General features: G+C 36.6%; 1 protein-coding gene and 1 pseudogene across 1 annotated transcript; one reads left to right on the top strand and one right to left on the bottom strand.

The window, feature by feature from the left end:
* The first annotated feature begins 31,659 nt into the window (after nt 1-31,659).
* Nucleotides 31,660-35,552, top strand: LOC108987586 (annotated as a pseudogene).
* Nucleotides 35,553-59,038: 23,486 nt separating this feature from the next.
* LOC118348919 lies at nt 59,039-59,488 on the bottom strand. The gene is made up of 2 exons (XM_035691493.1): nt 59,347-59,488; nt 59,039-59,295 (listed from the first exon to the last, which is right to left on the bottom strand). The coding sequence occupies exons 1-2, from the start codon at nt 59,486-59,488 to the stop codon at nt 59,039-59,041; spliced, it is 399 nt and encodes a 132-aa protein (XP_035547386.1).
* Nucleotides 59,489-71,162: the final 11,674 nt, after the last annotated feature.

Genomic DNA, 71,162 nt, shown 5'->3' with positions numbered 1-71,162 from the left:
CTTTAAAAATAATATTGAGTTTGAAAATAAAAAATGATTGTAATTTTAATTTCTTAATAAGATATAAAATGTGTTACTATCATACTCAAATGGTATTCAAAATGTTTTGGTTTGAATTTTAAAATTTATTGGATGAAATTATATTATCGTAAATTCTTTTTCATAAAAAGTTAAGGGTCTTATAGTTTAGAAATATTATTACATTATTTCTGAGAAAATAAGATATTTATTGCGGTGACAAATTTATAAACATTGAGGACATTCTTTCGTTTTTTAAAATTTAAGCATATAAATTAAAAAATCTTTTATGAAAACAAATCATAATTATTTTATTCAAGATAAGATTTTTTGATTTATTTCTTTTTTTAGATAATAGAGGAATGTTTTCAGTGTTTTAAATTTGTTGTTACTTTAGGAGACGTTTGGATTCGCAAGTCATCTCAACTCATCTCAGCTCATCTCAACTCATCTCACTACTATTCAGCAACTTTAACTCACAAATCTCACTACTATTCACAACTCATCTCATTACTATTCACAATCCATCTCAACTCATCTCAGCTAATCTCAAGTCATCTCAACTCATCTCAGCTAATCTCAAGTCATCTCAAGTCATCTCAAGTCATCTTTAACAAATTACTTTGTTAACAAGAATAATTGATAATTCATGATAAATTTCTTTTTCATAAAAATTTAAGGGTTTTTATAGTTTAGGAATATTATTATATTAATCTTAAGAGGATAAAATGTTTATTATGGTAATAAAGTTATAAACATTGAGGACATTCTTTCTTTCTTTTTTTTAAATTAAAACATATAAGTCAAAAGATCTTTTAAAAATTATGATGGAAACAAATCATAATTATTTTATTCAAATTTTTTTTATTTATTTCTTTTTTTTTAGACAAAAGAGGAATGTTCTCAATGTTTTGGATTTGTTGTCGCAATAAATATTTATTTTCTTGGATGTTAATGTAATAATATTTCAAACTGTAACTACCTTTTATTGATATGAAAATGAAAAAATAATATGAAAAAAGTTTTAGAAAATTTCAAAATTAAAAATGAAAATAAATAGAGTTGGCCATGAAATTAAAATTACCACAATTTATTTACAAAAATTTAGATATTTATTGAGAATTTATTTATTTATTTATGGCAATGTCTTTTTTTTTTTTTTCCTTTAGAGAATACAATTAATATTTTAAATTATATGATATTTTTCATTTTAGTAAAAAAACGTTGTCAAAGGATGAGAAAAAATAAAATGTAGCCGACTTTCTTTTGTTTGAAAAAAAGAATAACAAGAATGAAATTGATTTTAGTAAAATATAGTAAAGATTTTATTTCATTAAAATTTTCTTTGGTCTATTTTTTTCTGTTCTATTTTTTTCTGCCGTATTCTTAGTTTTGTACGTTTAATTTTTTATGCAAATTTTGATTAGCAATTCTAATTTTAACTCTTTTCTCTTGACGTTTCTGATTGTCATTTGCTTCTGGGTATGCTATATATTTTATTTTTCCTTTTGAAATTATCAAGTATTAATTGACATGTAGATATTTTAAAGTTTATCTATTCGATATTTAATTTTGTACTTATTTATTATGTTGTTCTATTGTATTTGATAAATGTGCCTGCCATGCTATCCAATTCAGCTGCCACTACCTTAGGCATTCATGGGGAATCTTTATGTGCTCTTCGTTCTATTTGTTCCCTTTGTATGTTTTATTTGTTCATTTCAAGATATGTTTTATTTTTCTATCTTGAATTTGAATGTTCTACCTATTAATTTTAGTTATTATTCTTATTTGTAATTATTATTCTTTCGTGGTTGTAATATTTAGTATTTATCTGTTTAATTATTTGATTTTATATCTATTTGTTATATTGTTTTGTTTTGTAATTACATGTTTTTCCTTTATAATTTTTTTTAAAAAGTTATTTTTTATAATTTTTGTTTTCTTATATCGATTCTCCTTTTCAGTATATATGCTTACATGTTATCCTTTTGGTTGTAATGATACATGCATACATTTTATTATATTGATGATTCTTTTGTTGAAATTTCGTAGGTAGTGATTCAAAATTCACACTTGACATAATTGTTGACCCATTCTTTTGTTGACAAACAAAATGAATAGCAGTAAGATGAACATACAGAGAAAAATTTCTTAAAAATATGTTTATGTAATAACCTCTCTCAAAAATCTCACAAGGTTGTAGAAAATAATCAACAACAAAAATTTCATATGGTCTTTTACCAGAAGAACAAAAAGAACAATTACATTGGAAGAGAAGAGAACGATACCGTCGACAAAAAGCATCGACAAGTAGTGTCGTTCAAGTTGGATAATTTTCCATCTATGAAACAGATTTTATGGATGCATGTTTTCTTGAAAGTAATGAAAATGCTGGTCTTTTGCGACGAAGAAAATGGAGTATCTCTCGTGATGGTATTGATGCAACTGACAACTTCTTTTCAGAAGATGTTGGGTTTTCTCAAGAAATAAGTATTTCTTCGACTGATCAAGAAATGAATCTATCTACATTCGAAACAACCGATTCTTTCCCTCCAACACTGACAAATACATCGATCGAAACTCCAAACAGATATGATCGGATTACAACTGAACATGTTTATTATATACTTTTTCATTTTTTTCCATATTTTTAAATGAAATGTTTTATTTGTTATTTTATGTTCAAAGTGTAAACATTTTGTTCAATAGGCTACTTGTACTTTTCAAAATCAATTAAACTGCAAAAGTAGTACATCAAGATATTCTCAAGGTAACAAAAAACCATAATACTAAATTTTTTTTTTCCTATTTTTTGGGTCCAATTTTTTACAAAATTTTAAAAATTGCTTCACATTCTTTCATCTGTATCTTAGGTAAACGTCCTGTTCAAGTTGCTTGATTTAGGCAAATATTAAAAACCGTGCCAAGTGAAACAAACTGTTTGCCATTGGTGCCATCTTGCAAATATTGCCAAGCGAAAAGATTTTATCATGCAACAAATGGCTTCTGTTGTGCTGATGGAACAATTACTTTAGCTGCGAATAACGTTCCTGATCAACTCTATCATTTATTCTATTCAAACACAACTGAATCAGCCAAATTTTTAACCCATGTTCAGACATACAACAATAAATTTGCATTTACATCCTTTGGAGTTAAATTTGATAGGGATATTTGCAGAAGAAATAGAAGAATCTATACATTTCGAGCTCAATGATAAATCTATCATTATCTTAATGATTTGATTCCTTTGGATGGACACCCTTCTTATCTACAATTATATTTCTATGAAACCGAACATGAATTGTAGAATCGAATTTCTGATTCAGAAAGATTGGATGTATCAATTATCGCTCAACTTATGGCGATTTTTTCCATTAATCCATATTCTGTTTTTTTCCGAACATTTGTTGATATGCCCAACTTGGAACATCATGAAATCCATATCAAATCAGATCTTGGTTTAGACCAATGTGTCTTTAATGCTCTTGAAGCTTCACAAGTGGTAGTAATTTGGATTGAAAGCGACAATTCAGAACAATCGAGCGGAAGAAGTATTATGGTTTACAATCATTCAGGTGGTAGTTATATAGTTCAATAATATTTTGGATGTTACGATCCGCTTCAATATCCATTGTTGTTTCCTTATGGCGACACGGGTTGGCATAATTGCATACAAATAGTGAAAAAAGGTATCCAAGTCCTGCCAAATGAAAGATCAACATTGCTTGAACCGCAACAATCAATATCAGCCGACGATTTACTTTCAAGAAAAACACAAGGTTCAAATATTTTATATACTCTAATAATTTATTAATTTTTTTATTTTGAGATTTGGAGCCATCTTATGTTCTCAAATTTAATTTCTGTAGTGCACCAAAAAAAAAGGAAAGAGCCAATTGTTTCATGCCGTGAATATTATTGTTACAAACTACAGATTAGAGAAAACATTAGATCCATTTTGTTATGCTCTGGTCGTTTATTGCAACAATTCGTTGTTGACATGTATGTTAAGATTGAAACTTCAAGATTGGATTACTTTTGTACTAAACAACAACAAATTCGGTCTGAAATATATCAATGGATTGTTGATAGTCTTTCACTTGGAGAAAGAGATAGTTCAAAAATTGGTAAACGCACTATATTACCTGCTTATTTTATTAGAGGACCAAGAGACATGCGGAAAAAATATATGGAAGTAATGACTTTAGTCCAACGTTATGGAAAACCGGATATATTTTTAACAATCACATGCAATCAAAGTTGGAAAGAAATTCTAAATGAATTAGGTCCGCAGCAAGAAGCACAAAATCGTTCTGATTTGATTGCTAGCATCTTTAGAGCAAAGCTGGAGGAACTTAAATATTAACTATTCAAGCGACAAATTTTTGGCAAAGTTGTAGCATATGTTTATGTGATTGAGCATAAAAAAAAGGACTTCCACATGCTCATTTCTTGATTATATTACAAACAGATTGGAATATCTATGCTCCAGAATCTTTTAATGAAATTGTGTCAGCAGAAATACCTGATAAAGATGATAATCCACATCTCTATAAAGCTGTTGTCAAGCATATAATGCATAGCCCCTGTGAAATATTGAATCCGACGAATATTTGTATAAAATCAAATGGTGTTTGTAAAAGTCATTATCCAAAAAACTTCGCACCTAATACAATTGTTGGAAATGATTGTTTTTCACAATATAAGCGTTGTGATAATGGAATAACTACCAAAGTTAGAGGACAACATTTGGATAATCGTTGGGTTGTTCCGTATAATCCATATTTGCTTGCAACATTTGATTCTCATATCAATGTTGAGATATGCTATATGCTCTACAATTAAAGCAGTGAAATATCTTTATAAATATATCTACAAGGGTCATGGCCGTATTGCTTTTGATGTGATTTGTGAACAAAGTAATCAATATGTTGATGAAATTCAATTATTCCAATCAGGTCGATAGATCGCTCCGCCTAAAGCTATGTGGAGAATTTTTGGCTTTATTGTAAATGAAATGTATCCAATAGTGTATAGCTTACACCTACATCTTGAAGATCAACATCTGGTCACTTTTCCTGCAAATCAAATCTTGAACAACATTGTCAACTCTAATTTCTATGCAAAATCAATGCTAACAGAATTTTTTTCAATGAATCGTGTAAATGAAAACTGTCGAACATTGTTGTATAAAGAATTTCCTGAATTTTTTGTTTGGAGCAATCAACATAAAACTTGGACTCCTCGAAAGAAACAAACAGTTATTGGTAGAATTATTACAGCAAATCCATTTGAAGGTGAAAGGTATTATCTACGAATATGTTGAACCATATACGAGGTCCTCTATCTTTTGGCCACCTCAAAACAGTTAATGGTGTTATTGCTCCAACATTCCATAAAGCAGCTACATTGCATAGATTACTAGAGTCAGATACATCTTTAGAAGATTGTTTACATAAAGCATCACTATATCAAATGTCATACAGTTTGAGAAGACTATTTGCTACAATCTTAGTTTATTGTAACCCTACAAATCTAAGAGAATTGTGAGAGCATTTTGAAGAAAGCATGTCAGCTGACTTTAAAACAGCTGGGAACAATTCTGCGAATATTAGAAAAGAAGTTTTGCGGCATATTTCTTCTACACTTGAATCAATGGGAAAAGAAATCAACATGTTTCATCTTTTAGATCATGATATTTCTTTTGATGAAAATGAACTTCAATCTAGAGAAATTAATGATGAATTAGCAATCATGATTTCAGAAGAGGACCTTATAGCATCAACAGTTCTCAACGATGAACAACAATATGCTTATGATTCAATTTTACAAAAGGTTTTCTCAAATCAAGCAGGCTCTTTCTTTATTGATGGTCCTGGTGGAACAGGAAAAATATTTCTATTTAAAGCGCTTCTTGCTACGATAAGGTCTAAATAGTTTATAGTGCTTGCAACTGCATCATATGATGTTGCTACGTCTATTTTACCTGGAGGTCGAACAACACATTCACAATTCAAGATTCCATTGAATTTTGACAAAAAACAATACTTGCAATGTTAGCAAACAAAGTGGACTTGCAAGATTGTTACGTATTGCAAAGTTAATCATATGGGATGAAGCCCCTATGTCAAAAAAATAATCTATAGAAGCATTAGACATAATGCTCCGAGACATCAATGATTCTGAATTATTCTTTGGTGGCAAGGTCGTTGTTTTTGGTGGAGATTTTCAACAAATTTTACCTGTTGTTCGTAAAGGTATAAGACAAGAACAAATTGATGCAAACTTACTCTTCTCTTATATATGGCCTGCTCTGACAAAGATTTCATTGACTCAAAACATGTGAGCAAGATTAGATCCAAAATTTTCAAATTCTTTGCTTCAACTAGGCAATGGTATATCTCCAATTACAATTGAAGAAGAGACTCAAATTCCTGATGACATGCTTATCTGTTATGAAAGTGATGCTGATTCTTTGCAAAAACTAATACATACTATTTTTTGTAATATTCATGATTACTCAAAAAATTTATTTGAAATGTTGAATCGTGCTATATTGACTCCAAAAAACACATCTGTTGATGAAATAAATGCCACACTTATACAGATGTTTCCAAGTGAACTAAAACAATACTATAGTTTTGATGAAGCAATTGATACATCTGAATAGAGCGTTATGGAAGATTTTTTGCATACTTTGACACCAAATGGGGTTCCGCCTCATGAATTGCTGCTTAAAAAAGATTGTCCAATAATGTTGCTTAGAAACATTAATCATTCAGAAGGCTTATGTAATGGAACATGTCTGATATGTCGCAATTTTGAACGTAACGTCATTGATGCAGAAATTACAGTTGGTCACCATAGTGGTAAAAGAGTTTTTATACCAAGAATCCTATTGTTGCCAAATGGTGATGAAAACAATGGTTTCTCATTCAAGAGAACTCAATTTCCTATCGAATTAAGTTTTGCAATGACAATCAACAAAGCACAAAGTCAAACATTGAATTTCCAAGGGATATATCTGCCACAACCTGTATTCTCTCATTGAAAGCTATATACAGATAGCATTATCAAGAGTTAAGACAGCTTCTTCAGTAAAAATTCTGATAAGGTCAACATCAACCGATAGATCTCAATAGAATCACACAAAAAATATTGTATATAGAGAATTACTAAGTTTGGCATTTTCATCTTAGCATCGTGCAAGTAAAGTAATTCAATAATTTAGATTCATATTATTATTTTATAAACCTTCAAATTTAAATGCTAATGAATTTTTTTTTTCCTTTTTTACATAAGTAGCTTTCAAGATGCGAAAACTTTATACATCTATCAAAGATATCACACCAAGCACAAGAAATTGGAAGATCAAAATGCTTGCGGCAGAAAAATCTCCGAAACGCACAGCTCAACATTCACCATTAAAGTATCAGCACTTAATCTTAGTTGATGCGGATGTATAATGCTCATTGTCTTGTAAATTTACAAAGAATTATATCTGTATATTTAATGATATAAAATTTGTTCTTAATAATGATAAGCATACTAATAATTTGTGCTGAAAATATATTATTTTAATATTTTGCAGGACAATCAAGTACAAGCAACCATGTTTGACAAATATATTGATTCGCGTAATGACACTTTGCATGTATTCCAGTCATATTATATCAGTAATGCTTATGTGAAGCCGTTGGATCTTAAATATAAAATTGAAACTCATCGATACCAATGGATCTTAAATTCAAGGATGATAATTGAGAAAATTACAGATGACGAAGACCCATTGCAACCGCCAGTTTATGATATTGTTCCATTTAGTGATCTTCATAGTTATAAAGATTCCATTGCAGAGATAGGTAAATATTTATTCAAAAATTTTAAATCCTTTCATAACTATATTTATTAACAAATTAAAAGCTATAAACATGATTTGTTAGATTTATTGGAATTGCATTATATATTAAGCCAAGTAGAGAAGTGAAGACAGCAAATGGTTCCAAAATCTTGCAAGAAATATATTTGGTTGATCAAAGGTAAACATATTCTTTAAGTTATGTATTTATTTTATTACATTTCCAATAATAATGTTTTTCTAATTGCATCTATTGGCATCATATTATTGTTTACTCCTATGTCAATTTTGTAGCTTAAACCCTGTGTGCTTGATTTTGTTGGGTCGGTTTGTTGATACTGAATATTAACAAATTTGAAAAATTATTGGAACTAAACCGATCATTTTTGCCAGGCGGTTGAAAGTTACTTCTTATAATGGTATTATTAAAAAATTCAAAATTCTATATTTTTGTTTTATATAATATGTTCATACAACATCTAACACATCGTTTTAATTTAGAACTCTCTTTGTCATCTCAACCAACAAGTATGTTTACAATAAATCCCACAATTCCTGCTGCAACATCATTGGAAGAATGGTAATACATGTTTTTTTTTTCATTTAATTTTAAAACAAACTCTTATTAATTTTTGTTTTCAACATATAATTGCTACATTTTCAAAAGTTATTATTTGTTTTTAATCTCTCCTAAATTTTTGCAGGGCAAGAATCAATGATTTCTTGCTTGAAGATGTGATTATAAAATTTTTGAGTCCAACACACACATCTGCCACTGCTCATACTGTTAGGAAATTAACAATCATTTCTGATGTTGTAGAACTTCTCAAGACTTCACAACCTGGAATAGTAAATTATATTCTTAACAATATTTTTTTAATTATCGATTATTACAACGCAGTCATTCTAATACTTGTTATAAATATCATATAGAAACCAAAATTTTGGGTGAAAGGCAAGATAAACGTGCTTGATCTCCAACAAATCTTCTTTTATATGTCTTGCATTGGATGTAATAAATGAACAGGCTATGATTACAATGAAAAATTCTCATGTTACCATTGCAAGCATATGAACATTGCACAAGCACGGCATATACCTTTCTTCTAAACCTTCGGTTCACATCACTTGCTTGAAAAGTTTAACATATATTTTCTATACATTCTAACAGATAATTATATCTTTGTTGATAATAGTTGTTGAGCATATGTTGAAGTTGATGATGGTATAGGACAGTTAGATGCAGTAGTATTTGGTGAAATTGCAGAAAAAATATTGGGTTATTCAGCAATTCGTTTCATGAATCATACTGGCAAGGTAATATAATACTATATTTTTAAAATATTTTCAATTCAAATAATACAAGTATAAATCAAAACATAATTTTTATAATAAATTATGTATTTTTTTTGCAGGAGCATTTACCATTCTTAGAAAGTATGGCCAAAGAAATCTCAGAAAAAGAATGGATAATTGAACTTCGTGCAGGTGTAGAATAGATGAGCCAACAACGACATAAAATTTTTAATATCCTATCAATTAATCTTGCAAAAGATAAAGAAATATGTTAGTTACTATGGTTGTAGCATGAACTTTGGTTATTGTTTATGTTTTAAATCAAACTACACTTTATAAGCTTATATCAAGCTTCTTTTGCATAGATAATTACTATGATTGTGGTATGAACTTTGGTTATTGTTTAGGACTTAAACCAAACTACATTTTGTGAGCTTATATCAAACTTCTTTTGCATATATTATTTGTTTTATTTTAGATGTGATTTTTTTTTTCCAATTACGTTACAACTTTTTATGATTTATAAATTTGTAAGAAAATATAATTTTTTTTATAATGCAATTATGTTATTTTTATTTCTATCTATATATTATATATATATATATATAATGACCATATATATTTTGTCTCCAGTGGGCAAATGTGCCTTGGACGTTTCATTACCACTAGTATATATATATATATGTTTGTTCTTTGTAAAATTTAATATATTGTAAAAGAGAAACAAATCAAATTGACAATGGAATTCATTTTAATTAAATCAAAGAAAGTCTTTTTGCAATGAAATTATATTATTTGGGCAAGACATTTAAACCGGACAAACTACCACTATCCCACACCTTCTCTCTAGTGCATTCAACTATGAAAAAGGAAAAATTCTACTCATCATTGATCATTACACCATACATTACAATGATTTTTTTATTTATTTCATATTAAATGTGTGGTATTGATGCATGAAAAATCACACAACAGGCCGGAAGGGGATAAAGAGTCATTCTCGACCTGCTGAGACGATTCGGGCTCGATCGATGTTGTTTGGAGCCCCTGGCAGTAGTCCAGTGCAGCTGTATTGTGTCGGTGTGTACATCCCTGACAGTGAATGGAAAACTAGTGTAGAGAAAGGGAAACACAAATGTACGTGGTTCGACATGTTGCCTACGTCCACTGGCATTTTAAAAGGGAATTTCCACTATAATATGCATGTTTATAGTCTTTCATAGCCTCTCATTTCTCACTGTACAATTGTAGCTGGAGATCTACTTGTTGGAAAAGATGTTCTCTTTTTAGCTCTCCCTCCATAGGTTGAAGAAGAAGTCGAAGAAGAAGCCCCCATTTGAAGTCGTCTGGATCTCCCATTTTATCTGATCATCTTCCCGCGTGTGCCTCGGTAATGGTGAGGGATGTCTGCTTTGCTTGTTTGACTCCCTCTCCCTTTCCCATTTTCTCTTGACACCCCTGCCTCCTGACACCCCATGCCTCCTGACACTCTCCTTACTTCCCCCCTCTTGTCCCCTAGTTGTGCCCTGGTGGGATGGGCCTAGATATTTTACCCCCTCACGGTTATCTGCGATTCTTAGGGGCAATTTGTCCCAACAAAGACTTTGAGAATCTTCAGAGGTAAAATATGCAATCGAACTCATCCGCCGAAGTCCGTAAAGAAATAAATTCTAGGAGCTAGCTCATGTTCATTCGTTCCTCTTGCATTAAGCAGTAAATATTTATGAGCATGAGATTAGGTGGGAGATGGGCTCGACCACGTGAAGTGTAAGCACGAGGCTCATCTTGGTGAGGCAAGTGGGAATGTGATGCCTCCAACCTCCGCTTGGGATGGAATGGAGATTTGGAGCGACGGGACATGTAACACAAGGTTACATACTCCCGTTCATTATAGTTAATATGCAATACATCATAATATGCAACTAACAGTATGCATTAATCGCAGTGGAAATAAGGGTGATAAAAATAATTGATGTTAGAATGAACTAAACATCCTAATGATTTATAAACTATAAATAGGTACTTCCTCACTTAAGAGGTCCACTTGAATTCAACATAATGTAGGAGATAGAATCTCCATAAAACTGAATCTACATAGCCAGACTAACTCTTGCATCTACTTTATAATATATATAGTCATTGCTACGAAAGTTCAAATTAAGTCCAGTCTCCTTTCCAGATCGGGCTCCTCCTCAGCCATCTGAAGCCAGTGGTTTAGCATACTCGTTGTATGCCGATCTTGACACAATTTCTACCATTCCAGAGAAAATGGTAGTGGGACTACCAAGGTGAGATTTTTTAAAATCTCAGCAAGTTAAGCAACCAACTTGAATAGTGATAAGATATGCATGATTAATGATAAACATGAGATGCATGCAATGATATGCAGAAAAAAATCCATATTTTGTCTCCCATCCAAATTTCTCAGCATTTTCCAAAAAACTTTGATGCACATTTTCTTTCAGAGAACATTTTTACTTCAACCGTAAAAAAAAAAAAAACATAATTTTATCATAACATTTCATCATTTTTAGCAGTTCATAATTAATTATAACATTAACAACATAACGTATGGTATCGTCACAGTTCCTCATGTGCAATGTGAGTACCTACTGGTGACCATAGTACAACTCACATTCAGACTATGTTGTCTGCAGACTTGTTCTCAATGCATTGGTAATATACCATAATATCATCATAACATCATAACATATACACCAACCAACATTAGGTGTCATAACATTTGATTTCGCTCCAGCATTCTTTAAAAAGAACTCATTCGAAATTCGTTGACTGTTCTTCGTCAACCTAGGGGTTTCCATTCTATTTTTACTCACTTCATAGTGGATATAGGAGTTCCACTAGGATAAATTTTCCATCCTAATCTTTGGGGTCGTGACAAAAATTATTTTCATGCAATGTTTTGAAAAATATATTTTATGACATGTGCATAATAAGCTTCATAAAAAATGATATTTATATATGTAATATGCTAAAACGGTGAGAATTTCACATGTCATGTAAACAAGTAATCAAATGTTGAATGATGTATAATATGATGTGTAACAGCCCGCTAGAAATTCATTGGCGGAATTTCTATTGACTTTAGGAATCTCGTGAAAATCCCATAAGTTTTTACGAATCGACCTATTGCATAGGTTTTAGTCTGTCAACATAGTCAGTGTTATCACTCACTATGCTGCTAGAAATATGAGTTTTATTTATTTGAGGTGGTTAGAAGTGTCAGAATGCATTATGGTCTACGCCATTACACTCAGTGGATTATTTAGAATTTTATGGCACAATATCCTATTTTCATAATTCCGGACGAAACGTCTGTTGGAAATTGTAAAATTATTTTTAGGGGCACTTCGAGGTTAAATTTCGGTAAAATATTTTCACTAAAGGTTAATATGAATATTTAGGAATTTTTAGTACTAAGTTTATGATTCACTTTTTCGAAGTGAATAGTAACCTCGGTAAGCGCACAAATTGCAGTGTTTCGAAATCACAGTGTGGAATGTCCAAATTGGATTAGAGAAGTTTTATTTGGACACTTGGCAAGATCTTAGCCACACTTAGTGAATAATTTTAGACACTTGGCACCATAAGGAACGTTTGTTGGATTTGAAGGAATCAAGGTGTGAGATCATGTCGCTTAAGCAAAACTTTGTTTCATCTGCTCAACCAAATTGTGCCAGATCAAAGAGGTTTTCAATCCTAGTGAAATTCTAAATGGTGGGAATCCAATCGAAAGCCCAAAAGCATGGTTGAAATCGAAACCCTAAACGGTTTCCCCAAAACCCTAAAGTTGGCCTCTAAACATTTTCTAATCCGATTTCTAGCATTGTGTTTAATCACTTGATTAAATCACTTCCACATGCTATTAATCCTTCAAATTTGTGTTAGAACATCATTATCCAACCTTGTTAACCTTGAAAAATTGATTGGGCCAAGTGATATTGGATTTGGGCTTGATAGCAACCCAAACCCTCTTTAAACCCCAAATTTTAGGCCCATTCGGTTTAGGCCCTTTAAGGCCCACGAATTTGGTCACCATAGGATTGCTTCATGGCTAAGTTTTGTACCCCCACTTGGCTGGCCAGATCTGTACAAGAAGAGCCTAGAAGGTTCTTGAAAGACATAGCTAAAGGGCCACCTCACTCATTCACTCTTACACTCCACCTTAAGAAAAGATCTTAGTCTGATTTTTATGAGAAGAAAAGGCCAACACTCAACCATTCCTTCAGTCCTATCACTTTACATAGCTTGTGTAAGAAGCTCTACAGTCCACTTCCCACGAAAAAGCAACTCTCCTTTACACTTTTCCTTCATAGAACACAAAAGACACTCTCGGACAGTTTTTCGTACCTCTTTTGAATGCCTGTTTCGAAGATTTTGTAAGTGTTTCCTCGCAACGTTTCCATCATGAAAGTTGTTTCTTTTGGAGTCTAGTTTATGTGGATATCTTATTTGTTCCATTTTGAGATCATTTGATTGGTAAAAAGTTGTTTAGACCCCAGAAAGGTCATTCTGGGCGATAAACTGGAGAGTGTGTTATATTTTGGAGTTTTTGACCAAGCTAATGAATAGATCTTGGTCCGAAATTTTTATGGAGTACTGTTAACATGTGTATATGATTATTGGTTGAGGATTTGTTGCATGATTAAAAGTTTTGGTGAAATATTTTCTTAGGTCTAGAAACATAGAAACTGGAAGAGGAAAAACAGTTTCTGTTTTGAGAAAGTTTAAATCTTTTTTGGTTTAATCATATTCCAATGGCTTTGATATTTTTATTGGAAGATCCTAAGCATCTTATATACATTTTAGAATGTTATTTTGAAGATATTTGAAGTTAGTTTCAAACATATGAAATTTTATGGAAGGAGATATTCGGTTAGGCCAAAGTGATGATGTTCTTGGCTAAATTTATGTTTTGGTTGATGTTTACCCATGTGATCTTGAGTTTGAAGCTTGGATCTGTTTTAGGACACCTTTTTGAACCATGTGATGTTTTGGTTTGAAGATCATTTCTTTATAAGTCATGGATCAAGAGGTTGATCAAAACAAGTTAGAAACAAAATTCTGTTTTGAACTTAGAAGAGAAACCAAAAAGTTCAAGTATGGTTTTAGTGATTTTGATGACTTTTGTTCATGATTCAAAACATGATTATTCTTAAGAATATGTTATGAGTGTAGGAGAAGAAAAATTTTGGTTTAATCATGAATTTTGAGATTTGAAAGAATTACAACAAAAAGCAAAGGAAATAGCCTTTGTAAGTTTCGGCCATATAGAGTTTTGATGGTTGTGTTTAGTTTTAAATTTTTATGAATTGATATTTGAGTTTGGGACAAAATTTACATAAGGTATGTAAATTTTGGTATTTTTGAAGTTATGATGCAAAATCCTTAAGTTATGGGTAAAATGGTCATTTTCCCACATGTAGAGGGTAAAATGGTAATTTTACTCTAAGTTGATATTTTTCCATATTCCTAATTGTTAGTGATTAAGTTCTAATTTTTAGAAATCACTACTTTCAGTTTCCCGTGATCGCACTTGAGTTTTGTCTCGAAGCGCGAAGATCGAGGTAAGTTAGCTTTTAACTTACTATCAATTTAATGTGTATGTGTGATAAGTAAGGGAACTAAATTGTATGTATGCATGTTATCATATGTGCCATGCCAAGTCATTACATATTTATCTGTTACACAGAATTTATTCTGTCATGAATTATTCATCTGTTACACAAGATATTCTGTCACGTATTGCTATACATGCTATACATTGCAAGTATGTCATGTTAAGTTAAGTATGCCATCTGTTACATGTATTTCTTGTCATGTAATATTCATTGTCACATGTTACGCCACGTTAAGAAATGTTGTCTGTTATATGGTATGCCATGTTACGAAATGTTGCATGTTACATGTATGACATGTTATGAAATGTTCTCTGTTACATTTATGTCTCGAAGTATGTCATGTCTGTCGTCCTACGTTCATGTCACGTTATGTTACGTCAAGATTTCTGTCTTTTATGTCACGTTCATGTTACGTCACGTTACGAAATGTCATGTCTGCCAGTTAAGTCATTCATGTCAATCACGACCCTAAGCGCTAGGATGGGGTAATATCCTAGTGGAACTCCTTTGTTCACGCTGGAGTGTCTAAATAGGTGTGAAATTCCCTGGGTTGACGAAGTACAGTCAACAGGTTGCGAATGGGGCCTAATTAGCTGGTCACCGGAGCGCGCCAGGCACTAACGCCGATGGTGCCACACATTATGTTATGTGTGTCCACAGCAAGTGTGGCACAAACAGATAAGTCATGGGGCCACAACAACTGTGGAGCATGAAGTATGGGGCCACAACAACTGTGGAGCATACACTACGTGAGACACAGCAATTGTGACACGTAGAATACGTGGGGCCACAACAACTGTGGAGTACGTATTAACGCACTCACAGCTGGTATAGAAACCTGTGATGTGATGCGGTAATCGGCAGGGACACACGGCTCAAGGGGACCTGTGTAGCACCCATATGGTCATGTTAATGATTAAGTCTATTGAATAAGATTCCAAGTTCAAGTCATGTTTCACGTTATGTTATATTCAAGTTTACGTTCACGCAATCATGGTAATCCCATGAGACAAGAATATGTTCCAAGTTCATGTTATGTTATGTTCACGTTTACGTTATGTTCCAAGTTCACATTTATGTTATGTCATGCTCAAGTTCAAGTTCAAATTATGCATGTTCACATTCATGTTATGTTTCAAATCCATGTTATGTTTCAAGTCACGTTCATGCTAAGCTTCAGTTTCAGTTTAAGTTATGCCAGTTATGTTATGTTGTATGTCAAGTTATGCTATGATTACTTACGATTTGATTATGCATTCATGCTTTTACTGCCATGCATGCATCATTAACCTGTGTGGAAGTTTCCTGTTAACTTGCTGAGATTTGTAATCAAATCTCACTGTGGTAGTCCCAACTACCATTCCCCCCCGAATGGTAGATTTTGTTACAGGATCTGAAGGAGAATCGGGAATCGACCAACTGGAAATGGTCGACTAAGCGACGATGCGATGTAGGTGTTAATACAGTAGTTACCTCAGATTACTACTTGTATTTGTAGAGTTCAATCTCCATCACTCTTTTGATCACAACCATATGGATTAATATTGTGATCTCAGTTGTTTAGTATGTCATTATGTATAAAGTATGTTTTAAGTATTTGGGATATTTCGGTTTGGTGCATAGTATTGCTAAAAAAAAAAATTATCCGCTGCGAATACTGCATAATGCTAGATGCATGTTAGGAATATTGCATCTTATATGTCATGAACGGGGGCAGGTAACCTTGTGTTGCATGTCTCGACGCTTCAAATGTCCGTCCGATCCCAAGCGGAATTTGCGGGCATCACATGATGTTTCATGCTCAAAATGACATTTAATATGAATGTAACGTTTATACAAGAATCATAAATAAATTATCTAAGAGTAAGTTAGAAGCTAACTTACAAACTTTCCAAGTTTAGAGAATCGAAGCGTCTATAATTAAAATTATATTAAGTTAGGATTTGAATTTCTAAAAAAGATGTTCATAATCAAAGGGTTCAAAAATTAAGTATTTACAAAACTGCCCCTAAACTTAGCAAAATTGCCACTAAGACTTTAAATTTGTACTATTTGCAAATAAGTCTCAAATTTAACCAAACTTCATAACCTCATATTTCCTATATTTTAAAATCATTTATGCCCTTAGAATTGTAAGAATCAAAATACAACTATGCCAATTACACTCAACCCATGGCATGCATTTTATTAAGGCCTACATGTGATTTCAACTATTCAACCTCTATGGATGCATGTGTACTCAAATTCATCAAGTGCCAATGGTAATTATAACATTAGGGATAAACTAAAAACTTAGGCATTAGTTCATTCAAGTCCGTCCCAACACTTAAACATGACTTCAAGACCTTAATTCTCACTAAACTATCCATTAAGCATATGCATGATGTTTTCTAGCTTTCCTTACCTAAAGATGTTTCCAAACTTAGTTAAATCATGCATTTTAATTCTTACCCCAATCACAAAGATTTTCTAAATGCACATTATTCAAGTCTAGGTAAATTAATCAAAACTTCCATAAGTTAAGCATAAACTAATCAAAATCGATGCATTCTAGATGATCAATACAAGATAGAATTAAAGCCAATTATGACATACTTCCAACTTCGAAGTTAAACCTTCAAAATTCATTCTAAGAAATTAGTGAATCGTGTAAAATCATATCAAGTCATGTCATGGCTAAAAATTTGATACAAAGTAATTTATTTCATCAAAACATCAAATCTGACCGGTTTGACATTAGCATGCTAAACCTTAATTATAATCAATCAAAACCTCATTCCCAAGCCATAAATTAAAGCCTAACATGTCGTTCTAACACTTAAAAAAAAAAAGGTCAAGATTACTTACAAAAATTGTGGCCCTTAAGGATCCCAAAATAACTTCACTCAAGAGCTCTCAAGAACTTCACTCGATTTCACTCTATTGCTCACTAAGGGGGAGAAATGCTCTTAAGACTCAAGAGAAGGCTTGGAGGAGAGGTGTGAATAAGTGAGGAAGTGAATGAGGTATTTATAGGTTTCAAGAGGGGAGAGGACGTTGGCCTTGGATGAAGATGAGGCTTTGGATTTGTGGAGGTGGGAGGTGGAGTGATGAGTGAAGTTTTCAACTTTGTGTCATGCTTGGTTAGCTGAATAGTGCCCTATAGTTTCATGATTTCTTCACGGTAAGGTGTAAGAGTGAGTTTATAGGTGTAAGGGGCTGCATTGGTGCAGAAAATAAAACCAAAAAAATCAAAAGAGAAAAGCACAAAGGAGGCCAATGGTTTTGAATAAAAACTGTTTAGATTTTGATCCCCCTTTTGTCCCATCCTCTTGGTTTGTATTAGGGGCATTATGACCATCATTTGAAGGCTTTTTCAGGTGAGGAAGTGAGGCATGAGTGGCTACCAAGTCATCATGCTTGGGCAGAAAAAGAAAGGGGCGAAATGGGGGATGGTTCAACCAAGTAATTTCAAGTGAGTGTCTCTCTTTGAGCCAATTGGTTGGGCTGCCTTGGGGAGGTAATTGGATAATTTTTCTCTTGAGTGCTTTGTGCTTGAAGATCTTCCAAGGGATAAAAGGACAAGGGAGGTGGTGTGGGCTAGTGACCAAAATAAGTGCAGAAAATTGAATCGAAACCCAAGACCACTCGTTTGGTTCAACTAGGCTTCTAATTGAATGGGTTGGGTTTCTTAGCTTGGTTTCTTAGGGAAAATTCGTCCAATGCTATAATTGAACTAGGAGGGTTAAGGTGGGGTGTAAATTATGAAATTTTTCTTGAAAAAATGGTGTAAAACGAGTGGGCTAGGGGCTGATTTGGTGCAATACACATAAGGGTGCACCTAGGTGCCGATTGGTGGTGATTTGAACATTGACATGACTTTGCTTCTATTGACATGTGCTGGGTCAAGATTAAACTTCTAAATTAGTCTAAGAATAATGAAAAATAATAATAAAATCAATAAATCTCAGATCAAAGAATGTGGAAAATAATCTGAAGAATATTAAGCTTAAAACATGGTTTAGAGGTCACTAATCATGTATAAGTTGATTAATGCCCTTAACTCAAGTTAGAAGCTTAATTATGGTCAAATGGGAATCTTAGGGGCGTGTGGCACTTCTTGGACTTAAAGGAAATCAATGGTATGGTGTATGTGGGCTTCTCTTAGAAGGATAAAAATGAAAGACAAGGCTTTTAGGTCTTGTGAGTTGGGCTTGTTGGGCCATTTGTGTAAGACTTGAATGTGGGTTTTGGAGTGGGTTATTATATGGGCCTTATGTCCAGATTTTTGGGGCATATCCATGGACTCAAAGGCCTACTACGTTGGGTCCTATTCTTTGGGTATTTCCTCAATTGGGCCAAAGTCTTGAATCTTACTAAGTTAGGCCCAATGACCTTATGCTTACTAAGTTGAGCCTAATATCTTAGGTCTAATAAGTTAGGCCCATAGTCTTGTGTCCAATAAGTGAGACAAAAAACCTTATGTCTTCCAATTTTGGGCCTAAGGCCTTCATTTTACTAAGTTAGGCCTAATGGCTTTATGTCCTTTACATTAGGCCTATTTTCTAGTGTCCTCCAAGAAAGACTTAAAATTTTATATCTCTCAAGTTGGGCCTAAGACTTTTTAACATCTTATCCTTAGCCTATCACATCCTTAGTGCATTAGGGCCCTAAAGTCTTATGTCCATCAAGTAGGGCCTAACTTATTGCCTCTCCTAAGCGTTTATAACCAAAAAACTTATGGTCCTTATAAATCACTTTTCGGGCTTTCTCTAATTCCATCAAATATTTAACCCAAATTGCTTAGTCCATTAATATGACAACCATCCAATATGCCATATGTCATTCCCTTATGGGCCTCTTAGTTTCTTATTCTCAAAATTAATAAAGCACTAAAAATTCTCCACAATAATATTGCTAAACCAATCATGCTCCAAAAATTTCATTTTCCTCAAAATCAATATTGCACTAGAATCTTCTAATAATTCTACTAAACCTAAAAGTATACGGTCCTCTTGCCAACTCAAATATCCAATGTAACAGCCCAGTAGAAATTTATTGGTGGAATTTCTATTGATTTTAGGAATCTCGTGAAAACCCCATAAGTTTTTACGAATCGATCAATCGCACAGGTTTTAGTCTGTCAACATAGTCAGTGTTATTACTAACTATGGTGCTAGAAATATGAGTTTAATTATTTGAGGTAGTTAGAAGTGTCAGAATACGTTATGGTCTATGCCATTAGACTCAGTGGATTATTTAGGATTTTATGGCGCAATAGCTTATTTTCATAATTCCGGACGAAACGTCTGTTAAAAATTGTGAAATTATTTTTAGGGGTACTTCGGGGTTGAATTTCGTTAAACGATTTTTACTATAGGTTAATATGAATATTTAGAATTTTTTAGTACTAAGTTTATTATGTATTTTTTTGGAGTGAATAGTAACCTCGATAAGCGCACCCATTGCAGTGTTTTCAAAATCACAGTGTGGAATGTCCAAATTAGGTTAGAGAAGTTTTATTTGAACACTTGGCAAGATCTTAGCCACACATAGTAAATGGTATTAGACACTTGCCACAAAGAGGAACCATTAGATGGATTTGTGAAGGAAGTCAAGGTGTGAGATCATGTCACCTAAGCAAAGCTGTGTTTCATTTGTTCAACCAAATTGTGCCAGACCAAAGAGGGTTTCAACCCTAGCAAAACCCTAAATGGTTGGAATCCAATTGAAACCCCAAAAGCTTGGTTGAAACCAAAACCCTAAATGATTTTCCCAAACCCTAAAGTTGGCCTCCAAACCCATTTTAATCCGATTTCTAGCATTGTGTTTAATCACTTGATTAAATCACTTCCACTTGCTATTAATTAATCAAATCCTTCTTATGACATCATTATTCAACCTTTTAAACCTTGGGAATTTGATTGGGTCAAGAAAAATTGATTTTTGGGCTTGATAGCATCTTAAACCCTAACCAAACCCCATTTAAACCCCAAATTGAAGCCCACTTGGTGGGGCCTACCAAGGCCCACGAAATTGGCCACCTTGGCAAAGCTTCTTGGAGAAGTTTCCTCCCCCACATGGCAGACCATCCACGGCCATTGGCTGCACCCAATAGTGCCTTGATGTGAAGGAGAAATCCACTCCATCAACCTCCATCTTTCACAGCTGCTGCAGGCAGTCTCTGCCCCTCTCTATTCTTCACTTTATGTCACATAGCCACCTCCAATCAAGGGTCATTCAAGCCCATAACTTCCCCCTCCAGAAGTCTAAAGTCTTGCAAGACACACTTCTCTCCATTTTATCACTTCTTTCCCCCGTTCTTAGAGAGAAACCCAAAAGCGCTCTCTCGGGCAGAATTCTGGGTCTTTTTGCGTGGCTATTTGTGATCCCTTGTAAGTATTATCTCACGATGACTCCTTAACATAAGTTGTTAGTATTTGAGTCTAGTTTACGTGGATATCTTATTAGTCTCATTCCATGCTCATTTGATCGGTCAAAAGTATTTTTAACCATGGAAAGGTCATTCTGGGCGTGAAACTGGATAGTATGTATGTTTTGGAAGTTTTGACCAAGCTAATGGACATATCTTGGTCCGAAAATTTTATAGAGTGTTTTTAACATGTGTTTATGAATGTTCATTGAGGTTTTGTTGTTTGAATAAAGTTTAGATGATAGATTTTCTTAGAGTTAGAAACTTGAAAACTGGAAGTGGAAAAACAGTTTCTGTTTTGTGAAAGTTTGAATATTTCGTGGTTTAATCTTATTCCAAAGGCTTTGATATTTTTATATGATGATCCTAAGCCTCTTATATACATGTTAGGATGTTATTTCGAAGATATTTAGTATTAGTTTTAAAGATATGATTTTCTATGCAAGAGGATTTCGGTTAGGCCTAAACTTTGATGTTTTTGAGTTAGATCCATGTTTTATTAAATTTTAGCCATGTGATTTTAAGTTTGATGGTTGGATCTTCTTTAGGACACATTTTTAAACCATGTGATGTGTTAGTTTGAAGATCACATGTATTTAAGCCATGGATCAAGAGATTGATCATAGTTAGTTGGGAAAATCAGTTTCTGTTTTGGACTAAGTTTAAAACCAAAAACTTCAAGTGTTGTTTTGTGATTTTTGGTGAGTTTTGTTTGATGATTTAAAGCATGTTTGATCTTAGGATGATGTTATGAATATGTTAGATGTAAGATTTGATTTTTTGGAATTCTTGGAGATGTTTTTATTAAGGTCAAAACTTGTGGTTTGAGGTTTACTTTTTGTTAAAAAGTTTGGGTCTTTTTACAAAAAGTTTGGTGTTGATAATTAGCTTTTTCTTAATGGATATTTTTAAGGGTGTTTTTAAACTTAGGATATGAAGATCTTTGTTACAAGATTTTGGTTTATTCATGAGTTTTGGAACTTGAAAGAATTGCAACCAAAATCAAGACAAATGTCCAATGTAAGTTTCGGCCATAGTGAGTTTTTCATAGTTGTGATTGGTCTTAAATTTTTTTGAGTTGATATTTGAGTTTGGAACAAAATTTACATGAGCAATGTAAATTTTGGTAATTTTTGGAATTAAGATATCAAATCCTTAAGTTTGGGGTAAAATGGTTATTTGCCCACATATAGAGGGCAAAATGGTAATTTTACTCTAAGTTGTCTCTTTTCACATTTCTAATTGTTAATAATTAATTTCTAACTTTTAAAATAACTTTTTACAGTTCTTCGTGTTTCGCGCTTTATTATAGTAGAACGCGACGATCGAGGTAAGTTAGCTTTTAACTTACTATCAGTTTAATGTGTACGAGTGATGAGTAAGGGAATTAAATTGAATGTATGCATGTTATATCATATGTGTCATGCCAAGTCATTACATATTTATCGGTTACACAGAATTTATTCTGTCATGAATTATTCATCTGTTATACAAGATATTTTGTCACGTATTCCTATACATTGCAAGTATGTCATGTTAAGTTAAGTATGCCATCTATTACATGTATTTCATGTCACGTAATATTCACTGTTACATGTTACACCATGTTAAGAAATGTTGTCTGTTATATGGTATGCCATGTTATGAAATGTTGCATGTTACATGTATGCTATGTTATGAAATGTAGAAGGTTACATTTATGTCCCAACTATGTCATGTCTGTCATCTTATGTTCACGTCACGTTACGCTATGTCAGGACTTTTGTCTTTTCGTATCCATGTCATCTCGTCTCGAATACAGTTTGTGTATCTCGAGAACAATTTTGTTAAGTTATTCATGTCAATCACGACCCTAAGTGCTAGGATGGGGTAATATCCTAGTGAAACTCCTTTGTTCATGCTGGAGTGTCTAAATATGTGTGAAATTCCCTGGGTTGACGAAGTACAGTCAACAGGTTGAGAATGAGGCCTAATTAGCTGGTCACCGGAGCGCGCCAGACACTAACGCCGATGGTGCCACACATTATGTTACGTGTGTCCACAGCAAGTGTGGCACAAACAATTCATGGGGCCACAACAACTGTGGAGCATGAAGTATGAGGCCACAACAACTGTGGAGCATATACTACGTGAGACACAGCAATTGTGACACGTAGGATACGTGGGACCACAACAAATGTGGAGTACGTATTAACGCACTCACAGCTGGTATAGACACCTGTGTTGTGATGCGATAATTGGCAGGGACACACGGCTCAAGGGGACCTGTGTAGCACCCATATGGTCAATTAATTAAGTCTACTGAGAAAGATTCCAAGTTCATGTATTTCACGTTCAAGACATGTTTCACATTATGTTATGTTCAAGTTTACGTTCATGTCAAGTTTCACGTTTATGTCACGTCAAGCCAAGTTTCAATTCCAGTTCAAGTTATGTCAGCTCATGCCATGTTATGTCAAGTCACGTTATGCTTATTATTCCATGCCATGTTATGTCAAGTCATGTTATGCTTATTATTTCATGCCATGTTATGTCAAGTTAATTGACTTTGATTGTGCATTCATGCATTTATTGTCATGCATGCATCATTAACCTGTGTGAAGTTTTTTGTTAACTTGCTGAGATTTGTAATCAAATCTCACTCTCACTGTGGTAGTCCCAACTACCATTCCTCCCGAATGGTAGATTTTGTTACAGGATCTGAAGGAGAACCAGAAAACGACCAACTGGAAATGGTCGACTAAGCGACGGTGTGACTTAGATGTAGTTGCCTTAGGTTACTAATTGTATTTTGTGGAGTTCAATCTCCAGCACTATTTTGTTCACAACCATTTTGGACTAGTGTTGTGATCTTAGTTGTTTAGTATGTCTTTATGTTTGAAGTATGTTGTAAGTATTTGGGATATCATAAGTTTGGTGTATAGTATTGCTTTTAAAAAAAAAATTATCCGCTGCGAATATTGCATAATGCTAGATGCATGTTAGGAACATTGCATCTTATATGTCATGAACGAGGACAGGTAACCTTGTGTTGCATGTCCCGACGCTTCAAATGTCCGTCCGATCCCAAGCGGAATCTGGGGGCGTCACATCCAAAATTGTTCTTATTCTCAAATAGTTCAACTCCTAATTATTTAGGATTAAGGCTATTAAGGTCAAGGCCAAAGGAGCTTTCTAGGTGGGGTATTACAGGGAGATAAGCTTGACCACGTGAAGTGCCATCACGGAGCTCGGGTGTGGAGGGAGATATCCTTGATTGCGTAAGATGCGAGCACGGAGCTCGGCTATGGTGGGAGGTGTACTCGACCACGTACAATGTGAGCGTGGAGCTCGACTGTGGCGGGAGGTGTACTTGATCGCGTAAGATGCGTTGTCCGGCGGTGCTTCTATATGTATGCTCGTCATTATAAGAAAGTGTATGTTCGCCCGATGTTTTCGTTTTCAATTTTTTTGGTGTTGGAGTTTGTATGAAGTAGCCCACACAAAGTGGTCAGAGGGCCCATCGACCCCTGGTCCACCTTAGGTGGTTGCCAAGCCTGTCGGCTTGTTCCCGAAGGCAACCCGCGCAAGGTGGTTGTGGAGCTCGGAGACTCGTTAACTTCGAAGGCTTGTTCTCGGAGGTAACCCGCTGACAATGATTATGGCTCGAGTGTGACACTCGCACGAGTTTTGGGACTCATATCAGCGTGAAGGTTGGTAAGTCTAGGGACTTAAGTTCGAATGACCTTCTGGGCAAGTCCTGGGACTAGTGCTCGGCCTAAAATTCGTGGCGAGTCCAGAGACTCGGCTTGTAGTATAAAGGTCAGCAAGTCAAGGGAGTTGTGTCTAACTGGCTGTTGATCGGGCAATTCTCGAAAGGCCTTGGCCCTAGCCAATGCATCGTGGCGAGTCCAGAGACTCGGCTTGTAGCACAAAAGTCGGCAAGTCAAGGGACTTGTATCAGACTGGCTGTTAATGGGGCAGAGCTCGGAAGGTCTTGGCCCTAGCCAATGCATCATGGTGAGTCTAGGGACGTGGTTTTGCTGGCGTGAGGGTCAACAAGTCTAGGGACTTGTTTACGACCATTGTGTTGCGGTGAGTCTAGAGACTCGGCTTTGCTAGCGTGAGGGTTGACAAGTTTAGGGACTTGTGTTCGACCATTGTGTTGCGGCGAGTCTAGGGACTCTGCTTTGCTGACGAAGGCAGTTGTCCACATTGAATTGCTCTGCCGGAGTGCTGCGAAGGTTGGAGATACGCTGGTGAGGCCTGTGGGTTGTCATGTTTTGGAGATGAAGAAGATTGGTGCTTGCGATGCCAGACAATTTATTTAGAGAGTTTTAGTTGTTGTAGTCGATTATTGCTTGACTAAAATCGGCTAAGAAGACTTGGGCGAGTAAGTTGGTGGAGCACGTTGCATGGGCCATGCAAAGTGCATTGGGGGCAGGGTTGTTCCTTGTTTTCCACTACGTGTACCGTACATGGCTCATGCATGGTGCACGTTCCACATGCGTTGTATACGCTTAAACACTAGTTGTTAGTTGTTGAGAAGTTACTCGCCGAGTGAGGTGACTGTGCTTACATGCGCGTTAGTGCCAAACAATTTGTCCCGACAGAATTATATTGGGACCTTTGGACCGTGCTCGTGTCGGGCTATGTGGCTGATGTTCCACACCATAGGAAGCAGTTTTGTCAGTAGAAATAAATTCACACATATTTTGAGATAGACAAATTGGAGAGTTTTATTAAATGTGTGGTGTGTAGATTATGAGTAGAATAATTCATTTAATTCAACAAAAAATAAATAAAAAATGATGAATATAAGGGCTCCAAAAAATGATAATAGAAGGCCTTCGAAAAAAATACCCACAAAAAAATGTCACGTGTTCAGTTACGGATAGGAAGCATGCATATACATAGCGATTCACATGGTTGAGTTTGTAAATTCCCCTACAGTCTCACACTTTCCTTCCGCATTTTAAATTCTCCTCGCACACACATAGAGAGAGAGAGAGAGAGAGAGAGAGAGAGAGAGAGAGAGAGAGAGAGAGAGAGAGAGAGAGAGAGAGAGAGAGAGAGAGAGAGAGAGCATAACTCTAGAGTATTAACTATGAAAATATCTATTTGCAACCGACTAGGGGAACCGTGGGGGCATCGCGTCCCATGTAGCCAGTTGCAAATAGACTTTTTCTTTACATTTTTATCACTTGCATTTAAAGCCTTGAATTGAATTAAGAACTTGAAACTGTCTTCATCATTATTTTGGACAGTTCTCTCTCGTCTTTCTATCTCCTCGCTATTTTGAAAACTATCTTTTTTCCTCACATCGAGCAATCTGCGTCTGGGTTTGGGAAATATAGTCGAGTTGAAGGATAGAAAAAACATTAAAATAGAGAGAACTATAAAAATAATATATTGGCTGCAAATAGACTTTTTCTTCCTAAAAACCAACTTAACTTGCTTTTCCCTCCCTCTTCATATTCTTCTGCTTTTCTCTTCATATTCTTTTCTTAAACAACCAAAACAGGTATAGATCTCTGGAAGTAGAACATTTTCTTTGCTTTTTGTTCTGGTTTTTGGTTTTGATGAAGAGGTTTATGGAGATCTAGATATGTTATCTGAAATAGTGGTGAAGTGGTGGGTCACCATGGGATTTGTGTGTGCAGTGATTTCTGGTTGTCCGATGAGGAAGTTCAAGAGTGGGTAATTGTGGAGACGGTGTTTGACGGAAGCAAGCTTGGAATTGAGCCTTACCCTGTTAAGGTGTTGCCCAGTGGAGAGCGACAATCTTTTTGTTCCGTAAACAGTGTCAACTGGTTGCTCAGCCTGCAGAGGAGAGCGTATTTGTGTGTGAGAGAGAGAGAGAGAGAGAGAGAGAGAGAGGTTGCAAATGATGACCACCGCAGGCTACCCACGACGACCACCTTTAGCAGATTTGGCTACTCACGACGCTACCACCGGTGTAGATTCGGCTACCATGACGATGACCACCGGCGCAGTGTCAAGACCCCATAAAAAACTGTTAGGACATGGTCCTAGGCATGCATGGGCCAGCCAAGGCCACCAAGGGCCAATGTCGTGGGCCCCCATGGGTTCCACACCATTATCACTTGTTTATTTATTTATTTTATTTATTTTTATTTATCAAGGGACTTATTAGGGTTTGCACTTTGTATTTTCTATAAATAGGTCCCTTAAACATTTAATTTACATCTTTTGAACCTTTGGCAAATTCCCCAAGGGGGTAGACTTGTTCTTGAGATCATCCTTCAGTGCTTAGCACTTGGGCTACTTGGGTGCAATTCATAAATCCCTAGTAGAGAATCATCACCTTGCAATTCATGAATATGTGTGATTCAACTTATCTTATTCTTGCAACTTGGTGTAATTCGTGAATCCAAGTTGTGTTATCTTTATTATTTTCAAGTTTATCAATCTATGAGGTTTATTTCAATTATTGTGCAATCCGTGAATCAATAGTTGAAGTACTATCTTGTTCATCCATTATCTTCATTGTTATTATTTTTCATCTTGTTCATCTACACTTTCTTGCATATCTAAATATTCATATAAACCAAAAAGAGTTTTCATATTCTTTTGTTGAGTCCATTAATCTTTGTGCATTCTTGACTTGGTGGTGAAATTGTTAATTATTGTGTTCTTGAATGTTCCTACGTGTTCATCCATATATTTCCTTGTATCCATTTTGATCTGCTCCATACACAAATTTCGACCACCACATGTGTTTGCCCTAATTTCCATAATTGGCTACATCCCAAAATTACCGTTCATCCATCACATTCATTGACCTAGGCGAAATTGTCACTTCCCATCATCCAACTTGCCCTAGCCGTGAGTCATACTTACCGTAAGTGGCTTGCCAATAAATCTTTCCATATCCACAAAAGCCTAGTCCATATACTCCACTTACATATTCGGCCACCCCAAAATCTTCCATCCATAAAACCCTAGCCGTCCACCTCAAATATCTAAAAGGTAATTCATTCCGTTAAGGAGTCTTGCCTCCATCCACTCCCACAAACCCTAGCCATCCCTCAAGAGTCCTATTTGGCAACTTCCTTAATTCAAGGAAAGTTGACTCACTCTAATCACTCATCCAATTTTTTAAATCTCTCAACTCCTTCCATAGACCTAGTCAACCAAAGACTCCATCCTCTTGCTATATTCAAATCCAAATCCTATCTTCCTTATCTTATTCTAGCCAATCCCTAAAGTCAAGGAGTAACCATTGACTCATTCAAACTCCATCTCATCTACCATATCCAATCCCTCAAATCTCTCATTCCCTGCAAATCACTCAAGTCAACCAAAGATTCCAATCCTATCTTGCAATATTCAAATCCTATCTTCCATCTCCTAATTCCTAAAGTCAAGGAGCAACCTTAGACTCATTCAAACACTTTTCAAACCCTAGCATCTCATCCAAGACTCCAACCCTAGTCCATCTATTCCCAATCTCGAAATCACCCTTAGCCACCACACAAAAACCTAGCTACATTTCACCATACTAACCTTAATCATCATCCAAGAGGCCCCAACATCAAGGGCAACCCTCAAGCCATCCACATTGTATCAAACACCCATAATTCTAAGCCAACTCTTCCCAATCTCGAAATCAACCCTAGCCACCCTACAAAACCCCAGCTACACTTCACTATACCAACCCTAATTACCATCCAAGTGGCCCACACACTAAGGGCACCCTTCTAGCCATCCACATTGCCTCAAATACTCATAATTATCACTTAGATCATCCAAAACCCTAACCTCACCTCACTCATCCAACCCTAGCCCATCATCTTGGCACCACACTCAAGGACAAGTCCCAAGCCGCCCACATTGATTTGCCCTCCTTAAACACTTAGCCTACCCAAGTTCATCATCATCATCATCATCATTCCATCACCCAAACACCAACCCTTTGTGGAAGGCCAAGCAAGTTGGCAAGGTCACTCGGTCATCGTCCTCACCAAGGCAAGCTCGTGGTCCTTAGTGTTAGGGACAAGACCGAGGTCCCTAACACGCAGACCCAAGACGACAGCACTCTCTCAAACCTATTCTCAATTTCCTTTCCTATTGTGTTTTGTATTTCCCTCCATCTTATTTTTGTCACTTTCTTTTTCACTTTTTTTTTTAATAATATATCGGCTGACATGGCATAATCTAATGTCACGTTAGCCGGTTCCCCAACAGTTACTCATGCCGATGGTATATAGAAGAATTGATTAACTATTAAAGGTCACTTTGTAGTATATATGTTCTACAACAAAGTTGACCATGCAACAGGTCAACTTTAGAAGCCACAAAACCTGATCATCCATCCTGGAGAAAGAAAAATATTCAAAACTCCTGATCGATAACGCATACATATCACAAACGATCGATTACACCACATATTTAGTAAAAAAAAAATTGTGTGGTGTGTGGTACGAAGATGATGAATAGAATTTTTCATTACAAAGATATACATGGAAATACTCTAGCCAAAAATAGATTATACAAAAATAATCTCACAAAATGATGCAGTTTGATGTAATTCGTTAAATTATAAGATTACTTTTATTATAAAATGGATCACATAAAATTACACAGCTTATATAATTTCTTTTTATGTAATTATTTTTTGTACTATAGCAGTCCTTGCCCGCGCTCGTATATGATAACTCCCCCTTTTTTTGAACTCGATTTTATAAAATATCCATTCTTATCTTTTTGTAATGTTTGTTGCTATTAATTTGTACCGTGATAGAATACATCAATAGCCCTTCTTTTGCTTCTTCACTTTCTTCCACAAGACTCTCTCTCCCTCCCTTCCTCTTCTGAAAGCCAAAAACTCACAACCAACAATCAGTACCATGTCCTCGAGTCATAAAAAATGATAAGTTGCCATGGTCGATGCTCTGTTTCTATCCTTTCTTCTCTTTGTTTGTTTTCCATCGTCGTCGTTTTCATGCTCTCTGGCCATTTCTCTGGACATATGAGTTTCTCAGGATTAGACTTGGAGTTGCAGAAGACAAAAGTCACTCTCGATGATGACCAACACCGACCTCTACGTATCGGCGACTTTAGTACTGGTTTTTCCTGGAACCAGTTTGGGATCCTTATGGTGGCTGTACGTTTTAGCCTGCCTCTCTCTCTCTCTCTCTCTCTATATATATATATATATATATATATAAATTTTTGTATATAGAGCAATGGTTTCCTGACGACAAATCGAAACCGAGCTCATATATTTTAATCATGTTTTTCAAATATCACTTTGAGTTTGCTTCGAATCTCATATTTCTTTGTATATACACACACATGAATTGTATATATATGTGTGAAAGGCCAAAACCTGTTATGATCCCCAAGTAAACAAACCACACCGTTTTGAAGGCCAATAAAGAAAGCTGAGCTACTAGTCTACAACTTGCCGTTTAGATCAATAGTTGTTGCAATCTGTTATTTCTATTCTATTTTACTTTCCACGTGTTGCATTTTCATTAGTTTTGTTAGTCATGGGCTACCTCCATATGTAAGCGAGAAATGGCACTGTGAGAGGCATCTGGAAAATTATTGCTGAAACTTGTATTTTCATTTGGGAGGAATTGGAGACCTCGAATACTCCAAAGTGTAGCCATTATCTTTATCTTCTTGTTCTTGGTTCTCTTTTAGTGTCAATATTACTATTCTTTCCATTGGGGTCTTAACAAAACCCGTCGTCATAACACTTCAAATCCCCTTCATCTGTCTATTAATTGGCTTTTTATTTGAAAAATTTGCTCATTCAATTTATGCATTTTATAATATCGTGGTCATGCTTAATTATTCTAGTACTCTATAATGCAGAGAAAGAAGGTGAAACTAAGCAGAGGGCAAAAGCTCGAACAAGGACTTGCACCAGCATGATATTTGATTCGTAGGGTAGCTTCGAAGCTAAATCTCTCAGCAACGACACTTGACGATGGCGACGATTTCGTCCCCTCCGGAGTAGTCAACCGCAACCCCGGTGCATTTTATCAGTAAGCCTTTTATTAAATAGAAAACAAAACAAAGATTTGTAAGCCCTTTTGGATATTGAAAGTGTTTCATCTCATCATTACAGCATTTTCTAAATTTTAACATAAAATATAATAAACAATTCAACTTTTTCAAATCTCAAAACAATAATAATATTAAAAAATAATATTCTAACAATATTTTATTTAACTTTTAACTTTTAACTTTTATCTAACATCATCTCATCTCATCTTACTATCCAAACTGCACTTAAGTCCTGCACAGATTTAAAAAAAAAAAATCCCTATCAAAATATAAATTTTGTAACGTGAGTTATAGATGTATTGTCTTGCATATTTTGAGATTGTATAAATCATTTTCGAAAATGACAAACGTATAAGCAATATTGTAGTTGTTTGATCATGTATTTGATGATGATTAGGAGCCACAAAGAGATGGTGAAGAGATTTAGGGTTTGGGCATACATGGAAGGAGAGCTGCCCATTTTTCACTACGGGCCAATGAAGGACATATACTCAATTGAAGGGCATTTCATCGATGAATTGGAAAGTGAAAAAAGTTTATTTATAGCAAGGGAGCCTGAGGAGGCCACGGCTTTTTTTTCTTCCGGTCAGTGTTGTCAATATCATCCAATACATCTATAGGCCTTGCACCAATTATTCGCGGGAACGTCTATAGAACGTTGTCAAGGACTACATTTACATAATATCAGAGAAATACCCATATTGGAAGAGAAGCAGTGGGGCTGACCATTTTATGGTTTCTTGTCATGATTGGGTACGTACGTATGTACGTATGATAGCTGTGTATTGAGAGTAATGCTATAATCATACACTACATATCCACGTGATAACATAATTTGATTCGTAAGATTCAAAATTCAAAATTTATTTTCAAAATCAACTTATGCCATGTGGATGGTGTACGATGTAAAGGTCTTCAAATATAATTATTCATATATTCCTCCATTTATGTGACATTTGAGGCACTAGAAGTCTCAGCAAATGACCCTGAACTTTTCAAACACTTTATTAGGGTTCTATGTAATGCCAACACTTTGGAAGGCTACCAATTTGCGAGAGACGTCTCCTTACCTGAAGTTCATTTACTTAATGAAAACTTGGATATCCCAAGATTAGGCTAGCCCCCAAACAAACATTCGATCTTTGCCTTCTTTGCTGGTGGAGATCATGGGCATGTAAGGAAGATATTGTTTAGGCACTGGAAAGACAAAGACATAGCTATTCAAGTGCATGACTATCTTCCACAAACATCAAATTACTCAGAGCTAATGGGTGAAAGCAAGTTTTGCTTGTGGGTGGGAAGTTGCAAGCCCTAGAGTGGTTGAGTCCATACATGCAGGATGCGTCCCGGTTATTATATTCGATAATTATGTGCTACCATTTAGTGATGTTCTTGATTGGAGCCAATTTTTGGTTCATATTCCCATTACAAAGATACCCGAAATTAAGAAAGTTTTTCAAGCAATTTGATAGGAAGAGTATTTAGCAAAGCAAAAGTTGGTAATTGTGGTGCAAAGACATTTTGTGCTTAATAGACCAGCTAAGCCATATGATTTAATACTGTAACGCCCCAAACCGGGTTGATCTGGAGAATTACTACATGTCTCTTAAGAACTTATTTCCCAACACAACTAAAATAAAACTCCAAAATTTTAATAGCAAAACTCAATATCAAGTGTTCTAAATAACCACATTGAAAACTCCACAAATTCATTACTGCAGCATAAGAAACTAAGGAGTCCGTAATCTCCCAGTAGTCATAACAAACCAAACTAATAACTTCAAAAGTCTTACTAAACCTAAGCCTAAGATATAATTAAATCTAAAAGACATTAAAACTAAAGGACATCAGAAATCCTTCTTCTAACATCCTCTCCCAGCTTAAACATGCTCACCAATCTAATCCAGGTCCTCAGTTGGACTCTCCACATCATCTGAAAAATATTATGAAGATAGGGGGTGAGTTATCAACAACTCAATAAGTAGAGGACATATGCTAGCGTGCAAACATGTGCATTTACAAAGTATAGCATGCAGAACAAAACATTTTCCAGAGTTATCATGCAGAGCAGAACATATTTTCAGAAGTAACAGAGCGATGGTTTTAAGACACGTAAAACCCATAATAATTTGGCATAACATAAACTGAATATCATCATCAGATCAAAATAGAGCATCAAACAGAGCAGAGACCATGTTTCACCCCCGTGGTAGGGTTGTGCTAACCCCGGTGGCCAAACCAGGCAGAGACAGAGGTGAAATCTTTCCTTTATTCTTCTCGGAGCCCCGAGTGTGCAACAAGAAAGACCACAATAAAACCATTTTGTTTCCAAAGTAGGTGCACTCAGAGACAGAGAAGTTGGTACCAACCCAAATAGAGCAGAGCATAACAGAGCAGAGCAGAGCAAAGCAGAGACAGAGTCAGATACAAATACTAGTACACCATGCCAAAGGTTTTCAGATGTTATATCAAAATAATACAGAGTACCAAAACAGAATCAGCCAGTTTACACACAACGAACACAAAAGCCAGAATATCTTTCCAAATAAATGCACAACTTTTCATATTCTCAATATCGCTCATTTTTCAGATTTTAGAAACCACATGACAGAATTTAGCTTATGTCTACACAATGCATGTCAGAACATATTTTTCCTTTTCCACACAGATTTCATGAGTATGCAAATAAACAATCGAGGTTGGTTTCGTTTTCCCAAGTTCTCATTTCTTAACAAAAATATGAAAAGTTTTCAGAAAATCAACCTCAGTCTCAATAATTCGTGTAAAGTCTAGCATAGGAACCCCGCTTACCTGGACAACTTAGTTTTTCAGAATTTTCCTCAAAAATGTCGAGTCGAATATAAATTGTCACCTATAAAAATAATAACATAATTTCTGTAAGTTTTCAATCAATCACGGATTTCGATATTTAATCTTAAACTTTTAAAATAACCTATTTTAATATCTCAAAACTTAAAACCCTCGTAATCCCAAAATATATCATCACTTCCTAAAAATCATCAATATTCACCATGACCAACGCCAAACTCAAAACACCAATATTTAAACCCAAAACAGCCAACAAATTTCATAGCATAAACCAATCTCACACAAACAACTCCATCATCCAATCCAACTGACCCCCCTTACTCCTCGGACTCAGTCCGGCACAACCAAAAAATTCACAGTAAATATGAATTAGCGCATAAATACATTTAAATCTTAAAAGTTCTTTGAAAAAAATACTTATAATGTTATAATATAATTTTTGAAAGATCACGGAGGTGCTAGAAGCGGCAACGCAACAACAAAACAATGCCAAATGCACTGTGGCTGTGGGTCTCAAAAACTCACTTTTGAACTGGTGCAAACGAAGACCCGAGATTGATAAGGTAGGGTTTAGGGATGTCGGTGAAACTAGTGGTGGTGGTGGTTGGCCATGGGTGGCGGCGTAGAGGGTGGTCGAAGGCTAAAATACCCAAAATGGAAATGTTGATGGTGGGGTTTCACCGGTGACAGATCGGAGGTGAAGTTAGGTCCATTGGGTTGCTAGGAGGTTGAGGATGATGTGGTCAGAAGATGGTGGCTGGAGATGGCGCGACGGCGGCGCAGCGGCACAAGGAGTGCCGCGGCTTGGTGATGCGCGTGGGAGCTAACGCCCGGCGCGGTTGGGGCTGAGATTACAGGGGGCGGTCGTTGGTGGCTGGGGAGGACGGTGGGCCGGGCGGTGTCACGCACGGTGACGCGAGACGGCGAGGCTGGGTGGATGAAGGAACGGACGGAGAGAGGGGGAAGGGGGCTCGCGGGAGAACCAGGAAGAAAGAAGAGAAAAAAAAAAGAAAAGAAAAGAAGAAAAAGAAAAAGGAAGAAAAGAAAAGAGGAAAGAGAAAAATGTAGGGAAAGAAATGAGGTCCAATCCCCACATCTTGGGTCACAAAAATGATTCAACAGAAACGATTTCAAAACAACAAGTAAAATAAAATAATTCAAACGTAGTGATTAAAATGAAAATAAATAATTAAACCTAACAATAAGTTAATTAAATATGAAAAAACAATTTAAATGTATTACAATAATCAATTATAAGAAAGCACTTCAAAATAATTTTCACAAAATTAAAATCATAAAAATAAACCCACTAAAAAATCCAACCAATTTTAAAACAAGAGAATAAATTTTAAAATTAACAACAAATAATTTTTCAATTAAAAATACACTAAAATACGGGATGTTACAAATACACATGGTGTTGCATTTTGTATGGCTTAGAAGGCTTAACATAAGGCTCCCCTTGTGATGCTTTGGTTAAGTTAAGGTTGTGTACATTCATAACAGATTACAAAGCATACATAGATCAATTATGGGCATGGAGAAAAAAAAAAAAAAATTAGTTGATTTTTTTTTTTTTTTTTTTTTATTTATGAAGAATTCTTATTAATTATTTCGGTTCTTTTATCAAAACATATGAGAATAAGACATATATAGCAAGCTACACAGAAGCCATGTTTATGATCAGATGTTTCCCCACAAGAATCTTGAACCTGAAACTTTGGTGTTTCAAATTATGGATCAAATTTCTAATGGTTGAGAAATTAGGTAATGATGATGCTAAGTTTTTTGGCAAGACATTATTTAAACAGGGAGAAAATACGTCCCGTTACAAAAAATCAAATTATAATAAAATTTGAGAGAGCTAGCATATAAACTAAATCCAAATATAACAAGTTGAGACCTAATTTGGCTCATCTCAATAATGCATGAAACAAAATTATATGATTGACCTTAATAAAAATTGTATGTAGAAGAGCTCTTCTACATACATATATAGGGTTATACAAAATAAAAAAACAACGTACATTCAACTCATTCTTTTTTGGACAGAAGAAAGGCAACAGCACAACAAATAATTATGTAGTTGACAAATTTCTAAGTGTGTAACGTATTTTTTTTTTTAATAAATTTATCAAAACATATCATATTTTCTTCAAAAGAATTTTTCAAGCTCTCAAACTCAAAACCAAACAATCACTGAGTATTATATACTAGAAATTTTTTGTAAGTAAGAAAGACAACTTTATATTAACATATGAAATAGGTGATGCCTATGTAGACAAGGAGTATACAAAAGAAACACATAAGAACATTCTAAGAAGTAGAAAACAAAAACAAAAAATTATGAGCAAAAGCTCTGTTAAGCACTAAAGCAGAAAACCAAAACAATAACGTGTGCATAAAAAATTCCGAAGTTCCTCTAAGGTGCGCTCCGTATCATTGAATTACTGATCATTCATTTCCATCCAAATACACCACATAAGACACAGGGAAACCATGAAGCCCGTTCTAACAAGCAAGAAGATTAACCACTCTTAGAGGCATCACCCAAGCCAAATCGGTTCTATGAAACATACCATCCCACAATGCCCTTGCCACCTCACAATGCATAAATAAATGATCTATTGATTCTTCATGCTTCTTACACATGTAGCACGGTTCATAACAATGAAACCATGTTTTCTCAAATTGTCGGCTGTCAAGATTCCCCCATGAGAAGCAATATATGTGCAAAAAGTAACTTTGGAAGGCACATAAGACCTCCAAATACACTTTCAAGAAAAAAGAGAACTATATTGAAATGTCAATAGTTTATAATATGATCTAATTGTAAACTTGTTGCTCCCATTTTCAACAAAGGTAAGAAGACCACCAAGTCCCACTACAACATAAAGTGGCTTTTGCGGCCAAAGTTTTTTTCGGCAACAAAGATCTAATAGCAAAAGGCTAGTTTTTTTCTATTGAGACACAAAGCTTGTGACATCTCAGCAAATCACCAGGAAAAACTACTTTTTACAGAGATTTTAATAGTGGCCATAAAAGCTATGGCTAGAAATGTATTATTACGGTGCTATTACATCTATTGCAGCGATAATGTGTAGACGTAAAAAACGTTTTACTGATTGGTTCTATTGCGGCGGCTATTTTCGCCGCAATAAATAAAATATAAATTAAATGGAGAGCCAATCCACATATTTTCTTTTCCTCTTCCTTTGCCTCTTTTTTCCTCCCTCGAAAGACCTCCTCTTGCGAGATTCCTGAAAACCCATGCCCTAACTCGTTGACTGCCACCGTTGACCACCAGCTTCTCGCACTAGCCACCACTTTTCTCTATACTTCCTTCTATACAAAAACCTACACCGATAACCACCTCTCACTCATTCTCACTCACCATCTGCGCTGAAATCCGTCCCCAACTTGAGCCTCCTCAGTCGATTTTTGAAATTGATAGCAATTTCCATGCGAGACCATCCTAATCCACGAGAATCAATTGTAGATGACAAGTTGTTGAGGCAAGCTTGTGAGGCTGCGATCAAGGGCACTAAGCACATTGCAATCATGTTTGACGTCGATCGAAGATTCCAAGAGTGTAAGGATTTGGGACGAATCCGGCAAGGTCATTCGTATCATTTCTGATTAAAGTTTGTTTTTTATGATCTTTATTTCGTTAGTAGATAGTTCAGGTATTTTGTTCTTTTAATGATGTACGATTAATTGAGTTTTACTTTTGATTTCGGTTTGCTGAAATTGTTGCTACACATGGTTGAGTTTCAATGTCATTTGAAGTGCTTATTTCAAGCCTTTAAACCATTATCCTCTTATGTTTGTTAAGTCTCTATAATTCATGTAATGGAATTTGTTGGAGGGGAAAATACCAAGTGAGAGGAACAAAAATTACTTTTAGACATATCTGGGTGCATTGGTTTGGAGTGAACTCTCTGATGGTTTATTTCTTACAAGAACTATTGTTTCTTCAAGATTCAAAGAAAATTGGCAACTTTAGACATCATATAACGTGATGGTCTAGGTGTTGAAGTTGGACTTAATTCCTATTGAATTTATTGCATCTTTCTCTAACGCCAGTTGTTATTTACATATGAGAGCAAGGAGGAGAAACTTCAGGCAGAGCAAAGGATTGCCAAGTGTGGAGGTCCATTTGGAAGCTCAATGTACCTCCTGCCACCAAAATGTTTGTTTGAAGGGCATGCAGTGAAGTCCTGCCCACTATGGCTAATCTGAAAAGAAGGAAGGTGGTAGAGGATAGCATCTGTTTAATATGCAAGTGGGAACATGAGACTTCTGGCCATGCTTTATGGGGATGTAGTGGTGCTCAAGATGTATGGTGTCAAGGTCCAAAGAAAGTGCAAAAGTTTTCTTTTCACAGTGACTTGATCTTTAATATTTGGGCAGAACTGATTGGCATGCTTGAACTAGGGGAGTTAAATGAGGTTGCTGTTACAATGAGGGTGATATGGGTGAGAAGAAATGATGTCTTGCATGGAAAAGCTTTTAAACACCCTTGAGAAGTCATTGCCCAGGCCAGGACAGATCTGTCTCTTCATAACGAGGCTCTCCAGAAGGAAGTTGGTGCTAACTCTAAGAATATGGCAAGGGTTCACATATGGACAAAGCCAGCAGTAGGAATTCTTAAAGTGAATTGGGATGCAGCTGTGCAAACGAGGAAAGGAAGGATTGGCATTGGGGTACTCATCAGAGATCATCAAGGTCTTGTGATAGGTGCCCTTCATGCTAACAGGCCCTTGAGAGGTAGTGTTTTTGATGCTGAAGCATATGGGCTACTTTTGGCAAGTGTTTTTTTGCAAGGAAATTGGTGTAAGGCACTTCTGTTTGGAGGGGGATTCAAAATAGGTAGTGGACCAAATGAACCAAGATAGTCCTAACTGGAGCATAGGCGGATGTCTCATATCAGATGCCAAAACTATTCTAAACTCAGCTGCTGTTTGGTCAATTTCACATGTATACCATGAGGCTAACATGGCAGCTCATAGACTTGCACAAGCGGCATTCGAGTGCACTGAAGATATGTATGATATCGAGATATGCCCATCTTGTATTCTTCAAGTGGTTACTAAGGAAATGAGTCAATGATCCTGTCTATTTTCCTTTGTTCTACTGGCTTTCATGTATGTGCTTGAAGTTGATTAATGAGATCAGTTTCTTATAAAAAAAAAAAAAAAAGGCAGAATAGAGAAATATTTCATGTTGTGTTGTCGATAGATACAACAAAATCACATTGCATGTTTACTTTCATCTTTTATGGAGTCTTACCTTTATACAATGATATGGTTGGGTTGGGGAACCTATGGTATTTTTTTTGTTTTTTCTTGATGTGGAGTTTATGATGCAAGCCTTTTTTGTTTTGTTAGATTAAGCAGTTGAGTTGAATCAAAACTTTTTTTGTGGCTTTCCTCCACTGCCTTCATTTAGTATCTCTACTTTTAACTTACCACATGCATCTAAAGAGTAAGATGGGAGATCGGAGCCCTACCCGGATGGAAAATCTCCCAAGGGAGAGGGGTTTTGATATACCTAGCTTTTATTAAGCACTTTACGCTTATGGATAATCACTGCATAATTACATGCATTATCCACATTTAGTGAAACCAACTCAATAGCGGGCTACTCCTTAACTGCATAAATAAGAGTTGTCAGTTTTTTTATTTTATTTTATTTTATTTTTTTAATTTTTACATTTTACATCTCAATTGATGTCTAGGTCACAAATTTATTGGATGATCAATGCAGAGTGGTATTTTCCTTGATAATTTTAGTCCAACACAAGTTGATTATGTACTGCATTTGAATTGACATACACTTACATATTCAACACTCCTACGAGAAGTAGGACTTCCTTCACCCATTTACAAACATTAACTTCTGTATATATATATATATGTATATATATATATGTATAGTCATAGCATGATATCTTATTGCCGTTATTCTACTGTAACAGTTTGAGTTACATAGGATATGCACAACAATATCTCAAATCTATTTTGTGCTTCCTTGCATAAATCCACACATTATAAATTTTAAAACATAAATACTGATAAGAAAAAATATTAAGGAGTTTCTATCCAAAATAGATTTGAGATGTGCACTATCTTTACTTGTAGTCTTTTCTTTTTCTTATTGTCTTCAGGCTATGTTCTCTGGTTCTTATACTGAGATCAGTTGTTTTGATTTCTTCATATGTGTGTTGGTGTGACAAAGAGTAACAAAGTTAAAGGTTAGCATTAAAAAACTTAGTGCTAGTAGGTAGATATATATAACACCATTGGAGTAGGTAGACGTATGAAGAGTTATTTATGTCCAGTTTAACTAGAAAGTTAATGTGCAGAATTGGGGACCTACCATCTGATCTATCTCTGTGTGTGTGTACATATATAAACAATGAGCACTAATTCAGATATAATCTGGCAAGTTGGCGATGCTGATGAGAAGTTGTAACAGCCCGCTAGAAATTCATTGGTGGAATTTCTATTGACTTTAGGAATCTCGTAAAAACTCCATAAGTTTTTATGAATCGACCAATCGCATAGGTTTTAATCTATCAACATAGTTAGTGTTATCACTCACTATGGTGCTAGAAATATGAGTTTTATTTATTTGAGATAGTTAGAAGTGTCAGAATGCATTATGGTCCATGCCATTAGACTCAGTGGATTATTTAGAATTTTATGGCGCAATATCCTATTTTCATAATTCTGGACGAAACGTCTGTTGAAAATTGTGAAATTATTTTTAGGGGCACTTCGAGATTGAATTTCGGTAAAAGATTTTCACTGTAGGTTAATATGAATATTTAGGAATTTTTAGTACTAAGTTTATGATTCACTTTTTCGAAGTGAATAGTAACTTCGGTAAGCGTACAAATTGCAGTGTTTCGAAATCACAGTGTGGAATGTCCAAATTGGATTAGAGAAGTTTTATTTGGACACTTGAGAAGATCTTAGCCACACTTAGTGAATAATATTAGACACTTGGCACCATGAGGAATGTTTGTTGGATTTGAAGGAATCAAGGTGTGAGATCATGCCACTTAAGCAAAACCTTGTTTCATCTGCTCAACCAAATTGTGCCAGACCAAAGAGGTTTTCAATCCTAGTGAAAGCCTAAATGGTGGGAATCCAATTGAAAGCCCAAAAGCTTTGTTGAAATCGAAACCCTAAACGGTTTCCCCAAAACCCTAAAGTTGGCCTCTAAACCCTTTCTAATCCGATTTCTAGCATTGTGTTTAATCACTTGATTAAATCACTTCCACATGCTATTAATCCTTCAAATTTGTGTTAGAACATCATTATCCAACCTTGTTAACCTTGAAAAATTGATTGGACCAAGTGATATTGGATTTGGGCTTGATAGCAACCCAAACCCTCTTTAAACCCCAAATTTTAGGCCCATTCGGTTTAGGCCCACTAAGGCCCACGAATTTGGTCACCATAGGATTGCTTCATGGCTAAGTTTTGTACCCCCACTTGGCTGGCCAGATCTGTACAAGAAGGTCCTAGAAGGTTCTAGAAAGACAAAGCAAAAGGGCCACCTCACTCTTTCACTCTCACACTCCACCTTGAGAAAAGATCTTGGTCTGATTTTTATGAGAAGAAAAGGCCAACACTCAACCATTCATTCAGTCCTATCACTTTACATAGCTTGTGTAAGAAGCTCTTCAGTCCACTTCCCACGAAAAGCAGCTCTCCTTTACACTTTTCCTTCATAGAACACAAAAGACACTCTCGGACAGTTTTTCGTACCTCTTTTGAATGCCTATTTCAAGCTTTTGTAAGTGTTTCCTCGCAATGTTTCCTTCATGAAAGTTGTTTCTTTTGGAGTCTAGTTTACGTGGATATCTTATTTGTTCCATTTGGAGATCATTTGATTGGTAAAAAGTTGTTTAGACCCCAGAAAGGTTATTCTGGGCGATAAACTGGAGAGTGTGTTATATTTTGGAGTTTTTGACCAAGCTAATGAATAGATCTTGGTCCGAAATTTTTATGGAGTACTGTTAACATGTGTATATGATTATTGGTTGAGGATTTGTTGCATGATTAAAAGTTTTGGCGAAATATTTTCTTAGGTCTAGAAACTTAGAAACTGGAAGAGGAAAAACAGTTTCTGTTTTGAGAAAGTTTAAATCTTTTATGGTTTAATCTTATTCCAATGGCTTTGATATTTTTATTGGAAGATCCTAAGCATCTTATATACATGTTAGAATGTTATTTTGAAGATATTTGAAGTTAGTTTCGAACATATGAAATTTTATGCAAGGAGATATTCGGTTAGGCCAAAGTGATGATGTTCTTGGCTAAATTTATGTTTTGGTTGATGTTTACCCATGTGATCTTGAGTTTGAAGCTTGGATCTGTTTTATGACACATTTTTGAATCATGTGATGTTTTGGTTTGAAGATCACTTCTTTATAAGTCATGGATCAAGAGGTTGATCAAAACAAGTTAGAAACAAAATTCTGTTTTGAACTTAGAAGAGAAACCAAAAAGTTCAAGTATGGTTTTAGTGATTTTGATGACTTTTGTTCATGATTCAAAACATGATTATTCTTAAGAATATGTTATGAGTGTAGTAGAAGAAAAATTTTGGTTTAATCATGAGTTTTGAGATTTGAAAGAATTACAACAAAAAGCAAAGGAAATAGCCTTTGTAAGTTTCGGCCATATAGAGTTTTGATGGTTGTGTTTAGTTTTAAATTTTTTTGAATTGATATTTGAGCTTAGGATAAAATTTACATTAGGTATGTAAATTTTGGTGATTTTTGGAGTTAGGATGCAAAATCCTTAAGTTAGGGGTAAAATGGTCATTTTCCCACATGTAGAGGGTAAAATGGTAATTTTACTCTAAGTTGATATTTTTCTATATTCCTAATTGTTAGTGATTAAGTTTTAATTTTTAGAAATCACTACTTTCAGTTTCCCGTGATCGCACTTGAGTTTTGTCTCGAAGCGCGAAGATCGAGGTAAGTTAGCTTTTAACTTACTATCAATTTAATGTGTATGTGTGATAAGTAAGGGAACTAAATTGTATGTATGCATGTTATCATATGTGCCATGCCAAGTCATTACATATTTATCTGTTACACAGAATTTATTCTGTCATGAATTATTCATCTGTTACACAAGATATTCTGTCACGTATTGCTATACATGCTATACATTGCAAGTATGTCATGTTAAGTTAAGTATGCCATCTGTTACATGTATTTCTTGTCATGTAATATTCATTGTCACATGTTACGCCATGTTAAGAAATGTTGTTTGTTATATGGTATGCCATGTTACGAAATGTTGCATGTTACATGTATGACATGTTATGAAATGTTCTCTGTTACATTTATGTCTCGAAGTATGTCATGCATGTCGTCCTACGTTCATGTCACGTTATGTTACGTCAAGATTTCTATCTTTTATGTCACGTTCATGTTACGTCACGTTACGAAATGTCATGTCTGCCAGTTAAGTCATTCATGTCAATCACGACCCTAAGCGCTAGGATGGGGTAATATCCTAGTGGAACTCCTTTGTTCACGCTGGAGTGTCTAAATAGGTGTGAAATTCCCTGGGTTGACGAAGTACAGTCAACAGGTTGCGAATGGGGCCTAATTAGCTGGTCACCGGAGCGCGCCAGGCACTAACGCCGATGGTGCCACACATTATGTTACGTGTGTCCACAGCAAGTGTGGCACAAACAGATAAGTCATGGGGCCACAACAACTGTGGAGCATGAAGTATGGGGCCACAACAACTGTGGAGCATACACTACGTGAGACACAGCAATTGTGACACGTAGAATACGTGGGGCCACAACAACTGTGGAGTACGTATTAACGCACTCACAGCTGGTATAGACACCTGTGATGTGATGCGGTAATCGGCAGGGACACACGGCTCAAGGGGACCTGTGTAGCACCCATATGGTCACGTTAATGATTAAGTTTATTGAATAAGATTCCAAGTTCAAGTCATGTTTCACGTTATGTTACGTTCAAGTTTACGTTCACGCAATCATGGTAATCCCATGAGACAAGAATATGTTTCAAGTTCATGTTATGTTATATTCACGTTCACGTTATGTTCCAAGTCCATGTTATGTTATGTTCACGTTTACGTTATGTTCCAAGTTCACATTTATGTTATGTCATGCTCAAGTTCAAGTTCAAATTATGCATGTTCATGTTTATGTTATGTTTCAAGTCACGTTCATGCTAAGCTTCAGTTTCAGTTTAAGTTATGCCAGTTATGTTATGTTGTATGTCAAGTTATGCCATGATTACTTATGATTTGATTTTGCATTCATGCTTTTACTGCCATGCATGCATCATTAACCTGTGTGGAAGTTTCCTGTTAACTTGCTGAGATTTGTAATCAAATCTCACTGTGGTAGTCCCAACTACCATTCCCCCCGAATGGTAGATTTTGCTACAGGATCTGAAGGAGAACTGGGAATCGACCAACTGGAAACGGTTGACTAAGCGATGGTGTGACGTTGATGGTAGTACATCAGTTACCTCAGATTACTACTTATATTTGTGGAGTTCAATCTCCAGCACTCTTTTTATCACAACCATATGGACTATTATTGTGATCTCAGTTGTTTAGTATGTCATTATGTATGAAGTATGTTTTAAGTATTTGGGATATTTCGGTTTGGTGCATAGTATTGCTAAAAAGAAAAATTATCCGCTGCGAATATTGCATAATGCTAGATGCACGTTAGGAATATTGCATCTTATATGTCATGAACGGGGGCAGGTAACCTTGTGTTGCATGTCTCGACGCTTTAAATGTCCGTCCGATCCCAAGCGGAATTTGGGGGCGTCACAGAAGTTAAGACATGAATACGAGTTTCTTAAACTTAAGGTAAACTCGAAACTAGCAAACTATCTTATAGTGTGGCTTAACAAGCTTAACGGCCTATTCTAATGGTATTTTTTAGAACTTATAAATATATATATATTTTAAAAAAGAGTGGAAGATCACATGTCCAATGGTGACCTCCTCCCATATTTTTTAATAAGGCCCTCACTTGTGGTGGAGGAATGCCGTGGAAACAAAAGCAAGGCCCATGGGGAAGTCCAAAGAGACCACAAACAAGAAAACCAATCTATGACAACAAGCCTATGTAAAAAAAGGAAATAAAACCACAAAAACTAGACCTAAAATCGTAATGAGGGAAGGCCTAAGAAACCCAAACGGAGCAAACCTCTAAGAATCTGTGGCATATTACAGTTATTAGAATAAGCCAATTCAGCGCCCGAAACCCCTTCCTTGGCTAACCAATCCGCCACCTTATTACCTTCACAATAAACATGCTGAAGATGGAAATGAATAGTGTGGGACAACCCAACAAGTTCCTCCAAAAAATCCTCTAGATACCACACACCACATCTCCTTTAAGCCACCAAGAGATAACCACCATCGAATCCAACTTGACTATCACATTAGTGATGTTTAAGGATTTGCAAATTCTCAAACCTTGAACGAGCGCCATGAGTTCTGCTTTATTATTAGAACCGAAACCAATATGAGAGGTGTAGGCCCACATGTCGACCTGAACCATTACGAATAACCCCACCAATGCCACAAGAACCTAGGTTACTGAGCTACTACCATCCGTGTTCAATTTATATCACCCCGACGGTGGCTTAACCCACCTTACCACTTTGCAACAAGGGATTTTAGGTACCACCGGTTTAATCCGCAGGGCCTTAAGGATCGCACCATCTCGACTGGATAGACTCTTAGATTGCTTAGCCGCATGACAAAGAGATCCTAACCACACACAAATAGAATGAACAATCGTATCATGAGTTTCCAGAATACCTTCCATCCAGACAAGACATCTTCTCCTCCATAGTCGCCAAGTAATAATGATGGGTATGATGCCAACAATAAAACCCACCTACGAAGAAGAGCTAGCACGCCTGAACCAAGTCCCATAATTCTACTTCCAAGATCTTCCAAGAGGAATACCAAAAAGAATGCCAAAAAAGGACCATACTTTTTGAGGAAAATCACCCTCAAAGAGCACATGGTTAATGTCTTCGATATGATCTTCATTACAACAATCACATTTGGAAACAAGAGGAATACCAGTACGTCGCAATCTATCATCCACACTCAAGGCCATATGCCAAGCCCTAAAAAAATGGATAGACATTTTTAAAGGAAGACTATTATGCCAAATCCAAGCATGCCAATCAAGAGGAGAACCTTTAATACGAATACAATTCCAAACAGATTTGGTAGAGAACATACCTGTCTCTGTAAGAGTCCAAACAAGAACATCCTTTCCAGAATTAGACCCGAATAAAGAGATTAAAATCTCATCCACCTTATCCTGCTCTACTAAAGTCTCCCAAAAATCTACATCCCAACTATCTGACAACCTACAATCTTTAATTTTTAGCAGGGGTGTGAACCCACTAGTGGCATCTCATTAATAAGGGGACCACTATCCCTCCATTTTTCATACCAGAAAAAAAATCTCTCAATTCTCTAATATTCCACTTTGGGTTATTCAACAACAACGGAATATAATTAACAACCATTCTCCAAAATCTGGATTCTTTATTGATCTCTATGAGAGACCATGGCTTCAATCCAACATATTTTTCTTTGAAAAAATTTGCCCATAAAGAATTACCTTGAAGAAGGTTCCAAGCAAACCTAATAAGTAAGGCTTTTTGAGTGTCCTGAAGATTCCATAACCCGAGCCCCCTTCTTCCACAGGTTTGCAAATATATTTTCACACCATCCATTTCTTTTTATCTTGCCCATTTGATTCTCCCCAAAAGAACGAACTCATCAACCTATGAATCTTGGAGATAATAGCTTGAGGGACCTATAAAACATCAAAGAGGTGAATCGTCATACTAGATGTAACATGCCTCGATAGAACAAGTTTACCATCGGTAGATAGTAGCCTCATCTTCCAGCCACTGATCTTTTGCCTCACTTTATTCACCTTGTCTTATAAATGAGCTTGCTTAAGTCTCCCCAAGATTATTGGCACTCCTAGATATTTAAAAGGAAAAGTCCCCTCCATGAAACCAGTGCGACCTAATAGTCTCTGCGTTCGCCTAGTAGAAATCTTGTCCGAACAATACAATGCAGATTTCTGCATATTGATAGTCTGTCTCAGCCACCTCTCATATTGACTTAGAATTTGTTGAAGAACTTGAACTGACCTCTGACTTCCATAAGAAAAAATCATTACATTATTAGCATACATCAAATGAGAGACAATAGGCATACCTCGGGCCTGAGAAAAAAGGCCAAATTTACTCTCTCGCACGCTGCCATGAATCAATCGGGATAGTACCTCTTACTGAATGATAAACAAATAAGGTGATAGAGGATTACCCCTAACTGTTAATTAGACCTAACTATTGCTGAATGATAAACAAATTTATTACACCTAACTGCTAATTAGATAATTGTTACAAAAATATACATTTTTATTCATTCTTGATATCAACTATACCTCATTCAATAGCCTATAGAGTTGGGGAATACACACACCATAACCCTAGTTAGCTATTAGCTAGATGGATTACAATGTTTGCATCATAATTTGATAGTATTTGTGACTTGAAACATGCATCTTTCGTTCCAGTCGTACGTTTACTTTTACTATTAAAATGTTAATATATCCTACACTGTACACTACATTCTCTGTAGTAAACATACAATGTATAGCATTTTGACTTGGTCCTATATATGCATGATATCATGCAAATCAGAGAGGAGAGTTCGGGACAACAATTGTCATTAAGACATTGATTTAACTTTTTCTATTTGGTTATCCATTTTTTTTAAAAAAAGAGTCGAGGTCACATGTTCAAGAGTGACATCTATCCAATGTTATTAAAAAAATCCTAATTTATGGTGGAGGAATACCGTGAAACAGAAAAAAAAAAAAAAATCCAAGAAAACTTTCAAAAAACTCCCCAAAAAAATAACAAATCCCAGTTGCCCAAAAACCAGAAAAACAACCAAACCCAACGAAAGACCCACCCACACTAGAGGACTCTCAACATCTAAGATAAGGGATGCTAAATTTATCCATGCAAATCAATCCCCAAATCGAGCCTTGAATGAAATCAACGTCGCAAAAGTCTGAAATAATACCTCGAGTTCCTTGCTTAGCCAAAAAATCAGCCACCATATTAGCTTATCTAAATATATGTCGAAAACGAACATTTAACTCCCAAGCAATAGCTTTAATTTCCTCCCAAGAATCCCAAAGAAACCAATATTTGCACACTCCCGAAGCCAACCAACCCACTAAGATCAATGAGTCTGTCTCTACTAATACATCCCGCAATCCCAATTCTCTACACAATCAAAGCCCATCAAGAAGAGGTCTACATTCGACTATGTTGTTCGTGGCATGACCATAAGAATTCATGAATCTAGCCACTACTCCCCTTGGTGGTTCCAAATAATACCACCCCCACCGTCGGCTCTTGGGTTACCACAAGCTCCTTCATCTACATTCGGTTTTACTCACCCTCACTCTGGAGGTTGCCACGCAATTAGGCTCACTCGCCTTACAGCAAGAGGAACAACCGAACAAGCTAATAATTCTATAATGGCCCGATCATGAGCCCCCATCCCCCGTAAACCTTTGATCTTACTAGAAAGGTCTCTAATTAAAATTTTAACAGATCCAATAATACCATCCGGATTAAAATTAATACCTTCCATTCAGGCTGCACATCGAGCTCTCTAAAGCACCCAAGAAATCACAATAGGGAGAACCCCCTGAAGCCACCCCACTTGCGTTGACATTAAAGCTCCTTGCCACCAAAAACTCATCATCCCTTCCTAGTTTCGGATCTGTGGCATTCTTATACGAACTACCTCTGCAAAATATTGCCAAACTTTTTGAGCTCCTCAGTCTCGTCACAAAATGTGCTGAAAAGATTCCAAATGCGGTTGAACACAACACTCACACTTTGAAACAAGAGGAATGTCTAAATGTTGAATAATGTTGTCAATCGGGATTGCCCTCCTCTTAGCTCGCCAAACAAAGAATGATAATTTCTTTGGAAGCCAATTCTTCCAAAGGCATACGTCCCCATGTTTCAGAATTAAGTTCCAAGCGGACTTGGTGCTGAAATCACCATCAATCAATGGCTGCCAAACACATCTATCCATTCCCTGCCGTAACTGAACTCCAGAGTCCCGAATTTTGCTTCACACGTCTTCTGGTACTAAATCCTTTAACATATGTAGATTCGGTCCTGCTTCCATGAAGACATCCACTACTTGCAGATCAATATTACCAACCACAGGAAGAAATGCGATCAACGACCCCTCCCCTAGCCAGTTATCCAGCCAGAACTTAGCTAGACAGTCCCGAATAATCCACCTTGAGTGCTCTAGAACCTTCGACACTCTCTCCATGAGGCCCTTCCAAAATCTAGACCCTTTTTAAAGTTGCATAACATAATAAAGATGAGAGTTTCCCACATATTTGGTAGAAAATAAATTTGACCACATCGACTTATCTTTAATTAATTTCCACACAAACTTCATAAGCATGGATTCATGGACTTCATGAAGGTCCCAAATACCCAACCCACCCTCTTCAATTGGCAAACAAATCTTCTGCCAAGATACCCACTTTCTTTTTTTAATCTCCATCAAAGATCCTCAGAGGGAATTTGAAAAAATTTTCTTGATCTCCGATAATAGTCCTTTTGGCAAATTCAAAACAGAGAGCATATGAATAGGCATACTGTTCAAAACATGTTTGATGAGCACAATTTTACCTCCAAAAGAAAGAAGTTTACTTTTCCACCAAGCCAACTTTTTCTGAATTTTTGCCTTGAAAGGGTCAAACATTTGAATTTTCATATGGCCCACATTTAAAGGAACACCCAAATATGTGCAAGGCCAACTACCTTCCTCAAAACCTGACATTAACTTCAATCCATTTTTGCGATCAGCCGAAATAGATGAAGAAAAGAACATCGAAGACTTACTAGGATTAATCATTTGTCCGGACATCAATTCATACTGATGCAATACTCCCATAAGGTTCCGAATAGATGCCTTCCCTCCATTAGCAAAAATTAGAATATCATCCGCATAAAACAAATGGGAAATCAAAGTTCCTCTGCCAGGATGAAAAGGCTTAATATGACCCATATGGAATTCTTTGTGAAGCATCCAAGAAAGAATCTTCTCAGATAAAATAAATAAATAAGGAGAAAGGAGGCCACCTTGTCGAAGCCCACACGAAGCCTTAAAAAATCCTTTGGTACACCCATTAAGCATCACCGAATAAAAAGGGGATGAAACAACATTAAAAAAAATACTTCTCCACTTCTCTGAAAAACCCAATCTTCGCAAGATCTCTAGTAGAAAGTTCTAGTTAACACAGTCATAAGCTTTGACCATATCAATCTTCAACATTACATTTCCCCCTCTCACTTTCCTATTGATGCCTTGAACCAGTTCTTGGGCCAACAAAATACTTTAAAAAATACTTCTACCAGGAATAAATGCTACTTGCTCTGGAGATATAATTTTATTCAAGATTGGCACCAAACGACAAACCATAATCTTCGACATTATTTTATAAACAACTGAGTAAAGACTGATAGGGCGAAACTGGCCAAAACCCATAGGTTCATCCACCTTTAGAATTAAAACCAAGTTTGTAGCCCCAAAGAAAGTAGAAATTGGTTGCCCTTCAAAAAAATCCTTAGCCATCTCCAAAAGATCATCTTTAACAATATCCCAAGCTAGCATGAGAAAACTAGCCGAGAATCCATTCGGGCCCGGGCTATTATCTGCAGGAATAGACCATAGAGACTGCTTGACCTCCTCCTTAGAAGGGGCAGCACATAAGGCCTCATTCTCCTCCATGGAAACCACCGTATGGATCAGCTCCATCTCACCCAAATCTCTTTTAATCGGCGTCACCGAAAGAAGCTGCTGGAAAAATGAAACTGCCCCCTCGTGTACCTCATCACTCGAATCAAACGTTCCGCTGTTATCAAGCCTTATCCTCTTAATTGTTTTGCTCTTTCTCTAGATTCGCATTGAAGCATGAAAAAAGCTTGTATTGGAGTCCCCTTCAGCAAGCCATTTAACTCTTGATTTTTGGAAGGCCAACATTTCCTCTCGATGAACCCATTTAATATGCTCTTGTTTGCAAGTCAGCAACTCATGTTTCATTTGAGGCGAAAAGTTACCAGAAAGACATACCACCAACTCGACAATACAGTCCTCCAGCTTTTGAGTTCTACATCAACATGACCAAAGATTGCCTGGTTCCATGTTCTTAGTGCACGTTTGAGTAACTTCAATTTCCTACTAATTCAAAACATAGCACACCCTTTAATACTAGAATTCCAGACCGATTGCACTAGAGGAATAAACTCCTCATGGGAGCCCCACATACTAAGAAATCTGAATGGCCGAGCAATCGACACCATATCTCTAAATAGCTTCACCAGCATCAGTGCATGATCCGAGGAGGTTTGTGGCAAATACAAAACTGAAACATCCCCAAAACAGTTCAAAAATTGCAAATTCAATAGGATTCTATCCAACTGAGCCCAAATTCGTCTACCCCCTAGCCTCCCATTACACCATGACAAGCGATAACCTTCGCAAGGAAGATCCACCAGAGCACACTCATGAATGCATTCGTTAAACTCCCTCTTCGCACGAGGGGCCTATAACAGACTACCCACCTTTTCACTATCATTTCGAATTATATTGAAATCCCCCCCAATGAACCAAGGAAGTCCACAAGAGTTTTGTCCCTTCAAAAAATTTCAAAGCTCTCTAATCTTTTGACTCAAAAACAGCTGGCATAAACAAAGGTTGCAAGCTCCCGACAATTCCTATGAACAAACCATCTACTCATAGCTTGATCTAACATTGAAATCAACTCAAACTCTAAGTCCTCCACCCAAAAAAGCCAAAATTTTCCACCCACCTCAGCATTATTTAAATAATACGACAACTTCATCCATCTTGCCCATTTGCTACATTTATTCGGATTCAAAAACGGTTCTAGAATGGCCACCACAAAAGGGAGAATTTTATTCAAGATACGCCGAAGCATACTCTTCGACGAAAGAATACTCCTAATATTCCAGGTAAGGATATACATAAAAAAATTAAAGGAATTTTTCGGAGCGAGTGCAACGCTCCAATATTACAATAGATTTTTCTTTTCTTACCCCTTTTACTTTTTTTCAATGGAACATGCATGTTAGGATTAGAATCAAAGGATTTTGCCGCTAACTCATTCAAATCAAACTCAGCCTCAGCCTCAGACCTAGTCTTACAAACAATTCCCACATTGTTCAAATCCTCCCCCCAAAAAAATCCCTGTCTCCCAGCCCACCTAACTCAAATTCCAAATCTTCATTCACTAATCGCAAAGAACTCCGAGGTTCTGAATTTTCAATTAAATCCTTGCCATCACCATCCAAGTCCGCCTCTATGAGCTCAAACCAACTGTAATGTTTTTCCAAAGGTGTTCCCTTTGGAATATCGAGAATTTCCACCCTCGCTAATAACCAGCCCGAACCACATCAGGCCCTGTGCACAATATCGTTGATGACTCTCCTTTGCACTTCCATACATGCATCAAACACCACCCCATCCTGCGAAACAAACCAGATATCGTGAGGATCACCGTTGAGTCCCACCCGTAGGTCTTGTATGGACTCTAGAATAATATCATGTCGAGATTGAAGATTTCCCCACAGCCTTTGTTGTAACTAGAATGGCATTCTCACTCTCACAGCACCCCACCACCTTCCACGTGTTTTGCATATTATTTTTCTTCCCTTCCCTCTGAGCCAAAACCGTTTTCTCTTTTTTCCTTGGATCTGTATGCTCTTGTCTAGAACACCTTGCCTCCAGGTGACCCTGTTGCCTACAAAAAGCACAGAAAGACGGGATGGAATCGAATATAACCGCTTGAAAATGGCTCGTCGCAAGCCTTGGAGGGCCCAGCCAAAAAGAATTTCGCAAAGGTTGGGAAACGTCTACTTCAACACAGATGTGCACAGCCTCAGAACGAGTGACACACACCATAGCCGATTTCTGAAAATAATTGGGAGGTAAACCCGACAAAGTCAACCAGATAGGAACCCATGGCGAATCCTTGTCTTCCACATATTTCGGAGTCCAATGAAAAATCCAAAAGGGACTGCCATGAATTTCAAAATTTTCTTGAGCCATCATGCTGATAAAATCCTCCTCCTTGGTCATCCGAACCAACACATTACGTGGGTTGTGTAGTTGCCCAATCACCGGAATTGACTGTAGCCCCCACCAATTTTTGACATAAGCACGGATATGATCAAGCGAAGGCAAACGACGAAGCAACATTAGAACCACTGAGTACCGAAATGGCTCTGCAGATTTTTGGATCTTCGCCTTCGAAAATTGAAAAAAAAAAATCTCACCATCTTGAAACTGAGGTTCACGCAGAGGAAGCACAACCTCTTGTAAAAGCTGCAGCTTCGCAGCCACCACATCCATGAAACCTCGCACACCCTGTCTTGCCGAAGGCAAACGTGCCTCATGTCTTTCCTGATTTGTCATCCTCTCCTATTCTGTGATCCCTCCAGCAACCTGCCCTGTGATTGGAGGCAGTGGGCCGGCAGCTAGTGCCATGCAGACTCGCCCCTCAAAGATTGAGAGAAAAATTTGCCCTAGCCACGTTAGCGTTCCTCAGTTAAAACCAGGCCTTACTTTGTTGTAATGGCTTAAGCAAGCACAAATAACATAGTTCTACCCCTTATCTATAAGATTAAAGGGTAATATTACCATTCATCTTTACTTTAGTTTATCATTAGGACATCAGACTTTATTGACTTATGTGGATTTTTTTATGTATAAGAGTCATCAGTGCAATGCTAAAACTCTTTGTACTGACTTTTTCCCTCTTTCCAATTAGTGATACCCAATCAACATAGTTTTAATTTTAGATTTTGCATTTCTTTCTGACTAGCACTATCACTACAGAAATCCAAACTTTTGCATCATGTTTTTGATGATGGTTCCTTTCGTTATTTTGTTATTTGTTTGGGATTTTGTATCTTCATCAAATGAATAAAGGTTTCACACTTTCATTTATGGCATCATATCTAGATGGACAAGACGTGGATGGATATTGAAGATAGATTTGTGTCTAACGAATATGCATCGGGGGTTAACCATTTCATGACTATGGCTCGGGAGCATGCACCTGGAAGAGTTGACATTACGTGTCTGTGCCATAGATGCCGTAATATGTTATTCCAACCAATAAATCTGGTTGATGAGCATTTATTTATCATAGGGATTGATCCTTCTTATATGGCTTGGATATTCCACGGTGAGGATGAAGTATTAGATGTTAGTTCCTCAGATCATGGTGATGAGGCAAGCTTGAATGATGACTACATTGATGATATGGATGAGATGCTGGATGACATTAAGGTTGGAGCCTTTATGGACCACTTAGACGACTTTCAAAGAGCTGCTGATGGTGTAACATAAGGGGGTTCATGTGCAAATTTTGCAGAATTGTTAGAAGATGCACGCCGTCCACTCTATCCATCGTGCAACAAGTTTTCAAAGCTATCGTTTATCGTAAAGTTGCTTCATATCAAGACAGTTGGTGGTTGGAGTGTTAAATCCTTTGACATGGTTTTCAAGTCTTGAAAGATGCATTTCCTCATGTTTTTCTCCCTGACTCAAACAATGAGGCATGCTGCTTGAAATGTGGCCTCGGCTTTAATTACACCAAGATAGATGATTATTTGAATGATTGTGTTCTTTTTTGGAAGGAACATTCTAATAAAGAGAAGTGCCCAAAATGCAACACTCTGAGGTGGGTGTTAAGCACTAATAAGCAAAAGAAAATTCCACACAAGTGCTGAGATATTTTCCTTTGATCCAAAGGTTGCAAAGACTATTTGTGTCAAATAAGACTATCGTGGTAATGAGATGGCATGCAAGTGAACGGGTCAACGATGCTAATGTCATGAGGCATCCTGCAGATTCAAAGGTTTGGAAAGATTTTGATCTCTAGTATTCTAGGTTTGCCTCAAATTCTCGTAATGTGAGAACTGGTTTAGCGAGTGATGGTTTTAACCCATTTAACAATATAGCTAAACCTTACAGCTTATGGCTAGTGATACTTGTACCTTACAACTTGTCCCCTTGGTTATGCATGAAAGATCCATATCTCATGCTATCCTCGCTAATCCTTAGCCCAAAAGCACCTGGTAATGATATCGACATCTATCTAGGCCCTTTAATTGACGAATTGAATTATTTGTGGGCTGATGGAGTTAATACATACGATGGCGTTACATCATCTAGGTTTCGATTACATGTCGCATTCTTATTGACCAACTTCCCAGCATATGCTAATCTTTCTAGGTGGAGCACAAAGGGAAAGATGGCATGTCCAACAGGCAATGATGTTACAGATTCATTGTGGTTGGTTCATGGGCGAAAACATTGTTACATAGGTCATCGTCGATGGGTATTGGCAGGGCACAGTTGGAGATCTAAAAAGGTTGATTTTAATGGTAATACGCACCATCGGCATCCACCTATACATTTTTCAGGAGAGGCTATATATCTTGGAACAATTGAAAGAAGTGACAGATGTATAGTTTGGTAAAGCTTCAAAAAGAGGAAACGCACAACCAATGAGTTGAAATGGACCAAAAAAATATATATTTTAAGCTATCTTATTGGTCTTCCTTGGGATTGAGACATAACCTAGAAATATACATTTTTTATGAAAATATCATGCAAGAATTACTCATTTCCTCCTATATATAATGGACATAAATGCTTAGATCCGTCAAGAAAAGTCACCAGAATAAATATTTCTGACAAGTAAAACCACCTCATGGGCCACATAAATATGGAAAAATTCACAGTATATATGAGGATTTGGTTCTACCAGAAATTTACCTATTTCAGACAGAAATTGAGATCACGGGGAATGGTATCTTGGGCCAGTTATGTCTGAGGACTTTGCTACGACTTCAAATTGCAGGAAAAATACATTTTTGGCATTAAATGTGGCTTCTTTGGACAAACATGATCGCGGGAAAAGCCACTTTCTATTGTAGTGCCCTTGCCTTCTCAACAAAGCCATAAGCTCGAGCCACATGTTTTCAAACTTAAATACCTATGACGGATGCTCTCCAATTTATGCTTGCAAGTATAAAAGCATAACTAAGGTTTTAGGAGAGATTCCAAGGTTATTTCCACAGCGACAACTATGTCAACACAACTAATCATGCAAATTTCAAGTAATGGGTGATTAGGAAATATGGAGAAATGGATTCTAAATTTAGGAATGAGATGTATGCAATTTTTACAGTGGGGACAGATGGACTATATGCACTGGATGTAGGATGAATATTTGATCTGACATGGGAATGAGGGATTATAACGACACTATAATCAATAATTGCAATGAAACTGTAACTCCCGGACTCAGAAATTGTATGGTTGGGCTACGTATATATATATATATATATATATATTTTTTTTTCATTTTGAGCTTTTGGCCATTTCTTTAATCTTGGATAAAACCTATCAGTTTATAAGCAGTTCCTCACACGCACGACTCTAGCACTCCCACCCACGTATGCTTCTCTTCTCCTCAGCTTTAGGGTTTTGTTTTTATTTTTTTTATTTTTGTGTTTCCAATCACCCACGTATTCACACGTTAACTCCAGTTCACACACGTTTCCATTTACGGCAACCACTTGCACATATAGATAGAACTCGTACGTCGAAGATGGAAGTGATTTCTAACCTAGACTAGAGTGCCACTACACCATCCAGAACTCAAGCTGCCTCCCCATTCAGTATCGACGCAACCCGTGCATGCACAATATCTCCTCGGATCGAAGCTCCACTTCGCCGTTGCACCCCCTTCTCAACCACCGTGGTACAACTCCCACTGCCCAGCCACCTTGTCTCCTCCACGGTCAAACAAGCACCGAAGATGCCTCTATGTTAGTCCCCATAAACAGAGCAGGTTTCTTCTCTGCTTGCCGCCGTTTGACGCAGCCCAGCCGTGTTGTACCACCAGCCACTGCCATGCCCCTTCCATAAACCGCATCAACCACTTACTCGGCCACGCCACCACAAGCCGCCAGTTCCGTCCGTTGACCCATATCCCTCAGCCATTCAATACAGAAGCGCAGCCTCACCAAAGCCGAAGGACCTCTGTTTTTGCTTCCCAAAACAGAGCCACCACTTGTAGCCATTCCCTGCTCTTTCTAGCTGTCATCAACCACGGCAAGTGTATACAAAAATTGCCGACGAGGACTTCCTGTCACCCCAGTCAGCTGCAAGCCGCCTAGGGCCCCAGCAAGCACGCTGTTTCTTTTATTTTTTATTTTTTTATTTTCTCCTCTTTTCTCTCGGTTTCTCTCCGTCTCTCCCTCACTCTCTCACCGTGTGTTTCTCTCATTCATCTCTCTCTCCCTCCCTATCATTTTTCAACTGCTCAAGCGCCGCACCCACCACTGCCGACCTCAGCTAACTCCGAGCGCTGTCGCATGTTCCCTTCCTTCTCGGTGAGTCCCTGCCACCGCTATTTTTCTTTTATTCATATGTGTATGATCATCGCTAGTTTTTCTTCTTTAGGTGTATTTTTATTTACATATATATATATATATATATATATATATATAAAAGTTTTAACGGGTACTTATAGGGGTGTAAACTCAAACCGGAAAACCGGTTCGGACCGGACCGGTTTTACCAGTTTTGAATCAGTCTAGTCCGGAACCGGTTTTTAAAATGTAAAAACCGGCCAGTTTCGGTTTTGGGATTTTTTGGACCGGACCGAACCGGGACCAGTTGATTAAAAAAATAAAAAATAATATTTTTATATATAAGTTTTATACAAAATATTTTAAATATATATTAAATATTAATATAAATAAGTTTTATATATAATGTATAATTATAAATTTATACATTAAATGTTAATTTATAATTTCATATATATATATATACATATATATGAAATAATTTCATATTATAATTTATAAATTATTACATTAAATGTTAATACTAATATATAAGCTTATAAATAATACTAATAGTCTAATACAGACTATAGATTATAGTTATACTTATAATTAATACTAAAAGTTTTTACTAAAAGATTATAACTAATATTAATACTTATAATTAATACTAAAAGTTTTTTTTTATAAACAAATTTTTAATGACAAATTGTGAAATTTACATTTTAAAAAAACTGAAAAACCGAACCGGACCGGACCGGAAACCAGTAAAACCGGAAGTACCGGTTTAGGAGGATAACCGGTGCGTAATCGATTTTGGAAAATACAAAACCGGTACATACCGGTTCGGTCTTAGATTTTGTCCAAAACCGGACCGGACCAGACCGGTTACACTCCTAGGTACTTACTAGTTTTTAACCTAATATATATATGTATATATATGGAAGGTTCTCAGTTTTAACCTAATGTTTTTCGGGTGAGAAGTCTTTTTTTTTTTTTTTTGGGTTTATTTAAATGGGAATTTTGCTTTAAGTTTCAATAAATATTATATTGTGTTTTGATAATATTGTTAGTTAAAGGAAGTAAACCTATTTTTCTTAAGAGATGAATTTTTCATTTTTTTTTTTTTTTTTTTTTAGAAGAGTAGGAAGTCACATGTCCAATAGTGACCCCTCCCAAATTTTATTAAAAAATCCCTCACTTATGGCGGAGGAAAACCGTGGTTACAAGAAAGGATCATGGAAAACAGATCCAAAAAACAGATCCAAAAAACAAAAACTAAACTATAACAAAATAAAAAACCATACTTAAAAACAAAACCACCACACCAAACCAAGACTTACAAAATAACACCAAGCTTATACAAAAAACTAACATCTCAAGGACGGAAATCCCAGAGAATCCAAACGGATCAAACCTCTAAGAACCCGAGGCAAATTATCACTACTCGACACAACCCACTCAGAACCTAAAGCACCTGCCTTTGCTAACCAATCTGCAGCCCTATTACCTTCACGATAAACATGTTGAAACCGACAACGAACCGTGCAAGCTAATTCAACAATTTCCTCCCAAAAATCCTCCAGATACCAAACTCCACATCGCCCTCTATTCCACCAAGAAACAACTATCATAGAATCCATTTCAACTATCACATTTGATATATTCAGCGATTTACATCTTCTCAACCCATAAAGAAGTGCCAAAAGCTCTGCCTTATTATTAGAACCAAGCCCAACATAAGAAGCAAAAGCCTGAACCATACCACCAGAAGCATCCCTAATAACCCCACCAATCCCACAAGAACCCGGATTACCCATACTACTACCATCCGTATTCAATTTAAACCACCCCAACGGGGGTTTATCCCACCTCACCACTTTACAACTTGGAATTTTCGGCACCACCGGAAGTATCCGCAAAGCATCCAAAATCATAGCATCCCGCGAAGAGAAATTATTAATTTGCTTAGCCGCCTGTGAAATGGAACCTAACCACACACAAATAGAATGAACAACAGAATTATGCGATTCCACAATACCTTCCATTCGAGCCAGACACCTTCTTCTCCATAATCGCCAAGTAATAATAATGGGAATAATGCCAACAATAAAACCCACCTGTGAGGAAGATCTAGCCCTCCTAAACCAAATATCAACATTCTGCCTCCAAGTTCTACCAAGAGGAATTCCAATGAGATTACCAAAAAAAGACCACACTCTGAATGGAAATTCTCCTTCAAAAAACACATGATTAATATCTTCAATATGACCATGACTACAGCAATTACATTTAGAAACCAAAGGAATACCAATACGGCGTAATCTGTCATCCACACTCAAGGCCATAAACCAAGTCCTCCAAAAATGAATAGACATTTTTAAAGGAAGATTCTTATGCCAAATCCAAGCATGCCAAACCATAGAATTCCCTCTAATACGAATACAATTCCAAGCCGATTTTGTAGAGAAAATACCTGTATCCGTTGAAGTCCAAACTAGAACATCCTTTCCATTCTTTAAACCAGCTAAATCCGTTATTATCTCCTCCACCCTATCATGCCCTACTAACTCCTCCAATAACTCCACATCCCAACTATCCGACAATCTACAATCTTTAATTTTCAAAAAAGGAGAACCCATAATATTCATATCATTAATTAATGGACCATTATCCCTCCATTTATCATACCAGAAAAAAATATCACCCTCTCTAATTTTCCATTTCAAATTATCTAACAACAACGGAATACAATTCGCAACCATTCTCCAAAATCGAGATCCTTTATTATTTTCTATAAGATACCATGGCCGGTTACCAACATATTTTGTTTTGAAAAAATTAGCCCATAAAGAATTACCTTGAAGGAGATTCCAAGCGAAGCGCATATGCAAGGCTTTCTGAACATCCTCAAGATTTCTTAACCCAATTCCTCCTTCTTCCACCGGCTTACACATCTTATTCCAAGCCCACCATTTCCTTTTATTCCGTCCCTCAGCTTCTCCCCAAAAAAAGGAACTCATCAATCTATGGATTTTAGCAATAACAACTTGAGGTACCTGTAAAACAGCAAGTAGATGGATATTCATACTAGTTAAAACATGCCTCAAAAGAACAAGTTTTCCTCCCGAAGAAAGAAGCCTCATTTTCCAGCCACTAATCTTATGCCTCACTTTATTCACCATATCCTCTAAATAAGCCTGTTTCAAACGCCCTTGAATAATTGGCACACCTAGATATTTGAAAGGAAAAGATCCTTCCATAAAACCCGTCTGCCTTAAGATTCTATGCTTACGCCAGCTTGGAATTTTATTAGAACAATACAAGGTAGATTTCTGAATATTAATACTTTGTCCAGACCACCTCTCATATTGACTCAAAATTTTTTGAAGAACCTGCACCGATCTTTGACTACCATTAGAAAAAACCATAACATCATCAGCATACATCAAATGAGATATAATAGGAGTACCACGGGCTTGAGAAAATAAACCAAATTGATTATCTTGCACACTCCTATGAATCAAACGGGAAAGGACCTCTTGTTGAATGATAAACAAATAAGGAGATAGAGGATCACCTTGACGAAGCCCACGACCACCCGGGAAAAAACCCTTAACCGTTCCATTCATCATGACAGAATACCAAGGGTTAGAAATACAAGAATATATCAACTCACAAAATTGAGAAGAGAAACCAAACCTTTGCATCACCATTATCAAAAAGCCCCAATCCACCCTATCATAAGCTTTCGCCATATCAACTTTTAACAAAATATTACCCCCATGAATTTTTTTATTGATAGACTGCACCAACTCTTGAGTGAGACTAATATTTTCAAAAATACTCCGTCCAGGAATAAAAGCTCCTTGCTCCAAAGAAATCAAACGAGGTAAAAAACCAGATAAACGAGTAACAATAATCTTGGAGCAAATTTTATAAAAAACAGAACAAAGACTAATAGGACGAAACTTATCAAAACCAGTGGGAGACTCCATCTTTGGTATAAGAACCAAATATGAGGCCGTGAAGAATCTTGGAAGATCCTTGGTCATAAAGAATTCCACTACTGCCTTCCAAACATCAACCTTAACCACTTCCCAACAACTTTTATAAAAACCCGCTCCAAACCCATCTGGCCCCGGAGTACTTTGATTAGGGATAGATGAAACTGCCTCAAACACTTCCTCTAAAGTAGGCGGCCTAATCAAAGACTCATTCTCCTCCTCTAATATGATCGTCTCAATAAGGCCTTCTAATCTAGCTTGCTCTATGGGCGGCTCTTCACGAAGTGCATTTTGAAAAAATTCCACCGCCCCTTGATGAATACTCTCCGGATTCTCATAATTCATACCATTTGATCTCATCTCCAGCACTCTCTTCCTTCTTTTATTAATAAGACAAGCATGAAAGAATTTTGAATTACTATCTCCCTCCAACTTCCATTTAAGCTTGGCCAATTGAGCTAATCTCATCTCTTCCCGAGACCTCCATCTAGCAAGATTAGAGACAGCTTCATTAAGCTCTCTCTCCAAACTAACCTCCCAATTTGATTGAAGCTGAAACTCAATCTCCTCAACCTGTTTTTCAAGGGCATCAATACGCTCTCTTGTGTGACCAAAAACTCTTTTATTCCACTCCCGAAATACCACCTTGGTGTGTTTTAATTTCTTACTTAAACACAAAAGCGGAGAACAATCCATCCGTATATTCCAAGCATTTCTAACACAATCCAGAAAACCAGGGTGGTCCACCCACATTTGTTGAAACCGAAATGGAGATGGCCCATATGCAAAGGAATCTTTCTTAAACTCAATGAACATAGGAGCATGGTCAGAAGTAGATCTAGGCAAGTAAGAACAAATAATATTCGGGAACAAACTGCTAAAAGAATTGTCCATAAGAGCACGATCAAGTCGAGCCCACGAACGGGCCAAACCTGACTGGCCATTACACCAAGAGAAACAACTCCCTTTCGAAGCCATTTCCATAAGACCCCTTTGATGAATCCAATCATTAAAATCATCCATAGCCACCATTGGCCGAGGTCTTCCTCTCCTCCTTTCTGAATCATTCCTAATAATATTAAAATCCCCCACAAAGAGGCAAGGCTCTCCACCCACATGATTACTATTTACCTCTTGCCAAAGATAACGCCTCTCCACCCAAGAACATTTAGCATAAATCACATGAATCAAAAATTTTTCCGCACCATTCTCAACAATAACAGAAATATATTGCATACCCAACTTTTCAACTTGCACCTTATACATACTATCCCACAAAAGCCAAATTTTCCCCCCTTCCACCTCATTAGAGATAACCATATCAAAATTTAGACTTCGAGCCACTTTGCGAGCACCCTCTAAATTTTGAAACGGTTCAAGAAGAGCAACAATTTTCGGTTTATATCTTCTCACCAACGCCTTTAGCCTAGTTCTAGATGTTCCCACCCCTCTAAGATTCCAAACCAAAATAGAATCAATCATTTAGCAATTTTATTTCGGGCAAGAACCCGAGAAGAACTACGCATTTTAATAAACTTTTTTTTATTATACCTTTTCTTACCATCATTCAGCTCAGATTCAGTAAAATAATCTTTATTTTGTGAAAAAACCTCTGGATGCTGTTCCGGTTCTGGTTCAGAAGAACAACTCTCTTCCAACATGGTTTCTTCATCAACTTCTTCATTAACGTCCTCAGCACTATCTGCCTCCCCCACTGGTTGCTTCTACTCCATTGTCATTCCATTATTATCCGCATGGAAACTCTGAATTACATCCATATTAGACATCACATAATCAGCATCCGTGACCATCCCTACACCATCTGCGACCCCAACGTGTAGCATTAGATCTGTTGCATCCTCTGTTCCAACATAAGACTTCAACTGCACCCCGTTAGTGATCCCCGTATGATTTTCTTCTCCAATCTGCTCCAGTTTTTCCTTCTCCTCAGAATCCACCTGCACCAATTGGTCTGCCACCTGCATTGGCAACACTTCCTTCTCGGCATCCAATTGCACCTGTACTCCATCTACTACTTCCGTCTCCTTTTCCACCACCACATCCTCTGTTTCTTTATCTTCAAGAACCAGCAAAGGAGTTTCAACCTTATCTTCATTCGGAGCTACCTCTTGATCATCCAACAAACCTTTCATACTCTCTTTTCTCCCCCCTTTCTTACCAGCTTTTCCAGGATTACAAGTTCGAACATCATGACCCTGCATCTTGCATGACGAACAAAAAGCCGGAAGAGTTTCATACAATATTTCTTGCTTTCGGCTAGAGGAAATTCCAGGCACTCCAATCCAGAAATGCGACAAAGGAGGTTTTGCAGCATCCACTTCCACACAAAGCCGTGCTCCATCCGTTCTAGTAGCGCACCTCGTCGGATTATCACGTCTAATGAACGTTCCAATCGGTGCCATCAACATCTTCAAGAAAGATTCTTGATAAAAGTTTGGAGGAAGCCCCGGCAAAGAAATCCACACCGGAACCCTTGAGGGTTCGGCATCCTCATTGAACTCAGGAGACCATCTAAAGACACGGTAGAAAATCCCATTTATTTCACAAACCTCCCGTGATAATGCTTTAGTAAAATCCACATCATTAGACATACGAACAAACACATTTCGCGGTCTCCTCATAGCAGAAACTACTGGAGTGGCTGTAAGTCCCCAACGATTGTGAATGAAAGCCCTCACCGTATCCAATGACGGACGATTCTTCAAGAACTTGAGTACAACAGAAAATCGGAAAGGTTCCGCTGACCTTGCTATTTCTTCTTTGGTAAACTGAAAATAAACCTCACCATCCAGCACCTTTGGAATCCTGGGTGCAAGAACCATCTCCGGAATAGGTTGAGGGATTGCACTCACCAGATCGGCAAAGGAAGGCCGACCGGTGCCACCCTCTCCAGCTGCCATGCAGCCTCACGTACCCTTGCACCTTTCCAGATAAAACTCAAGAAGAGTTCTCAAGAAGGCCTCAGCAGTTCTTGGAGCATTTCCGGACTTTACGCTTGTTACAGAGATGAATTTTTCATGACTTACTTTATGTAAATTTTAGTAACTAATGTATTCTTTTTATTTATAAAATATTGTTGGTATTTTAGATATTTTGAATATTAATTTTTATTGAGTTCTATAATTATCACAATACTTATTAGATAAATTTTCTTCTTCAGTACGAATTCGAGTAAGTGGATATTGATGATCTTAGAAAATTATGGTATTTTTAGGTTATGAGGATTTTTTGGTATTGAAGGATTAAAATAGGTTATTTTAGAAGCTTAAGATTAAATATCGAAATGTGTGATTAATTGAAAATTTACGAGAATTACGTAATTATTTTATAGGTGACGATTAATAATTGTTCGGCATTTTGAGGAAATTCCTGAAAAGCTAAGAAGTCCAGGTAAGCGGGATTCCTATACTAGACGTTGCATTAAAATAAAATGAGCTGAGGTTATTTTTGGAAAATATGCATGTTTTGTTATGAAAGGAAATTTGAACTACCTTAGTTATTTGTTCTGCATTACTCATGAGATCCTGTCTAAGAGGAAAGTATTTTCTGTCATAACTGGTGTAGACGTGAGCTTATTTTTGACATTCTGTTTCTGAACTTTGAAAAAGAGAGAGCGAATTGAAATTTGTGCATAAATTATATTGTGATATGATTTTGTTCTGTTCTGAAGATTTTGTTCAGTACTCTGTTTGGATAAGACGTGATTTCTGAAAACCTTTGGCATGAAATTCTGATTTTGAATTTGATTATGTTTCCGCTTTTTCCAGTTACGGCCCTGCCATGGGTGATAATAGTGGCATATGGCCCAACCACGGGTTACAATAGTGGATACAGCCCAACCATGGGTTACAATAGTGGATACGGCCTAACCACGAGTGATAATAGTGGATACGGCCCAACCACGGGTAATAATAGTGGATATGGCCCTGCCACAGGTTATAGTAGTGGTCTCTATTTTGAGTGCACACCTTGGTGACAGAGTGATTTATGTTCTGCTTGGTTATCCGCAGATGCACAACCCTACCACGGGGGTTATATATGGCCTCTGTTCTGATATAATGTTCTGATGATGATGATGATCATTTATGCTATGCCAAAGAATATTTTTGAATGAAATTATTTCTAAATCTTCGTTCTGATATTTTGATAACATGTTTTGCTTCCGCACTCTGAAAATGAAAATGTTTTGTTCTGCATTCTGATTTCTGTAAATGCTCATGTTTACACACTGGTATATGTTATCTGCTTACTGAGTTGTTGATAACTCACCCCTTATCTCCATATATTTTTTAGATGATTTTGAATAGTCCAGCTAAGGATCAAGATTATGGAGCATCGGTGAGATGATTATTTAAGCATAGTGGTTTACTCATAGAAGATTTCTGAAAAGTGGTGGATTTTATTGAGAGATTATGTAGTATTCTGATGACTTTATATTTTGGAGTCTATAAATACATTGATAAATTGTGAGTTTTAAGTTATAGGGAGTAACTCTTCAATCCTTACGGGATTGGGCGTTACAAAAACAAAAGGAACCCTAAAACCGCAAGTTTAATCTCACTAAGGAAATGACAAGAAAAACAATTGCTACGATGGTAAACAGATTTCAAACTCAGAACAATGATTTAAGAAAGTAAATACTAAGGTTGTAGGGTTAGGGTTTGCTCAAACCATTGAGTTGTCGGTCACTGGGTGCATCTGCTCATGCTAACTTAGTCAAGAAGTTAACACTTCAAACAAACAATCATTCATACTCAGATTAAAACACCATGGAAAAGAAAAGAACCCCTCACTATATTATCATCCACTTTCATCTCAAGACTTTCGGGTCGAACGATCCTTGATTATTTCAACAATTATGCTATAGGTACCTGGCGTTGGGTACCTTTTGAGGAATTTGCTGACATGGGTGATATTATTTATATAAAAAAAAAAAGAAAAAGAAAGAAAGAAAGAAAGAAAGCTGGAAGCATTCGTTGTTTAGGACCTAAGACCATGCCTCCATTCATCTCCACCTTCCATTCTTTATCTTTTCCCACGATCAGCAGCCAAACGAGAAACAAAACAAAGAAATCTCCAAAGACAAAGGGCCAGAGAAAGAGAAAGGAAAGAAGGAACGACGTAAAGTACATAACTGATCAGAGAAGGGAAAGTGCAATGTTTTGCAAAAAGCTCTTTTTTTTTTTTTTTTTCCAGTTATTTTTCTTCATGTTGTTGCAATGGCTTTTGCGAGGGCGTGGATTAAATAAAGCCAACTTGAGAAGCAAAGCGAATGAAACTGGGGCTACTAAAAAAAGCCTTCCTTTAAAGATATTTGTATGTCCCCCCCTCTGGGCTCGAAGAAAGTCTCTTTCCCTGCTTTCTTTGTTCTATTATTTTCGATTATTACATTGAGAAGAACTTTTCTTCATGTTTCGTCTTCGTGGTCGTCTGTGGGGAAGCTTGCTTCCGAAGTTGAATCTATGGGTATACGAAAGAGAGTGTTGCGTTTCATATGAAAAGATGAAGATGAGAAGAAAATAGGAAGAAGATGAGAAGAAGAAGAGATGTATCCGAATTTGAACGAAACGACCCGTTTCATTTTTACACGTGGATGGACGTATACGCGAGAGGTTCCCAACCCTGGGTGCGAGTAGAGTTTTTCTTATTTCAAGGTCCTGTTGTATTGTGAGTTTACATAAGGTCAAGAACAAGAAATCCTTTCAAAACCAAATAGTAAATGATGGATGGTAACACAATGAAAGAGATAGGCAAAGAATCACAGGAACCAAACAGCCTCTAGGAGAACACAAACCCCCTTGCTGCAACCCTAGTTGCGTAAATTAGCCTCGAATTATCATGTAAAGGATGATTCCAAGGCTCTATAAAAACCCTAACAAAATTCTGTAATCGGACAAAATAGAGAACAAAGAAAATCCTTACACTATTACAAAACAACTCTCTTTCACGATCGTGCCTCTGCTCCTTTTATTCCCTTCCACCTTCACCTCCATTTCTCTCTCCTTTGACTACCCTCTCCTGCAATCACGATTCTACCCTTTTGATGAAAACCTTCTCTCTCAAAGTTTCCGTGTGTTCCCTTGGTTTTCTCTGTGATGGATGCAAGGTAAAATGATTGTGGGAGTTAGACCATTCGATAAGACCTGGGCCTATGGTAAGGCTGGGCCTTATTTCTTGCAAGCATAATATAGCTATGAGTCGAAAGAAAAGTTTTAAATCAAGTACATTTTCTATTTTGTAACCTTTGAAACAAGGCCCATCTTCTAAAGATATATCATTATATTATCCTTTGTAATACAATTCAACCTCAAATTAATTCAATTTAGCAGGTATATTGATCACAAATATCTTAGCAATCACCCCCCTAACTTACCTTTTGCTAGTCTCGTAGCAAATAAAATGTTTTACAAACCATAATGTTCTTGAATTCTCAATTAAGCCCCTTGTCTCCTTCCTTGCATAAGTAAGACTCTCTAGTCAGACATGGTTCAAGAATACAAAAGCTAATTTTCACCAGACATTTAGTTCCAAAAAGGGGTTTATGCACTGAATTGTCCATTAACCAAAGTACGTAAGTATCCAAAAAGGGAGTGCTGCTGACTACTGAGTGTTATGACAGTGAGTAGAGATTCCATGGCAGCTGTTTAAGTGGGCCCCTAAGATCTTACTCTAATTCAAAACCATTGTAATAGTGGCTTTCATGCTACTCTTCTTTAAAAGATCATTTTTTTTGTTCAAGAGATCCCGAAAGCAGGCATCCTTTTCTACTACACTAAGTTTATTATAAACTGAGTTTTTTTTTAGATCCCTGACTTGTCCCTTTTCTCAAGTAGGATAAAATACTCAATTAGCATTCTTCCTAAGCCATTAGGATATGGTTCATTAGAGTCTTAAACAACTGTTGAGTCTGATTAGGTTAATGACCAACAAGGTGTTGTTCCAAGTAGTCTAAGTGTAAGTGGTGGCAGTACTCAGCAGAAAACTCTTAAGTGAAATACAAATTGTTCTTGGTTTAAAAGACAGACTAAGGTGAATAAACACTTGTCCTGACGCAAATCTCATAAGTGAAACAAAACTAAAGCATCCTAATTTCATCAAATCTGATCAAGGTATCCAACTAGGGAAGGAATGAGCATTACCTGAGTGAGGTTGGAAGAACAAGGAAACGTGCATAGAAAAGAAACTACATCCAAAAGCAGTATTATTAACATGTTTAGATGAAGGAAAAAATTAATCAACTAGAAAAGAAATTGGATCAAGGAAGTTCAAAGTGGTTTCTTCAGGTGATAAAGATGGGAGAAATGGTTTGAGTCTCTAGCCATTAACTTTAAAAGTATTTCCATTCTGAGGGTTAAGAATTTTCACAGCTCCATGAGGAGAAACAAATTTTAACAAGTATGGAGCACTCCATCAAGATTTCAGTTTCCTAGGGAATAAATGAAGTCGAGAATTGTACAGTAGCATCTGCTGGTCTAGGTGGAAGGACTTCCTTTGGATATGTTTGTCATGAAAATGTTTCATACGCTCCTTAGACAATTTAGAATTGTCATAAGCATCCCTTCTGAGTTCCTCCAGTTCAAAAATTTGCAATTTCCTTGTTAAACCATCTTGGTTAGTGTCAAAATTAAATTGTTTAATGGCCCAGTAGGCTTTATGCTCTAACTACATAGGCAAGTGACATGCCTTGCCATATAGAACTTGTATGGGGACATTCCTAGAATTGTTTTAAAAGCAGTTTTATATGCCCAAAGTGCATTAGACAACCTCAAAGACCAATCTTTTTTGTTAGGGTTAACATTTCTTTCCAAAATATGCTTTATCTCCCTGTTGGCTAGTTCAACTTGGCCATTTGTCTAAGGATAGTAAGGTGTGGAAACCTTGTGATGAATCCCATACTTTTTCATTAAAACAACAAAGGGTTTATTGCAAAAATTATGGCTTCAGGTATACCAAACCTTGCAAAAATGTCTTCTTTGAGGTATATTAAAACAATATGATGGTCACAAGTTCTTGAAGGTATGGCTTCAACCCATTTAGAAACATAGTCAATGGCAAGCAAAATGTAGACGTACCCAAAAGATGAGGGAAATGGTCCCATAAATTCTATGCCCCAACAATCAAAGATTTCTACAACTAGAGTGGGTTGCATTGGCATCATGTTTCTTTTGGTAATTCCCCTAGTTTTTGACAAGGTTCACAAGATTTACAAAAGATGTAAGTGTCCTTGAACATGGTTGGCCAATAAAACCCACTCTGTAAAATTGTTTCCACAGTTTTGTGGGCTGGAAAGTGCCCACCACAAGCCTCAGAGTGACAAAGGTAAGAAGGGCAGAAAACTCATCATTAGGAACACATTTCCTAATTATTTGGTCAGAGCAATATTTAAAATGGTAAGGATCATCGTAAAAGAAAAACTTAGCCTTACCTTTAATTCTTCTAATGTCTTAAGCTGTCCAGTGGGCTGGGGTTTGACCTCTCACAAAAAAATTTACCAAGTCAGCATACCAAGGTAATACATGGACTGAAAATAACTGCTCATCAAGAAAAAATTCAGAAAGAAGGAGTTTGAACAGTTGAGTTCAATGTAAGTCGAGACAGATGGTCTGCCATAATATTTTCCACCCCCTTCTTATCCTTTATTGTCATGTTGAACTCTTGTAGCAAGAGGATCCATCTAATGAGCCTTGGTTTTGCATCCTTCTTAGTTAACAAAAATGTAAATGCATGATGGTCAGTAGATATAATGACAGGGGAACCAAGCAAATAAACCCTAAACTTCTCTAATGCAAACACTATAGCCAGTAGTTCCTTCTCTATATTGTAGAGTAATTTTTATGACCACTATTCAAAGTTTTGCTTGCATACTATATAACATAAGACAGTTTATTCTTTCTTTGGCCCAGTGCATCTCCAACAGCAAAATCACTGGAATCACACATTATTTCAAAGGGTAATATCCAATTAGGAGGTTGGATTATGGGAGCAATAGTGAGAAAAGTTTTTAACTGGGTAAAAGAACTATGACATTCTTCAGTAAAATTAACATCATGCATCAATAAATGGCATAGGGCTTTTGAGATTAAACTAAAATTTCTAATGAATCTCCTATAAAAATTAGCATGACCTAAAAAGGATCTAATGTCTTTTACACTTTCAAGCATAGACAGGTTCGAAATCAGTTCCACCTTAGATTTGTCAACCTCAATACCCCTTGCAGACACATTATGTCCAAGGACTATTCCTTGTGTACCACGAAATGAAACTTTTCCCAGTTTAACAATAACTGCTTTTCTTCAGACCTAGCCAAAACAACTTTAAGGGTATTTAAACATGAATCAAAAGTTTTTCCAAATACTGTGAAGTCATCCATAAAGAATTCAACTATGTCATAAATTAAGTCACTAAAAATGCTTAAAATACATCTCTGAAAAGTGACAGGGGCATTGCATAGTCCAAAAAACATTCT

The sequence above is a fragment of the Juglans regia genome, chromosome 7, assembly GCF_001411555.2.
Source record: "Juglans regia cultivar Chandler chromosome 7, Walnut 2.0, whole genome shotgun sequence".
Lineage (NCBI taxonomy): Eukaryota > Viridiplantae > Streptophyta > Magnoliopsida > Fagales > Juglandaceae > Juglans > Juglans regia.
This window is presented reverse-complemented; position numbering and strand designations above follow the sequence as displayed.

Excerpts from the sequence above, each read along its gene's own strand:
- LOC118348919 (XM_035691493.1), bottom strand. The coding sequence starts at position 59,488 with ATGGGTAATCCGGGTTCTTGTGGGATTGGTGGGGTTATTAGGGATGCT. Across the intron at positions 59,296-59,346 it reads TCTTTATGGGTTGAGAAGAT|TTGTTTCTTGGTGGAATAGA; the intron begins GTAAATCGCTGA and ends ATTCTATGATAG.